The following is a 72,089-nucleotide window of genomic DNA, read 5'->3' as shown; positions in this document are numbered from 1 at the left end:
GTAGTAGTAGTAGTAGTAGTAGTAGGAGTAGCACAAAGAACTGGCAGCCTGAAGTCTTCCTCCCAATTTCTGTTATTTCAGAAGTAAGGAGACCAGTAATCAAGCAATTTAAAAATAGTAAGTATAGTGCACAAAATTAAACTTGGTTGGTTTTAAATGGGGGTGCTGGGTGTTGTTGAAAAAACTGTCACCAAGGAGAAGTGTGTTGTGGAGAAAGCTTGTTTTGTAACAATTGTCTACCCTCAATGTGAATAGTTAGCTTAGTTTTCTGAGGAGTTGAATGTAGCACGTATGATGCACTAAAAACTGATTCATTATCCTAAAAAAGTTGTTAAAAATAATTGGTACCAGTTGTCTCATTGACTCCTTATTTCGTGGTTCGTCCAAAAATTCTCTTTCAATTTGAAGTTCAGTTAAGTCCTAATACAAGGGATGTTCAATAAATAATGCAACACTTTTTTTTTCCTCGCTCAGTCATGTCATAATTTTTTGGGGATCCGGGAAACGTTACACGAATTTTAAAGTTGCAAAAAAGAACTATTCGCAACATGTGCTCTGCACAGCCAAGGGCATCATGTCAACCATTATTTAAAGACCTAAAAATATTAACTGTTCCCTCTTTATACATCTTTGAGGTTGTTCTTTTCCTATGCAGTAGAGCTGATCTATTAAAAAAATCATTTTGAACACTCATATGACACAAGACATAAAGAAAACTTTATGCTCACCTCTCATTGCTTAAAACTGCATGCTCAGACTCCTCAGTATATAGCCATGAAAATTCACAACGCAATAAAAGGGTGTAACATAATGAATATGATGATAAATATTTTAAAAAGCAAGTTACATGAGTTTCTAATTGAACAATGCTACTACTCTGTGGAAGATTTCATGAAGGGCAAAGTGATACTTTGAGCTGGATCCCTAAAATGGAATAAAAATGTATGATAGTTATAGTAGATGTAAATACAGTAAGTTGGACAAATTTTAAGTAAGTAAACTCTCCACAAAGTATTATTGTAAGTGTGACAAATTTTTAAATAAGCAAGTGAATTGTAACCTTGACATGTCTCCTGTACATCAGACGTATGTTCTGAAATTATGTACGTTATGAGATGAATAAACCACATTTCACAACCAAATTATTGCACATTAACAATGTGGGCATCTTTTGTTGTGAATGCAGCTCTACCATCTTCACAGAACAATGTACCTGAAATTAATATGAGCAACGCATACCAAAAGAGCAATCACTGTGTGTATCATCAACCTGTCATAAAACATGAGTGTACCATGGCTATGAGTGATATGTTACCAACCAACAGTACTTCTACTACACCATGACGAAGGCAGGCAACAGACAACTTGTTGCTGGACTTTGAACAGGACCCTACCACAGTGACCCAGCTTGGGTTACCTCTGACCTAGTCTGAATGTTAACCTCATTCTGAATGCTGTCCTTTGAAAGCTATGGATCATTAAACTTCCACACCTACAGTTGGCAATGATACCACACGAAATTGAAACCCTGGAAAAATAGTTGGTACTTGTGGACAGAATGTTCATATACTACAACAGTGGCACCATATAAATTACAAAGACATAATACCACTGCAGCATGTTACGTCTTTGTTGCCTGCCTCTTACTCCAGAATGGCCTGAACAGAGCTAAGGATGGCCGCCAGTGACATCACTATCTCAAACCTGGACACCAACTGGCAGGCTGTGCACAGCACCATTAGTGCAGTGGCTAACATTACGCCAACTACTGCTGTTGCCTCGGTCACCAACCGGCTGGTACCATGCCCAGTTCAGAGCTTCCGCATGCAACTGCCATTCTCCCTGCCGGTTCCCAAACATCAAATGTGGGCCACTGTAGACACATTGTCTCATGCAGAGACATCAGTTCTCTGACAGTTACTACTGATGACTTAAGCACATGCCCCTTGATCGCACTCCTGGGAGGCTGATGTACACCTTTGACCTCGATTCATGGAAGCATAATTTGGTGGCCCGTGGATCTGCCATTAGTTTAATACTGCTGGAGAGCACATTGACATTCAACAAAACATCATCACTACAACTTCAAAAAGCTAATAACTGAAAGATCATGGTGCCTGGATCTGTCACATGCACCTTACAACTGTCACCTCATCACAAACACACATGGACCTTCTGCGTCACCGACATCATGGAACTGGTAAAGGGAGTCAACTTCCATCTCTCTCCAGACATACAACATGCTTCACTCCTGCATCGCTGTACAGGCTTGTGCATCCAAGGGCCATTTTCCCCAACAACCTCATTCCTACATGAAATCACATTGCCCATCTGGCCAGCAGGACAAGAATTTTGCATATGTCAATACACTCAGAGTGAGTTACAATGGCAGAAAAACTGCTGTTGGCACATCAAGATTATGAAAACTATCGCACAGCTGCCGACACACTCCACACCGAGAACATGGTTCTCGTGCAGTGCAAGAAGAACACACCTGCTGCAGCTCACTTTACCACTTCAAAGTCATCTAACACACTTGCCTTTCTGATGAGCATGAGGAACTGCATGCAGCCTTGCCCCCACTGACTGACCTTCATCTCTGCACAACAACCCTAAGTGCATGGTGTAACACAAATGTTGAAACACATAGGTTAGTACACCACACACTGACTGAACATGCAGTAACTCAACACAGGCCTCACGATACTCTCTACTACCCTTGTATGAAGGGGCAAGCTTTTGTGATACATAATGGCATGGGGCATTGTATCTTAACAACCCCCAGGCCACCAGCATGTCACAAGGCACACTGACTGACCCCAACTAATTTACACGCTATTAAAGTGGTGATTGACGAATTGTTACAGGCAGGAATTGTTCACTCATTCAACAGCCCATGTGCATCATCATCATCAATCAAATTTAACACCAAAAAAAGATGGAACCTTGATGCTCTGTGGTGACTACAGAGTATTAAACACCTATACAGTTTACGACAGCTACCTGGTACGCAATATACAAGATTTCACACATTTGCTAGCATGTGTCACCGTACACAGTGTGACTGGCTGTAAAAAAAAAGCTTACCTTCAAATCCCCACACACACGGTGTGATAATAGTATTTCAAGCTGGCCCAAATGTGGTTGTGCATGTCTTCTGACTTTACTATTATCACACCGTTTGGTCTCTTTGAGTATCTTTTCATGTCATACAGGTTGAAGAACACAGCTCAGGTGTGTCAACATTTCAATGCAGGGGTATTTTCTCAGTTCAATTTCTGCTATGCCTGTTTTTATGACATCCACTTTTGGGGGAGGAGGGGAAGGGGGCTACCATGGTAACCACAACTGACAGTTTGAACAAGTTCTCATTGCCCAAAACGATGGAGGTGTGGTGATCAACAAGGACAAATTTCAGTTGTGGAAAGCAGAAGTTATCTGCTTGGGCAAATAGTTTGTGCAGAAACTTTGAACTCTTATCAGTGGCACCTGCCAGAAGTCATGCCTTTACAAGAACCCCTCACTGATATGCTAGCTGGGTCTAACAAGCAAGTACAAAGGAAGATTGCTTTCAGACTTGCTATGAACTGTTTTGCACACAGAGTCATGCTGGACCACCCAGTTCCAGATGTTTAGCTCACAGTTACCACAGGCATGAGTGACATTGTGATTGGTGCCAATCTGCAACAACTCTGATTATTATCGTGGAAACTTACATCTCCTCACGTCACATGGTTAGCCTTTGAATAAGAACTCCTTGCTTGCTGCAAAGTGGTGAGATACTTCTGTGAAGATATTGAAGGGCATCACATACAGCATTTACAGATTGTGAACTACTGACAACTGGACCATATCACATAGCTATGGATATGATAGCTACACAGAGTTGATAACATCATCCCTGAATACTTATCATGAGACAATGTCATTTCCTTCCAGTTCAGTTATGAGAAACTAGCCACTGATGAGTGCAATGACATTAGTGTCACGGAGTTAATAAGCAACCAGGATTGAAATGTTAATCCTTAACAGGATTTGGCTGTTAGTGCTGCAATAATGTGCCATATGATTTTTGACCAACTCCACTGCATCCCTCACCCAAGCAGGACTGCCAGACTTGAGTGCAGGCTTGTGTATTGTGCAAATGCAATAAAGTCAGAAGACATGCACAACCACATTTGGGTCAGCTTGAAATTCCAAAAGCCCACTTTTATCATGTACACATCGATCTCATCAGCTTTCTACCAGTGTCAGAGAGCTTCAAGTATTTACGGTCAATGATAGACACAGCTTCTCTGTGGTTGGAAGCAATCTGCCTCAAGGACATCACAGTGGAGTCCACCACCCATGGCGGAGTCCACTGCCTGCACATTTATAGAAACATGGGCAGTGCATTTCAGCACGCCAGATATGATAACTACCAATCAAGGCTGTCAGTTTTCATTGGTGTTCTTCAGTCCCCTGTGTAACCTATGTGGAATCCAACATAACCACATCACAGCCTATCACCCCCTGTGTAACAGGTTAGCTGAACTGTGGCACAGATTCTCAAAGCTGCCCTTATGTGCCATGGGGAATTGTTGACCAAAACTTGGTACTACCCATCATTATAACTGCCTTCAAGGAGGACCTACAAGAATCCCTCTCCCAAAATGCTATACAGGAAATCATTGACACTTCCTGCTGATTTTATTCTACTCATGAAAGAACCCAAGCATATGGATCTCCCTCCACTAGTTCAACTAGTGAAAGGCCATATTAGACATATTCACATGCCACCTCCTGCTCAGCACTCAGTGCCCATGGTCATCGTATATAAAGCACTCTCCAATTGTGAGCACATCATACTATGGGATGATGTGGGCTGATCGACACTATATCCAGTGTACAACGAACCCTTCAAAGCTCTTAAGAGGGAAAACATGAATGTGATATTCTGTTTAATGACAAACCAGTGACCATTTTGGTTAACTGCCTGCATGGGTTCTCTAGGAAATCATCACCTCAAATGTCATACAGAGCACTGATGATGACAGCCCATCACCCAGTGCACAGATTGCCAACCTTGACACAGCCTTCCCTGTCATCATCGTACTCAATCTCATTGATTTCAACCATGATGACACCACTTTCAAATTGCTCGATAATAATCTGTACCTCACAGGCCACAAGGCAGATTCTCCAACAGGTAATGTTGCATGCATCCAATGCCTCAAAACACGCATACAGCCACCCACTGACATCAACTACACCTCCATATCATCACACCTTTCAACAGATGGTGTCCTCACTGTCATCTGCCCAAGGGTCTTACCATGATTGCTACCTACACCCTCGCCTGAGGTAGGGGCAGATACCGCTGCACAAGCAACCACACTGCTTCTACTTCCTTCCCCCACAGACGCCCGCCAGAGTCCCAGTTTGTGAGTGGCAGTTGCCTTCCACACTACCTGCTCCCATAGCAGCTATACAGCACCAGCACCACACGATGCTATCGTACAGTGCTTCATGAATAAAATACACTGGTTGGTATAATAAAACTGGAGGTGTTGTGAGTGCTGCAGTGCAGGCTATATACATTGATGCTAAAACATCATAGGTATGTTCATTAACCAATGCACTCATGGAGCATGGAGAAAAAAAAATAGTTTCATTTTCTGCCACCAGGTGAAGATGTGGCACTGTAAGCAAGCAGAATGTGAAATGTTTCCAATTTTGACATTAGTATGCTCTTTGTCTCTTGGTGGCATATGTTGATTTCTTTTGTGAAGTGGATTTTGGTGTAAAGGGTTCAGAAGGTTAAAGATTTGCATATGAAATGGAATGCACTGTTGGTAAAGTTGTTTCATCGGAACAGCAGCAATGGCTAAAGAATATGATCAAGAAATTTGCAGCAGGGAGAAGGAGGCAGCCCATCTCCAAGGCAACTGTTGATGAAGTAGCTGTAGCTATAGTTGGACCGTGCAACATGTGCCTCAAATTTTGCAGCCAGTGCTCGACCTGTGTCATGGAATTTTGTCTCTCCCTTGGTCAAGAGTTTCGAAAGACTTTGTGTTGCATTTTACACTGGTATCCCTACAATATTCAGAATGTGCACCAAATGAGGCCCCAGGATCAGCTACAATGCCAGTTTTTTGGTACTCATGCAAATGGATGACATGTGGTCAAGGAATATTCTTTGGATGTATGAGGCACATTTCACTCTGCACAGTGTCATGAATGCGCAGATCTGTCATATATAACAACATATTTCCTTCACCTCTCTTCCATCCCCTTCAACCCTTCTGCCTGAAGAAGAAGCCACTGGCTCCAAAAGCTTGCCTAATTAAAACTTCTTTTATGTGTGTATTCTGCCACCAATTGGTGAACCATCATATATGCCACATGTTGTGCAGGAACATCCACTGCACTCAACTTTGTGACTGTGTGGTGTGGTTTCACAAGCTCCTTCACTCTCAGTCCATTTTTCTTCAAGGAGATGACATCTCATGGGCCTGTTAGGTGTACAATGACATACACTACTAAATAGAAACCTAGTCCCAACAGGGAATCATATAGCGCTCTTAGAAAAAAGTGTTCCGAGACTGTTACCTGAAATGCTCCTCCATGACACTGACAAGAGGGAGATTGAGTTAATAATTAAATCACTAAAGACCAAGAACTCTCATGGATATGACGGGGTATCTAGCAGAATACTGAAGTATTGTTCTATGTATGTTAGCCCAGCACTTAGCCATATCTGTAACTTTTCCTTCAGGAGTGGTCGGTTTCCTGGCCGATTAAAGTACTCGGTAGTGAAGCCACTTTATAAAAAGCGAGACATTGATAATGTTGACAATTTTAGACCTATTTCTATGCCATCGGTGTTTGCTAAAGCTATCAAGAAGGTTGTATATACAAGGTTACTGGAGCATTTAAATTCACATAATTTGCTGTCAAATGTTCAGTTTGGTTTCAGAAATGGTTTAACAACTGAAAATGCTATATTCTCTTTTCTCTGTGAGGTTTTGGACGGATTAAATAAAAGGTTGCGAACGCTAGGTGTTTTCTTTGATTTAACGAAGGCTTTTGACTGTGTTGACCACAAAATATTACTGCAGAAGTTGGACCATTATGGAGTAAGGGGAGTAGCTTACAATTGGTTCGCCTCTTACTTTAAGAACAGAAAGCAGAAGGTAATTCTCTGCAATATTGAGAGTGGTAGTGATGTTCAGTCCCAATGGGGCACTGTTAAGTGGGGCGTTCCCCAAGGGTCGGTGCTGGGGCCACTGCTGTTTCTTATTTATGTAAATGATATGCCTTCTAGTATTACAGGTGATTCAAAAATATTTCTGTTTGCTGATGACACCAGCTTGATAGTGAAGGATCTTGTGTGTAATATTGAAACAGTAACAAATAATGTAGTTCATGAAATAAGTTCGTGGCTTGTGGAAAATAATTTGATGCTAAATCACAGTAAGACTCATTTTTTACAGTTTCTAACTCACAATTCAACAAGAACTGATATTTTGATCAGACAGAATGGGCATATTATAAGTGAGACAGAACAGTTCAAGTTCCTAGGCGTTCGGATAGATAGTAAGCTGTTGTGGAAAGCCCACGTCCAGGATCTTGTTCAGAAGCTAAATGCTGCTTTATTTACCATTAGAACAGTATCTGAAATAAGTGACACTTCAACATGAAAAGTAGTCTACTTCGCACATTTTCATATGCTTATGTCGTATGGTATTATTTTTTGGGGTAATTCTTCTGATTCAAAGAGGGTATTTTTGGCTCAAAAACGCGCTGTTCGAGCTATATATGGTGTAAGTTCGAGAACCTCTTGTCGACCCCTATTCAATAGTCTGGGAATTCTGACATTGCCCTCACAGTATATATTTTCTTTAATGTGTTTGTTGTTACCAATATTAGCCTATTCCCAAGAGTTAGCAGCTTTCATTCAGTTAATACTAGGCAGAAATCAAATCTGCATGTGGAATGCACTTCCTTGACTCTTGTGCAGAAAGGAGTGCAGTATTCTGCTGCATCCGTTTTCAATAAGCTACCACAAGAACTCAAAAATCTTAGCAGTAGCCCAAACTCTTTTAAGTCTAAACTGAAGAATATCCTCATGGCTCACTCCTCCTATTCTGTCGAGGAGCTCCTGGAAGAGCTAAAAAATTAAGCAAATTCCAGTGTTACATTGTTGATTTTCTTTATTTAAACTTATGACTTGTCACCTGAGTATGTTTGTTTTTTTTTATATTTCACTTTATCTGTTTCTAATATCGTGTTATAATTTCATGTATTGACTCGTTCCATGACCATGGAGACTTCTCCTTAATTTGGTCCCACGAAACAATAAATAAATAAATAAATAAAAATAAATTTAAAAAAAATCAAAAGTATCTTGACACCCCCAAAAACTTATGTTTTTCATATTAGGTGCATTGTACTGCCACCTACTGCCAGGTACCTACACCCTCGCCTCAGGTAGGGGCAGATACTGCTGCACAGGCAACCACACTGCTTCTACTATCTACTATCTGCTTCTACTATTCTGCTTCTACTATCACAAACATTAACCTCAGTAGTCATTAGACACCACAAGAGAGCAGAATGGTGTGCTCCACAGAACTCGTGGACTTCAAATGTGGCCAGGTGACACCCATGGTCAGGTGATTGGGTGTCACGTCTGCACACGAGATTTCCACACTCCTAAACATCTCTGCGTCCACTGTTTCCAGTGTGATAGTGAAGTGGGAACGTGAAGGGACATATACAGCACAAAAGCGTACAGGCCGACCTCGGCTGTCGACTGACCAAGAACGCTGGCAGTTGAAGAGGGTCATATGTGTAAAAGGCAGACATCTATCCAGACCATCACACAGGAATTCCACACTACATCAGGATCCATTGCAAGTACTATGACAGTTAGGCAGGAGGTGAGAAACTTGGATTTCACGGTTGAGCAGCTGCTCATAAGCCACACATCACACCAGTAAATGGCAAACAACGCCTTGCTTGGTGTAAGATGCGTGATCATTGGACGATTGAACAGTGGAAAAACGTTGTGTGGAGTAACAAATCATGGTACACAATGTGGTGATCCGATGGCAGGGTGTGGGTATGGTGAATGCCCGGTGAACGTCATCTGCCAGTGTGTGTAGTGTCAACAGTAAATTTTGGAGGCGGTGATGTAATGGTGTGATCGAGTTTTTCATTGAGGGGGCTTGCACCCCTTGTTGTTTTGCATGGCACTACCACAGCACAGGCCTACATTGATGTTTTAAGCATCTTCTTGCTTCCCACTGTTGAAGGTAAATTCTGGGATGGTGCTTGCATCTTTCAACACAATCGAGCACCTGCTCATAATGCACAGCCTGTGGCGAAGTCATTACATGAAAAAAATGTACCTGTATGGACTGGCCTATACAGAGTCCTGACCTGAGTCCTGTAGAACACCTTTGGGATGTTTTGGAACACTGACTTCGTGCCAGGCCTCACCGACCGACATCAATACCTCTCCTCAGTGCAGCACTCTGTGAAGAATGGGCTGCCATTCTCCAAGAAACCTTCCAGCACCTGCTTGAATGTATGTCTGCGAGAGTGGAAGCTGTCATCAAGGCTATGGGTGGGCCAACACGATACTGAATTCCAACATTACCATTGGAGGGCACCAAGAACTTGTAAGTCATTTTCAGCCTGGTGTTCGGATACTTTTGATCACACAGTGTATGCACGTTAAGAGGACCTCCTTGTCGACCACATGATTCCAGCTTTGCAAGAGAATGACTATTTTCATGCAAGCTGGAGTGACACCACTTGCCAGGTGAATGGTTTGCTTTGAGCAACCTTCAGCAATGAGCACATAATCTCTAGGCAATTTCAAGGTGTGTGTGACCTTCCAAGTCCTCTGACCTAAATCCATGTGACTTCTCATTGTGGAGATATCTTATAGATCATATCTATTCACATAATCCACTATTCAGTCCTTCAAATGCCTTATTTGCACACAGGAGGCCTCACTTACTTCAAAAAATGAAACAGATGTTATTTTCAGTGGATGTCGATTCTATAGTGGTGATGGCCACAATGTTCTGATGGTATAATATGCACTACTTCCTTCAAATATGCACTTGATCAGCTGTACTTCCAAGAGAACTGCATTTTAAGCTTGTATTTCAACTTATGCTCTCTCAAGTCATTCACTTCAGGTACCTCTCCGTCAACCCTCCTTAAATAACAGACTTTTGACCAGTATGTGTGTTCTAAAAATTATATAGATTTAATTTGACTGCTGATTAATAATAGTTACATAATGTAAAATAACCATGCTCTGCTACCATTGTTTAATGGAGTGACAGGCGAATGGAAGGAATGGGTTGATTACAAGAGTTATTCCCCAGAATATTTATTAAAAAGCATCTTCAGTAATTACCAGGCATCATGGCCAATTTAAAAACACAATGACATCAGGGGGTCACCGGCCAGTTTTCTTTATATTACAAATGACAGCTACATATCACAAACGACAATTAACATGGTTTTCACCAACTTATACACTTCCTTCATCAACTCTATCCTAATAAGAAAGCTCCCTCCAAAAGCTCCTCACAAGTACCTAGTAGCTATTTCATATCTCCTGCTGACATAACTATAGTGTCAGACCACTCCACATTCAGTTGCAATTCTAACTTGATCAACAGGGAAGTTGGTCCTCTCGCTCCACTGCAATTATGAGCCACCCCAGCCTGTTTATATCATGTTGCCTCACTCCAGCCCCTGAGACCCCACAACTGCACGGGGCCTGTTGCTTTCTGTCAAGGAGACATAACTCATCTATATGGTTTGGCAGTGCCCTCAATGGAGCCACCAGGAAATTCAAATGCAATGCTGGCACCAATGAAACAGTGCCATATCCATCATGATTTCCTTAAATCAGCTACGGCAAATACTAGGATGGTTTCTTTCAATAGGTTTATTATGTTTCTATTAACTTAATTTTTGAGTGGTATTAAAACGCAAAAGTATCTTCCTTTCTCCAAGGAAGGAAGATTAGGGTTTAATGAATTGCCGAGAACAAGATCATTAGAGATGGGACAAAAGGGGAAGGAAACTGGTCATGCCCTTTCACAGGAACCATTCTGGCATTTGTCTTAAGCAATTTACAGATACCAAGGAAAACCTAAATCTGGATGGCCAGACAGAGATATGGACCATCATCCGGTGCACAAACCACTGCACCACCTCTCTTGATTCCTTTCTCCAACCCATTTTCCTAGTCTCTTGAGTGTTATCTGTGGATGGTGAGGTGTATCGATGATACTGTAGGTAAAGAAATATTTAAGAAATCATTTGCCTCTAGTGAGCTGGATTTTCAGGAGTAGAATCATATCTTCTGAACACCAGATTGAAGAGAGTCCAGATGAGGTAGCAGATGATGGTTCACTCTAACCTCTTTCCTTTGTAACTTGTAAGTGCTATACTACAATAGATACATGTGTTTGTGGGATTCTTTCCTGGTTGGAAGAATGTAGTCATTATTAGTCCCCACCATAGGATGAACAGAACAATTATTTTGTAATTAATATTTTACCCAGTCCAAGCAGTCGAGGTGTGCCAGACAAAAGTTTAATCTTCTTCTCAGACATAAATTGCAGTTTATTAAAGCTTTTCTTGTGGGTCCTTATTACCCATTTGTTGTTCACACAGTATAATTGTAAATCTGAGCACTGATGACTTACCACTGACAGCCTGGCATGTAATTATTAAGGCAGCTAATAGGTTCATGAGGCTAGGCAGACAACAAAGTCAAAGATTTCAGGGTTGAATCCAAAATTGGGCCTAAAACTTTCTCTGCCACACATTTATTTTTTCACATATGGCAGTGGTATGCATATGAAAAATTGCCAACTTGCACCGGGGTTTGGAGTCTACATTAAATTGTAAATCTCTTATATGTGGCTGAGTACGTCAGTTCAAAGGTCGGAAGGAAGGCAAGAGCTTACTACTTCCAACAGGACCATACTCAGTTAAGCTTTACAGAGTTCAAAGCAACCTTCAAATTGAGGACAGCCTTAGCTTTACCTGATAGGGTATGTTTTTCAGTTTGTTTATAAAAAGCAAAAAGAAGTTATTTCATTATCACTAAAAACACAGAATTTTCAGAGAACTTTTTTGTGATTCATTTATCATGAAAATGGTATTAATTCCTCCTCTGCAGTTCTTACAACTCTGTATTTATACTGCTTTCCTTAAGACCATACTCAGTTGCTTGTGCATTGAGTAGCACTGACTCAATTTCACTGTTTTCTGAATACTGACTCTTGTCTCTTGTTTTAGATCTGGAAATTAACGTATTTTATGAAGTTTTCTTGTGTGCTTGGCACCTTCATGAAGATCCTTCTTTAAAATAGTCAGCTGCATCAAGAAAGGTAAATCATCTCAATAATAACTCTGATGAAATATTATGAGAAAGATATTTATAGCATTGAGTATGAGGTGATTGAACAAGTTTCTATTTTTGCAGGATAAGAGTATCCAGAATAACCAATACAGATAAGCATTGATGATGTGATATAAATTGACAGCATTGTTCCAGTGTAATTTACAGCTGTGTTGCAGTAGATGATCTGCAGTAAATTCCAGGATAAGAGTATCCAGAATAACCAATACAGATAAGCATTGATGATGTGATATAAATTGACAGCATTGTTCCAGTGTAATTTACAGCTGTGTTGCAGTAGATGATCTGCAGTAAATTCCAATAAATGTACACAAATCTGAAAAATACCTAAGAGAAAAGAACAGAGAGGAACACCAAGTACAAAGCCAAACATCATCAGTTACAGTTAGTTGTTAATGTAGTGTAGAGAGTTAGTTTGTAATAGCTGCATCTGTGTGTAATGTACATAATGTAAATCATTGAAAAGTCCCACTACTGGTGAATTTCATTGCTTCATCATCATCATCATCATCATCATTCAAGGCAGAGTAAAAACTCAGCTAAATAAGTGTGGAAGAGATTCAATGATAAATCTGTTGCAGGAACTCTGCTAGTAATTGCTTAAAATTTTTTTGGTACAGCCACAAAAAAGCTGGGCAAAAGTGGACAATGGTATACTGTCTTTGTTTGGGTTATGGGTGCTAGGAGACACTCAAAAGAGAGTTTTAAGAGATGTGACGTCTAGATGAGATCAGCAAGGAAGTGTCCAGGTGCTATGAGGGCTTGGACACAATGTTCTTAGGATAGCGTAGGCCTTATCTAATATGGGTATACAAAAGCCAGAGTAGGAAGCCAGTAGACTGGACAGCTTTTTAAAATATTTTATGTACTACTCCTCAAAGCACATTTTAATATATACAGTATGCCTTGGGGATCTCCATCTACACTCTCCGAGTCCCAAGTTATCAAGTAGTTATATAAAAGCTGTCTTCTAACACACTTCATGCAACAATAGAGTTATTCTCAGGTAATGGCCTCGCAGTTTGTTCCCCTTCCCTTGGCGGTACTGCTCTTTGAGAAGTGCTCTTTGATTTGCATTAAAGTGACAACTTTTCCATTTGAATCCATTTAACAGGTAGAGTGATCCTCGAAAGGAAGCTGCAAAGATGGATGCTCGACAAAATAAATTTGTCATTCTAAAGCCAACTGGCTTGTTCTGAACACCACAGCAGCATCTGGGACAGGATGAATTGCATTACAAGTGTGATCCACCATGTCACTGATATATCCATCCCAATGCCATCAGGACACAAATGGGCACCCAGTCCCATGGGGAAATGACAAACGTCAGTCCACTATAAGGGGCAGGTAGGTGTTGCCTCTGTGACAGCTCAAGTGTCAGTTGGCCAACTGCTGAAAATCTCACAGACTTTCGAGTTACAAAGGCAAAATCTCTTCTGAGAAGTGTATTCACAACAAGCTTGCTAGTTGCAACCAAATACATTATAGCACCTAGGATCAAAACAAAACAAAAATCCTATCAGTATTTTAAAAATAATCTGGATGATTGAGGACTTTCCTAACCAGTAAATGGAGGCAATCCTGGTCTCCCTCCACAATCCAGGGAAGGGCTCTACAGTGCCGAGTAGTAATCCTAGTGTTGCTCTAACTGGCTGCATAGGAAAGACCTTTGAGCACAAGGTCAGTCAGTCTCACTTGGGTGTTAGAATACAGGTAGCTACTCAGAACCTTCCATTGTAGGTTTAGGAGGTAGCACTTGAATCTTCACAATTTAACTCTGCTGGAGGTGTCACATCAAAAGGATTTCCTATGCAGACAGCATCTTGTAGTAATAAAAATTTTAGTTTTATAAGGCATGCCGAACTATTTGGAGGCAATACATACTAAGGCAGCTTGGACACACCTTCCCATCTCCCTACAGTCGTTTCTGTCAAGATGTTCCTTTTTGGGTACTGAGTATGTGATACTCCAAGCATCAATACAAACAAGAGAATAATACTCCACCCATAGATAACAAACAAGATCCCTCAGGAATCAAGTCATAAGTGTTAAATGCTCATTGAACGTATTGTGCTCAGTACCACACCATCCATCATTAATTACATTTACTTGCTGGTGTAGTTCATGGAGAACTTTGCTGTTTTTTGTTCCTCTTCCAGCCTTGCAATGACTATTATTAGTTGCAACTAGGGATAATGCATTTACAGGAGCAGGTGGAGAGTGCTGGCATTAAATTCTCCTCAGACAAACAGTGTGCATCTGTTTTTACTGTTCACACAAGCCTTTTTCATATGTACACTTCTACTTAAAATGTGTAAAACACTTCTCAGTTCAATAACACAGGCCTCACTTCCAATTACGGAAGCTGACTTGGTTGCTACATTTAAGGGATTTAATGGGCAAAGATCCTATGACACTATCTATCCTTTAGTAACCCAATAATAATCTTGGTTAGCAAAAAAGGTGTGTTTGTTCCAAGTAGATTAATTTGTTTGTACACAACTGATGGCAGTTTATGCAGAGCAAGACCAAAACAACTAAAAACCAAAAACATTATCCTTCACGAGATGAGCAGATTAGCATTGGCAACTCCTCAGTGTGTATTAAGTGAGGAGGTTCTTGTATGATCCTGGGTCAGCTGCATTCCATCTGACTAAAAAAAAAATCTGCATTTTCCAGTTGTCCTCACACTACAAAGTCACTTAAGAGTCACATGAATCATGCATGATTTGCATCATGCATCACCTATTGGCACATCATATAATCAAAGTGTCAGCCCTTACCCAGTGATGGAACAGCCTGCCTCTCTGATTCATTCTGAGACCAAGAATTATTATTATTTCTCTTTATTATTCTTATTCACCCAAGGATTGTCTAACAATCAATAATATTGTTATTAAATCAAAAGTTCAAAATATACAACACAGAGACTACATAGCAAGCTTTATCAGGACAAGACAGGTGGTTTATGAGGATAGGGTAGGCAGTTGCCCATGGCCTTGATTGAGGAACCATCATGGCATTTGCCTTAGTGACTTAGGAAAACCAAGAAAAACAGAAATCAGGATGGGCAGACAGAACAACTTCATCCTTCTGAATATGTGGAATACATGGTCAGTGTCTTAAAAGCTGCACTGTCCCATTCACTTGGTACATTTTGTACAACATTCCTCAATTTAAACACATTTTTTCAGGTATCTCTTAATATAAAAACACAGTTCTGTTCTTCATCAAATAACACACACACACACACACACACACACACACACACACGTGCAGATGATGCTGCAGTGTCTCTTGTACCAACTACAGTCTGTTCAGAAAGCAGAGTCCATGTTCACACACATTCAACTATGATCCTCAGTTCCATAGAAAAACTTAGACAGTATCCCCCTATGATGAGTGAGATGTTTAACACAGGAAAATGACAAGACATTACTACCATACATTTTACATCCTGACATATGGTTTCCTTGTGACAGCAGTAAACAGTGATCATGTATGAAAATGTGACAGGGTGTTGTAGTTATCCCCCTTCATTATTAACCACTACTCTGAATCCTGTAAGTAATTTTTATAAAGAATGGTTTTGCTGATTTTTAAACAGTTATACTTCAGTAATCTTTTTCATTTTCCTTGGAAATTTATTATATAATTTTATCCCCCCCCCCCCCAAAAAAAAATGCTGTTTTGCATTTGTTGTTTATTTTTCTGTGGTAAATTTAAGTTCAAGCCTCTCTGGTTCCATGATTATGAATAGATCTAGTAGTGGAATAATGTTTTCCCTGGTATGTACCACATATCAGTAGATGTACTCACTTGCTGCAGTAAGGATGCCCAATTTTTTTTAAAAGCTCTTAACAGTAAACTTTACTACTACTTACAGCTATTGTTCTTACAGGCCTTTTCTGCAGTTTAAAAACTGAGTCCATGTTTTGTGCCTTCAGTTCCCAGAAAATAAACCCACAGCTAAGAACTGAGGGTACACACACATAATAGGTCACAACTGGCTGTTACAAACTGATACTGAAACCCTAAGAGCATAACATGGTGATTACATTATTTCTCCCAGTATCTTTGGGAGATCATTTCAGGATATCTGACAATTCTCATTCTAAAAACTTTGTGCTTGCTATACAGTCTATAGATTTATCATCTGATTAATGAGACAGAGTTGTTTCCCCACTTTTTGCAGAAGTGTTTACTGTCTATTTTCTTTATGTTCAACATTAATTTATTATGTACTGCCAAATCATAAAAATCCTTGATGGTTTCATTTGTTTTCTCTAAAAGGAGTTCTGATGTTTCACCAGTGACTATGATGCTGCTGTCACCTGCAAAAAGAACTTTTTCTCTCTATGCTTTATACTATCTGGTAAGTCATTGATATATTAAGTACAGGATTGGACCCAATGCACTACCACGAGGAATATTGATGTTTACATTTTTCTTGTCTGATAATTCTTTTTCTAAAAATTTATTATCAGCAGAGGTCTGAACTATGTCCATCTTTTGCATGCTGTTTTCCAGGTAAGACTGGACTCACTCTCACCATTTCTCTCATACCTAGTGCTTCTAGCTAGCTTAGTACTAAATTGTCAACTGTGTCAAAAGCCTTGGCCAAGTCTAAAAAGCTGCGTGTAACGCAGTCATTCTTGTCAAGAGCTTCAAGTAACACTTTTGTGAACTCTAAGACCAATACTGTATTCATCCCAATTTTGAAACCAAACTGTGGTTCATTAAAAAAGGCTGTATCTATTCATGTAATTCATTAGCCTCTGTTTCAATTATTTTTGAGAATGAAGACAGTGAAAATAGCCTTTAGTTTTCAATGCTTTCAGCATTACCTTCCTCCAGTGGGGCACAACTTGTGCAAGTTTTAGGTACCCTAGAAAAATACCTGATCTAAGGATACATTTATTATATCTGTTAATGAGGCTTGTGTACTATATGTGCACACCTTCAGAACAGAGACAGGAACCTCTTCTATGCCTGCTGACTTATTTTTTTTTTTATTTTTGTATTGTTTTCCTGACTGAACTCTGTTGTGGGAAACAACAATGTGCTTGCAAAATTTTCAGTTTACTCGAGCACACAAAACATGGCACTCTAAACATTTTTCAGTTCATCATTTTATAACCGTAACTCATTCATATGCCTGCAGACACTCACCGGTCTAACAAAGTGGCACCCTTAGTTGGACTACATTATAATGGCTCAGGAGACTGTAAGTGTAGTCAGGACAGCCACCTACCTACCTCACCTAGGTGATCGGCAATAGATTGCATCATCAGAGGGCCCCGAGTGGACTGCAGGCCTCTTTCACAGTGGCAGCATCAAACAGAGCCCAACAATCAAACTCCACATTAGACTCAACTAATACATTTATTGACAGCATCATATCAGAGTTCAATGCAGCCAGCTCTCATAAGCAGCTCTGGCTGAATGGAAAGTTGGTGGCATGGCTGCAGTTGTCTACAGGTTAAGTTCTCTGAGCTGGAGCCAACCCAGTGGGCAATCTAGAGCTATTATCCTCGTGTTCCTGGAAGAACAGATTATTTATCAGCTATGTGTTAGCCCCATTTGTGATGTGGTCAGCTTTCCTCAGCAGCACTGGAATGGTAGCATAGGGGTGAAGCCATTTCAGATGACTGATAAGGGTGTAACTTGGCCTAATTTTGCAGTGTGTATTCATAAATAGTATGAGGTGTAAGGTTCTTCCCCACAAAGCCCCCTTTGTTGATTATCTTCTTCTTGTCAGTGACCCATTTTCATCACTAATATTATTTAATGATTGGTGGGTGAAGTTCATTAAGCACAATAGGTTGAGGTATCACTATTCATTTATTATACCCTTTGTCAAAAGTTGTTATTGGATCATAGCAATAAAATCACACCATGAGATTTAAAAAGAAAAAAGTTCAACTTCCATAAATGACTCAATCTTTGATAACATCCACTGTGTGCAAATTACTGTTCAACATTCTTCAGACATGTCATCAGAAAATCCAATATGCTTCTTGGGTTTCTCTGACAAGGAATTCAGGACTGATCACATCTATACTCCTCATTAACAGCTTCCTCACGGGTGCAGGCTTGAAAACTAGCCACTGTAAACCTCAGTCTTTTGCCCAGAGACATTTAACCGTGCATCGTGGCACCTGCCAGAGTGCATATTTGCCATTGTATCGATTGAGATGTAGTAGTTCCCCTTATCCTGAGAGCCATTTACCTAATAAATTAACTGTATATAACGATGAAGTGCATGTGACCTTGGGGTAATTCTACAAAATTCCTCATATGCTCCTATCCCTTTCATACACTGCAAGCCATCCAGTGTTTGTGTCTAACAGAAAAATCAATCCGTCCCATCCAGGACACTTTCCCCTCTGCTACAATAGCCAGAAGAGGAGGTAATATTCTGCTCATACTAAGGTACGTGGAAATCAGAGGAAACAAATTAGCCAATACAGCAGCCAATATCCGTGGTATCTCAATGTTCCATCCCCCAGTGTGCAATGTCCTTCCCGGTGAAGCACAAAGCAATGTGCCATTGGGAGGAAAAGGGTCTGGAAAGAAGAGAGAACAAAATGTGATCATTGAAAGCTACTTCCAGTCTGACAAAGTTCCTTGCATCCAAAGTGGTGATGCAAGATGCTCCTAACACATCTCTGGATTGAGCAGAGTCCTTTACAGTATGGATTTCATCTCTGCACTCAATTTGCACATGAGAGGATACTCCACAATCTCATTCCCTATTTTAGGCAACAGCACATAAAATGTCAACAACACTTACCAAAAAGTTTGTTTATCTTTCAATTTTTCACACTATGTATTTTAAAGAAACAAAGCCTGATCCTAAAGTTGGTTCATTGAACAAACCATTTTCACTTTTAACATCTTCCGATTTCTTTTCGCATTTTTTGTGCACTTCGTCATATCATTTACCTTTTTTTATTTTATAACAGTTCCTGATTACTTTTAACACACTGACTATACACTACCTATCATTGGAAGCAGATAATCATGCCACTGAGCACCCCTGAAACCAAACAATGCTTTACTGACTTATCTAACAATTTGTGAGATTTTTCTTTTTGCTTTGTGATGTTTTACATTCACGATTTTGCTCTGCTCTCTGTGATACAAAGTCTGTTCCAGCACTTTAACCTCATCACTGTTCACAAGGGAAAAAAAAGAATATATTACTGCACTACCCCAACAATCAACTTTCTCTATCCAAATTATGCCCTCACGTGTCAATGTTTCACAAGTATTTAGGAGTAAAGCAGTTCACTCACCAACTAGCAGAAGCACTGAGCCGTTAACAGAAAAATACAAAAGAGAACAAAAACTTCACTTGGCTAGCTTTCTGAAGAAAACCCAAAGATTTTCCCAGCCACAGGCACTAATCAACCCCACCTGTGCTGTACAATTAAAATAAAGTCCCTTTAATTCCCTTCCAGTCACACCTCTTGCAACACCTCATAGATTTTCCTGTTAAGTCACTTCTTTTGCTTGGTTGTCTATTGCTGGTTGTTCCACCAGTTCTTGAGAGAATGGGAGCAGTTTGATGACATCTCAGTGATGCGTCTCACATCCGTGTGGTATCTAGGTGCTTTGGTTGTTTCGACACAATACCACATGATGTGAAGGCAGTGAAATCTAGCCAACACTACCACTGCAACACTTTTTTCCTGTTCTACCTGATCAGCATTGTACCATGGTTTAAACCTATCTTAACAAACTAAGAGATACATGTTAACTATTTTCCTTGGGCGTCACATTCCAGGCTTAGCCATAACCCTAAATCCTACATTATGCCCATCTCTAATTACTGACATACATGTTTAGGCTTGCCACAAGTTTCCCCAAGTGAAATTCCCTGATTTCCAGACAAGTATTAGCATTTTTCCTCTGACAAATTTTGAGATCTCAAGGGTAACTTAAAATCTTAAGTTGACAATCAGTCTTTGCAGCTATGGTACAAGAAACAATAGTGCAAACGAGAAAATATCTAAAGAAACTCGCAAGCAGATAGTTTCCTGATGTGAGCAAAAAATCGTAAGTACTAACACCAACATCTTTTGTAATGAACTGTTCTTCAGATTCAGAATTCAAGCCAGATGGTATGGATGTTTCATTAAGACCACTGATGTTATTTTATTTCAATAAAACAAAACACATTTAGTGACAAAAATATGCATTTCCTTGGAGTTGCAAGACTGATTTAAAATACCTTTACTGATTTCAGAAAAAGCCTCAGAAAGAAAGTAGTCCTCTTGAAAGGAGTGTAAAAGGCAGGGAAGAATTGGGTAAACCAACACTGTAGGTGGCTGCCAATAAAATGTCGGTTCTACTATGTTTGCTATTGTCGGTTATTACCCATTGTGTTATAGCTATTATTTAACAGGTATTGCGTGATTTTTCTTTCGAGAAATATATGGGTATGTAGTGTACAAACTGCCAGAGACTGAAACAATTTACTACTTCTTATCATCTATACTTTCTAACATATAAACTACTTTTGAAGTACCAAAATGTACCAGAACAAATAAAATGTCTATAAAATGCCACATTGTACAACATAGTTGCAGTGAGACATTTGCAATTCCTGAAATCTATCGTCCATGGTCTCTGGCCTGTTGAGGAGTAGCACAGTCCTAGGTCCATGGATAAACCATGAAAATTTGCTCCATCACATCACACACAAACAGACATGGCCTGTGGGCAGATTGGTGAGACTGGATCCAACGGGCAGGGTCTGCACATTGACGGGAACCAAATGGCTTCAGATCAGCAGGCTCGATCCATTACAGATACCCGCAGAAAGGCCTCCGGTTTTGGCCCGTCATGGAAATCCACTAGTGTGGCCAACTATTCACAAGCCACAGACAGCATGTTGACGAAATGAGACCACTGTGATCAATCCACGCAACAGATAACTTGTTCAAATACTCTGAGTATCAATAATAATGAGGATAGGTAGAAGCAACTCACCATAAAGATGACTGCTGAGCCACACACAGGCATGTAGAAAAGACAATCACACTCTTCAGCCATAGCTTTTGTCAGAAAACAGGAGCGCACACACATTCACACAATCACTCTGACACAGCTCATGCACACATGACCGCCATCTCCAGCCGCAGCATCTACAGTCTCTGAGAATCAGATATAAACAAACCACTCCTCATGCCTCCCTGCCTCTCTTTGGTAGCTACTAGGCTAGTGGCAAGAAGTGGTGGCACTTACTGCAAGCTGAGGGGAATGGTAGGGTTGGGAGAAGCAGTAGGATTGAGGGAGTAGGGAAGTGGCACACATACTCAGCTGCACCCAGCCTGTGACGATGCATGATACCTCAGTAAACAAACAATTTCATCTACTGAGACAAAAATGAGATTTTTCCAATCTTTTTTCAAATTTCCCTGATTTCCCTGTTGTGTTTGAAATTCCCTAATTTCCGGAACTTGTGGCAACCCTGATATCATCCTTTCTTATCCTGGAACATTTGCTTTATACAGTTCCTTAATTACAGCAAAACTCCTTATTCCTCTTCTGACTTATCCTTATGAAATTACTGAACTTGTCGGGGTACCCGAGGTTTTCCACACCTGAGCCAGACACACACTATGCACTGGCTGGTATGCAACAGGATGTGACTCAGTGCATGGGGTGGACTATCCAGATAAATTACACTTGTTGCATATTACTGGAGTTAACAGCTCAGCCCTCACTTCCTCACCGAACACTACAGCAGTATCTAACCCCGACATGATGGTAAGAAGCTGGGAGGAGGTCAAACCAAAGAATGTACAGAATCCCAGGAGTGAAAGTAAAAATCTTTTGCTGCACCTGTTTATTCACTGTTAGCAGTCTTCTGTCATCACCATTTTATGTATCTTCTTGGTCATCATCGATCCACCGCTGTTCCAAACCATCTCGATACTGATACGAAATATAACTGGCGCCTTTGTTGGGTGCCAAAATAGAGCAGACCATGATAGCTGCAAGGAAACTTGAGTGAAATATGATCAGTTCTTGCTTGCCACAATGGATTCAAGTCTTACTCTGGGCATGGTAAGGTGCACAGATGATTTGGGAGACAGGTGTGGCGTGTGGGAAAGCTGCAGACAAATCAGTGCTGGACATATACATCATTCTTTATCCTGTCATTCAACTTTATTCTTCCATGAACATGAACAAGTCTTTAATTATTCTATCCCGCTACTACATTAATCAAGTTCATTTTCTTCTTTATATAATATTCTGGTACTATGGGCACCAGCAGGGTAACTGCTAGAAGTGCAAGGATGCAAGCAGCTTGCTTGGAGGAACGTTGACAGAGGGCACTGACTCAGTGGCAATGGCACAGACACCGCACGTGATCAAATTGCAGCACCAAGCATGCAGCGGGTGACATCACCCGGCATAGCAGAAGGTCACAGTGCTGCCCAGAATCTGACTCCAAACTGCTATCGACAGCCAGCAATCCCGGGGAGGCAGCAGATGGAGTGGTGTTGGTTACCTGGGCTATGCAGATAGGCAGAAGTCCCTCAGTTACAGCAGAGTTATCACAATACGCAGACACACACACACACTATGCACCACGCACTGCCCAGCTGGCCAAAAAATGATTAGCTGGTACGTCCATGGTTAAATACTGCTTCCATGCACTGAAACTTGCAGAAGTGTGACAATGTGTCACACGAAATCATCTAGAGTGAAGACAATGATCGTCTGTCGTAACTGGCATCGAGTTGAACTGCAGTTCTTCCTGGTTAGTGGCCTGGTTTCATCACACGGACAGCAGTGACATCAAAGTCATAGACATCCACTCAGCTCAATGGTTGCTGACCAGTGCCTGCCTGACTCAAGTATGTGGCCGTGTTGCAGTTCTGGGCTCTGACTTCTGTGTCATGTTCACCTGGTACTGGAAAAGTGTACAAGATGCACATAGCTCCACATACATTTGGAAATAACTCTGAAATTTTAAGCCCAACCATCTTATTCAAGAGGTCTAATGGTTCCAAAGTAATGTATTCAAAGATTTAAGTATGAATTTTTTTCAAATATTTAATGTGACATAATTATGGTATTCTATGACAAATAACTTGCATTACTCAGCAACCTGATTATCAGTCATCTTTGATTATTTTCATAAAAACCCAAAATGTTTTACTGAAATCTTTCATATCAGGTTTTCAAATTAGACACTAGATTGTCAATGATGATATAAAAACATTTATCTTGAATAAATCATCTCTATTCATATCCATTTACTTATGGTTTCACCATGAAATGATTTCTCCTGAGTGAGCACCTCCAGAAATTTATGATCAATATTGATTGCACTGGCAATAGCTTTGGGTTCAGGGAGAATGGTGCCTCAGTTTTTGCGAAGATATCCAAAGTCATTTAATGAGGTTTCAAAGTGCCTTACCTCTACCTCAACACCAACAACAGTATTTCAAGCTTATGGTCCTTTGCTTCTTTAGTCAACTGGTACCCATAACTTTTGCCAAATTGATGCCATAATTAAATAATTGAAACATCTTACATAATATGTGTACCACAGAACGTTACAACTGACAAATTTAACTTACTGAGAAAGTCAACAGCAAAGACAGTCTTATCCAAGTGAGCTGCAACTGGTCTTACACCATCAACTGGCGTGCTCCAACAGCTATCAGACATGGAATACAAAGAACTTCCAAGACACTTTCAGAATTTTCCATCGCGGTGGATTGAAATTGAACAGGTTGTAAAGAAGTAGAATTGTTCCAAAAGACCATCAGCTGCATGTACTCTACATAAGGCTATGACAAATACATACAGAAAATTTTACAAGTGGATTCTACTGAAGAAAATGTGTATAAGCTCCTTTATAAGATCCTCTCATATTACTCCCATTACCATAACTCTGTCCACAAAATTCATTTGTAAGAACTGACTGAATGTTTCATAAGCACTGATTTAATTAAATATACAACTCCTGTTTTCTGATTGCAATCTATGAATTCCAAAAACTGTTCACTTATTTCATATTTATCAATGTCTTTAATGAAATAAAGCTAATGCAGGATGGATGTTGTTTATTCAACATGAATTGAATCACGAGTTGCACCAACAATAATTGAATAATACTTTGTATTTTCCATCTTTTCCAAGGTGCACTCCTTACATCATGGGCACAACTAGAAATAAATTCATTGCAAGTATCACTTGACAGATAATGCACTTGTTGTAAACACTTTTTAGCTTCTTGTCTGTCCCTCACCTCACTAATGGGTTTTGCAAGCATCATGACTCAAATGCTCCAATGATCTGAGGCATTTTCCGTTATTTCGATCTCCAATCTGTGAGATGAACCTCTGAAGGCCAAGCTTCTTTCACCAAAAAAGTCACATGAAGTAACATGAGAGCTTCCATTAAGTTGACTGTTCTATGGATGAACAAAATATAACCTCCACTTACAAGCAATCAGCGTGGTCTCTGTATCTCTTTCGTGTCATTTCATTTCTCCATTTTTATGATTTTTCCTGGACAACTATGTGCAGAAGTATATTTTATTTTGTGCTTACTCTTGAATGCAAAATATATTTTGTGTAAAAACACCTCGTGATGGACTCAGCAATGCCTTATGTTTGAATGTTGTTGGCAGTCCTACCAAATTATACTAATGTTTCACAGCTGTTGCTATCTACATTGTTGTTGTTGTTTTTATATGTAATTAATTACATGAGAGAAAATTTATTTTACAACAGCAGTCCTGATATTTGCCAACTGAACATCCTTGACCATATGGAATCTTGAGACACTTACATCCCCCCCACGGGCCTTGGGCCCCAAGGATTTTGCTCCCTCCTCCTCCCCCCACCTCTACCCCTCCAGTATGGGCTATCTGTTCTCACAGTCGCACTGTTCTGGTCGGTAATAAATCAATCCCATTCCAGAGCAAAGTAAATATTTATGCCCCAAGACGGTACGCATACTACCCGAGTTCAATTCTCCTCCTACAGTACCAGTATTTCGTAAATCATTTTCTTGTCTTCTTATGGAAACTATTGTAAAGCTAATGCCGTAAAACAGGCTAACTTTCTGAAGCATAACTACTTTTCATCAATTTACTATTTTATTCACTCCATATGGCCACTTGGCAGGATCCAAACTGCAGGATGAAAAAATGGTTGAATAATTATAGTCAATTGACGTATCACCTCAGAGATATGCACGCTTACTGTGCAGCTTTCAAATCACTTCATAGCAACAGTCCAGATAACTATCCACTCATTCATGTATTATGTCATGCAGGCTTCCGGTCTTCTTCTTTTAGTGTTCAACCCTGAGGTTGGTTTGCAGCAGAGCACCATTCCTCTCTTCTGTCTGCCTTCCTCTTCACTTCCACGTATGTGTTACATGCAACGTCACTCATGATCTATTACATGTATGATATCCTTGGTCGTCTCCAATTCCTTCCCTCAATAGCTCCTTCTGCTATTGTTCCAATGATGTTGTGTCATACAATGTGCCCTACAAGTTTCTCTCTTCTTGTTTGGATGTGCCTCCACAGAGATTTGGTTTCCTGTACTCTTCTAAGCACCTCTTCATTTGTTACTTTGTCTCTCCACCTGATCATCATCATCATCATCATCATCATCATCCTCCTCCTCCTCCTCCTCCTCCTCCTCCTCCTCCTCCTCTAGCACCACATCTCCAGGCCCTCTAGCCGTCTTCTCTCTTCTCTTCCAATTGTCCAAGTTTCACATCCGTATAGGGCCACACTCGAAACGAAACCTTTCATGATACGTTTCCTTATTTGCAGATTGATGTTGTTGCTGGTGAGTAAGTTCCTTCTCCGATTAAATGCAATTTTGTCCTTTTGTATTCCGGTCGCAATTTCTTTCCGGCTTCTACTATCTCTTCTGATTTTGCTTCCCAGGTAAGTAAATTCCTCTATCACTTCCAGCTCCTCTCTTCCAATCAGCAGGCTTCAGGTAGATTTAAAAATTACATTACAAGAATAAAAATAGGAAGGAAAACAGACATATTAGCATTGTGAGTGATTTTTGAAATTAATCCCCAATTTGCTTGAATTGTCAGATGTTTTATTTAATGCTTATTAATGTTCTTAACTTGTGTATGAGTGTGAGACCAAGTGTGTGTGCTCTTATACTCAGCAACAAAAGGAAGTACCAGAAGATTAAGTGTACCAATATCAAATACGTATTTAGCCTACTACAAGCAAAAAGCTTTATGTTAGGAAATAGTTTCACATTTCATTCATACACACCAGTTTCTAAAGCACGAGATCGAAAAGTAGTATTACGAAATTTTTATATAAATTTGGAATCTGTCTCATTCTTCCATAATTTGTGTGATGTTCCCGTTTCTTCTCCTTCCTTGTTCTAACAAAGAATCTTGTCATCACCAATTCTGTAGCTATTCCTGTCATTGTCAAAATTTGTTCGCCGATTAACTTCACTAACCCTGCCACAATCACCAGTTTAGTTATCCCGTGATTATTCTCTGGTTAGGCGTTGTTACATGTTCGTACAATGCGTTTTCCGCGCTACTTAGAGAATAGAACTTAAGCGGCTGCTAGCTGGGGACTGTACATCTGGCCCTTACTAGTGTAGCAATCTGGCCAATAAATTTATGTCAAAATTTCATTTTCTTGGATACACCTAGATTCCCCCGACAGACATCACATACACTATGCACACATTCAAAAACCAACAAGGATGCATTTCAAAATCATATGAATAATCGATAGACCAATGTGCACTGGATGCTATGTGCTTTGTGAATTTTTGTTTTCCTCTCTCTCTCTCTCTCTCTCTCTCTCTCTCTCTCTCTCTCTCTCTCTCTCTCTCAAGAATATCCCCCGCCCCCGCCCGAAATACCCAGGTCAGATACCTCAGTTTGTCTCAACAACAAATCCCATAATGGAACAGATGTAAAAGACAGCAGACTTAGAATTTAGAGACACCTGAACAATGGTCTACATGAAGTTCATGAACCGACACCACAAATCTGTTTCACATAAATTCTCAGCAAGCACACAGTTATTGAGTGCTGGCTTCTTTAGCAGGGCACAAGGTACTAACAGCAGTGATTTATGTCTTTCAAAATTAACTTGCGTGTGAGACCAGGTAGAGTATAGCTGGATTCCAGAGTTTCTGGGGTGTTGTGTGCATAACAAATTACCTGTGCAGGTATTATTATTACATGTACTTTACGGTATGATATCACAAGATATATTTCACAATATGACCTGTCTTAGCAGACAATGCTGTTGCAAAACTTACCAATCATCACTAACTCGAACCTCCTAAATGGTATGACAAATGGCATTAAAAACGAAGAGACTGGGTGAAACTCATATGCACCACTAGGCAATGCAGTCCTGGGTACACAACCTTCAATAAAAAATGAATGGATTGAATGTATGTGAGTGTGATTTACAAATCAAGAAAGCTTCTGAAATGTCTAACATAGGTACCTGGAATTAACAGCACAAAAAACTTTATTTCTGTAATAGTTTGTAATCCAACCTAATTTAACAGTTCAATTTTTTCTCAAAAGTAATATCTTGTAGGATTTGTCATGCTGTGCATTAGACTATATTTTATGATGTACATACTCGTATAAAAAGGCACAATAAAATTTAAGAGCAAATTGTAGATCACAGCACACTACAATCAGCTACAAATGAAGCAACATATTCAAAACATGGTTTTGAGTGGTAATATGTCACTCAAATAACATCTTAGACATTAGTTAATTAAACTTGTCCCACTTGTCACTTTTTTGTCCATTGTGGTTAATATCACAGACAATTTGTAGCAGTCCAACATGTAATGTCTTCATTCGAAATACATGACTGCCATAGGAACATGGGTGGCATTATTCCAGTAAGAGTATGTCTTCTGGCTGAACCAATTAGGTCATATTATGTTGACGTCTCATTTCTTTCCGAAATGCTTCCAGCTTTGGCTCCAGCAAAACTTCAACATGCCGACGAGAAGACTCGACAACTTTTACTGTTTCAGGTAAACGGGCAGAGTTTGCTGCTTGTTCCAAATCATCTAATTGGCCAGTATCAAAGTTGAGAGCATGGTCCTGCGCAAAGCGCACCAGCTCCTTGACATCTCTCATTAAGTCTCGCCTACGGTAGCCAGCACCCCTCAAACGAGACAGCCACCTAAAACAATATTACACATTTATGTATTAGACTGTGATGCTGCTGTAGGAATTTGTGAAACAATAATTAGTTAGTAGAAAGCATACATTTAGCTGACAGAAGATTTACTTAAGAACACAGAAAACAGGAAATGAAGTCTCAGCAAAGAGTGAATGACACTGGAGACAAAAAATGAGAACACACACTAAAGTAGTCAGCTTCCATATTAAGCTAATATCTTCTTTTAAAAAAATAGAACAACAATATTAACTGCAAAGTTGTCATGCAGTACAGCTTCTGAAAATGTAATGTGGGTTAAAGAGAAAGTGTGTCCGGGAGTAGTGATGAACAAGAAACATGATGCATTATAAAAACATTATAAAAAGGAAAGGAAGGACACACACACACACACACACACACACACACACACACACACACACACACACCAGCAAGCACATCTCACACGCACATGACCATTGTCTCTAACAGCTCGGAACATGCAACACTTTTCTCTCTTCCCCTCTCCCTCCAATCTGTCATTCTATCTGCTGAACACACCCAGGATCTCGCCCCACATTCCTCCACCTGAAACACTATTCTAGGTTTTTCAACCAGATATGTGTGTGAATGGCATATCCGCTTTTCGTCCCTCTGTCCCTGGCAGGTCCCCATGCCTTACTACGGATGTAGCCATTATTGCAATTGGTCAGCAGTCCCCTTACTTGATTCTTGATAAATTCTCTAATGACACAGCCCAGAAGTTACATGTCTGTGTCAGAACCTTAGTACAGTCATAATTCATTCAGTGTAATTTAAATCTTCGACAGCATGCAGAGTCTGACCTATATGTTTTTCCGCATTAGCAGGGTATCTGACTGACTTTTGATATCTGTAGATCAGGGTAGTCTTTGAAATTACCAAGCAACGCCCATGTTTTAGCTGGTGGGTGCTAGATTGTCTTCACTTTGTGTTTATAGAGAATTCTATTATGAGTTACCTCTAAGGTAATGGTCTACTGACACATGGTCAGCATAGATTCAGAAAATATCATTCTTGTGAAACACATCTAGCTCTTTATTCACATGAGGCAGTGAGTGCTACTGACAGGGATCAAACTGATTCCATAATTCTAGATTTCATGAGTTTTGAAAATGTTCCTCACAAGAGACTTCTAATCAAATTATGTATCTATGGGTATTGCTTCAGTTGTGCACTGGATTCACGATGTCCTGTCAGGAAGGTTACAGTATGTAGTAATCGACAGAAAATCATCTAGAGAGAAGAGATGATATCTGGCATTCCCCAAGGAAGTATTACAGGCACTATACTGTATATAATCTTCATGAATGATTTAGGAGACCATCTGAGGTGCCCTCAGATTGTTTGGAGGTGATGCTGTCATTTACCATCTAGTTAAGTCATCAGAAGACCAAAAACAATTGCAAACTGATTGAGACAATATCTGTATGGTGTGAAAAGTGGCAACTCTTTCTGAATAAGGAGAAGTATGAGGTCATCGACACAAATACAGAAAGAAGACCACTGAATTTTGGTTACACAATAAACCATGCAAATTTAAATCCTGTCAATTCAACTAAATACCTAGGAATTACAAATACAAAAATTAAATTGGAACAATCACATAGATAATATTGTAGGGAAGGCAAACCAAATACTTTACTTTACTGGCAGAACACTTTACTGGCAGATGCAGCAATAGGTCTACTAAAAAGACTGCCTACACTATGCTTGTTTGTCCTCTGGTAGAGTACTGCTGTGAGGTGTGGGGTCCTTACCAGATAGGACCGATGGAGGACATAAAAGGAGGCCAAAGAAGTGTAACTCTTCTTGTGTTGTCGTGAAATAGGGGAGAATGTCACTGATATGGTAAGCAAGTTGTTTTTCATTGCAGCAAGATCTTTTCCTGAGGTTTCAATCACCATCTTTCTCCACTAAATGTAAAAATATTTAACTATTGCCAACTTACATGGGGAGAAATGATCGTCATACTAAAATAAGAGAAATCAGAGCTCGTACAGAAAGATTTAAGTCTTCATTTATCCCATGCAGTGTTCGAGAATGGAATAGTAGAGAGATAGTCTGAATGTGGCTCGCAGAACCCTCTGCCAAGCGCTTAAGTGTGAATTACAGAGTAGTGTAGACATAGATTTGTCCTATCTTCCCGGATAATGCACCAACAGTTGTACAGTGGGTGTAGGATGTAAGTTTCTCCGAATCTGCCATTGCTTGTAGCTGTTTTACAATGTCATTCTAGGTGTTCAAGTCCTCAATTGAGACTTTCATTGTCAGAGAGGACATGAGCCCTATGTACCGAGGTTCTGAGCACACCATTCCTTTGCTCTGAGTGGTGGCAACTGTTTGCATATCATTATATGAGGTCTGTTCAAAAAGCTCCAGAACATTCATAATTTCATGTCAATGGTGTGTTGGAGCAAGTGAAATGCGGTTGGCAACACTGCACATGCCTGTGTTTAATATGTAACTACTGGCAGTTTCATTGTTGTATGTCTGTTAGTTATTGTTCAGTGCTGTACTGAGTAGAATGTTGTATCACACAGCTACTGAAGTTCAAGATGGCAGAGGAGCAACATGTCTGGATTAAATTTCGTTTGAAACTCAAGAAAACCTTTACAGAAAAACACCAAATGATGCAAGAAGCCTACAGTGACGAGTGCTTAAGCCTTACTCTGTGTTATGAATGGTTAACCGCATTTAAAAAAGGCCATATGGAAGTTAAGATAACATGATCCTTGTTGAGGACATCCTTCCACGTCTACCGACGACACTCATGTCAGAAACATCAACGAAATTGTGCATCCCAGTCCAAGACTGACTGTCAGAGAGACTGTGCAAGAATGTAATATTTCAGTTGGACCATGCCTTGAAATCCTGACACAGCATCTTGGAATGCATATTATCACTGACAAGTTCATCCCACAATTCACAAGTCAAGACCAGAAAGTCCTTCTCGCCTTGAAATCTGTGAAGAGTTTCTGGACTGTGCAAATGAGAATGAGATGTTCCTTAAAAGAATCATAATTGGTGATGAGACATGGATTTACAATTATGATGCTGGGACCAAGATTTGATCTTCACAATGGGTCGGGAAGGGTCCTCCAAGACAAAAAAAGCTTATCAGGTCATGTCAAATGTGAAAGCCATGATAGTTTTCTTTGACTTTGAAGGATTAGTTTGTCAGGAATTCGTGCCACAGGGGCAAATTGTTAATTGATGGTACTATTAGGATGTGTTGCAAGAAAATGTGAGAAGGAAACAGCATGAAATGTGGGCGAGAGACTTCACTTCATGGCTGTTGCATCATGATAATGTACCCGCACATTCATCCCTGTTGGTATGTGACTACTGCACAAAAAATGAAATCACTGTGCAGCCTCATCCTCCATACTCTCCAGACTTCACTGCTGAGACTTTTTTTAATTTCCAAAGTTGAAAACTCCACTGAAAAGAAAAAGACTTGCAACTTTAGATGGGATAAAAGAAAATTTGCAGATGATGCCTTGTGAAATCTAGCCAGAGGTGTACCAAGACTGCTTTCAGAAATGTTACTGGCATTGGAGCAGTGTATCAACTTTGGAGGAGAGTATTTCATGTACAATAAGTAAAAGGTAAGCACAGAAAAATTTTGTGGACAAATTACTGAAACATTCTGAAGAGAGCTCGTAGGTAGGCATGTACCTTCTTCCAGTGCACACTGTGACCCAATATGCTGTTCACTCTGCTTTTTACCATGACATCCCGAAAGGGGAGCACTCCACCCAATTTGCTCTTCCATAGTAAAACAGATGTTCTCATGTATGGAATTGAGATTTATGTCATTCAGTTTGCATTATCCACGTGCCCATACGACAAAGGTGCCATCTACATACTGAAATAAATTGGCAATTGAAATAAATGGGCTGCATACTGAGCGTCGTCCTCTAAATGTTCATATATACAGTATGTTTGTGACTACTGGTGAAAGTGAACTCCCCAAGGCTGTTCATTATTCCTGTCCAATGTAGCCACGATCGAAAAGAAAGTATGTTGATATCGAGATACTCCTTTACCACTTACTTGTGGAAATGTTAACTACTCTTGTTATTGATTATTTGCTGTAATAATGATGTAGACAAGAAATGCAGTTCCCAAAAATATTAAGCAATATCTCAAGGATGACAGCAGTGAAGTAATTGCTGGTTGGTTGATTTGGGAAGGGGACCAAATAGTGAGGTCATCGGTCCCATCAGATTAGGGAAGGATTCGGAAGCAAGTCGGCCATGCCCTTTCAAAGGAGCCAGGAGTAATTTAGGGAACTCACAGAAAATCTATACCAGGATGGCTTGACACGTCTTCCCGAAAGAGTACAGTGTGTTAACCACTGAACCACCTCACTTGGTGCAAAGTAATAATGCCATGAAAAACTCTTCTATACAGTAGGAATGAGTTGTGTAGTTAGCTAGTCTCTCTCTCTCTCTCTCTCTCTCTCTCTCTCTCTCTCTCTGTGTGTGTGTGTGTGTGTGTGTGTGTGTGTGTGTGTGTGTGTGTGTGTGTGTGTGTGTCGCTGTTCCTCTTCCAGTTTCAAAAACACACATTTTCCAAGTGACAAAAATTTCAGTAGGAAAAGAAATGATTCAATCAAAAGTTTTATTCCCTGCTAACAGTATCATCATGAACTGTGGCAGAATGATTATTGTCTCACTGTATTGCCGTTCATTCTTGATAACGAACAGATATCTACAGCATTACCTCTCCGTGCTTTTTCGAAAATTCCAAGGTGTACTTTTCCACTTTTTCATGCAAATTTTTTTTTTTTTTCAGATATTATGAAACACCGTCTTTGCTGGGATCACCAAAACTGAGACTAATCACATTTTTTCTAAACCATTTACTGTAGTTCCATAGAGAAATTCTAAGCCATTCTTTAACTTTACTACCTCTTCAGGGACATATTATGGGCCATATAACCAAAAGTTTATTTTTTTTATTTTATTTATTATTATTATTATTATTATTATTATTTTTTTTTTTTTTTTTTTTTAATGTGGATAAATTTGTTGCAGTGAAGTTCAAAGTTGTGTACATGGTACGAAGTACACATTGTAACACCCTAATTTCTTTAAAATTGTCAATGCTAATCTAGGAATCTACCAATAAGAAAGACAGCTCTTTAACAACATTTTCATAAGAGGTGATTTCTACATTATGCTGTGATTAGTTTCCTGTGCTTTTAATTTTCATAAATTCTTTAGTACAAATGTTGATGGGGTTGGGACAGCAACCAGCCACAAATATACTTTCAGTTCCTTTATCCAAAGGGTACCGTTACCGGTTTAGAATCGTTGTGATTCATCTTCTGACGGTTTACACGATTTCCTTATGAGACGTGGTGTGTTTTTTTTTTTTTTTTACAGATTACTTGTTGTGAAATGTTGGTTAGGAGTGTTTGTTTTCATAACATTCATCCAACAGATGTGAATACATACCCACTGCATTCTTATTGTTGCACATGTAACTTTTTCTCACTGAACACTTTAGATTTGTCACTGAGAAGATTTCTACCACGCACCACACGTTTTGATGCATACAATGTATCTTCTCAGTGACAAATCTTAAGTGTCCAGTGAGAAAAATTTGTGTGTGCAACAATAAGAATGCAGCGGGAATGTGTTCACATCAGTTGGGCGAATGTTATGAAAACAAACACTCCAAACCGACATTTCACGACAATTAATCTGTAAAAAAACACACCACTTGTCATAAGGAAAGCGTGTAAACCGTCTGAAGATGAATCACAACGATACGAAACTGGTAATGGTACTCTTTGAATAAAGGAACTGAAAGTAAATTTGTGGCTGGTTGCTGTTCCAACACCAACATTTGTCATCAAATGACAGCCACGGTTGCCATCATGTCATCATATGACGAAATTGCAGAATTCTTTAGTAATTCACTTGCAGCATATCCTGAGGCGTAATATACCCTAATGTCAGTATCATCAATCATATTTTAGCACGAGGATTATTTGTAATTTTAAAACTAGTAAGATTTCTCAATAAATTTGCATCATAATTGTAACATTTTTGTAACCATTACCTACTCATGACACTGTGTATATGGTTCTTTGTATGCTTCGAAAATTGTGAAATATCAAAATTGGTAAGGCAATTTTCATCTAATAAGAAGTGTGGATGAGACAAGTGAAGTTTCAAACTCATTATCCATCATTTAATTGCTGTGATGTAAGGCATACATAACTTTTAGTGCAATTAAAATGCATGTTTTACTGTCCCATAATGGTATAGTAAAAGAAATGTGTCATTTTCTAAAAAAGATATCATGTGATTTCAATGCAAGTACGTTTTGGGAAAAAATTATATGTGCAAATAATCAGCAACTTAATTACAATCTTCAAATTATTTTTTTGTAACTTGTCCCATTCTCTCAAAAGCTTAACAGACGAATTCAATGACACTCTGGAGAAGTTTAATTATTCCTTACTTTTAATGCATAAAATTACTATTTTAATAAACTTAAAAAAAAAGAACTTTCATAAAAGAGAGCAATTCAAATTTTTTACCTTAAATAAGGTTGATATTTATTAGATCATGTAATTAATCAATTTTTGAAAATATAATAGGATATATTTAAAAAATCTACTCACCAAATGGCAGCAAAAGGAAATGCAAATAAAACTTATGGAAATATACAAGCTTTTGGAGCCAGTGGCTCCTCCTCCTGGCAGAAGAGTTGAAGGGAAAGGAAGAGCAATGAAGGTAAAAGCCTGGCAACATTTAGGAAATGGGGAGATTTATAGAATAGTCGCTCAGAACCTTTTGTCAGGTGAGACTTTCTGAACAGGATGAGAAGATTTGACTGGGATTTGTACCAGATGAGATTTGAAAACCAGATGAGATTTGAAAACCAGATGAGATTTGAAAACCAGATGAGATTTGAAAACCAGATGAGATTTGAAAACCAGATGAGATTTGAAAACCAGATAGCTTAAAAGTGGAAGATAGGGTCATAAACAACACACAGATTACTGCAGAAAAAATTAATAAATAAATAAAAATAAAACCATGCAAGAGTTAATAAGAGCAGAAAGATAAGTGCATTGTATATGTCGCAAAGAAAATACACAGGTCAGAAAACTGAAAATGAGTAAAGAAAATGAATAGATACTGAAAATGAATGCTGAGACCAAAGAAATTAATGTAAATTTAAGCCATATGGATAGTTCAGGGTGAACCCAAGCACCTGTTTTAACACCAGTTCCCACTTCTGGTATTCTGAGGAACCGGTGTCAGGAGGGGGAATCCCAATGAAATGAGTGGTGAAACAGGCAATGGAGTCATGACCATCAAATTTTAGAGCATGTTCTGCAACATAATATTGTGTGTTGCCAGTATACACCCTCAGTCTATGCCTATTTGTCCTAATGGATAACTTGGTGGTAGCCATATCAATGTAGAAGACCAAACAGTGTTTACATAACAGCAAGGTAAGTTTATTGGAATGCCAGTGCTGATGGAGTTTAACTCAAATGGAAGATATGGCATGTGGTTTTGGATGGAAAAAAATGGAATTTTTTTTTATGACAACGCCGAAAATAAAGAAAACAAATTGTAGTAACATATTGTTAAACAGTTTGCGTTTATGTGTGAGAATTTTTCATAATTGTCCATGCAATACCTGACACTGTGTGAAAGCCTTTTACCCTTACACAATAATTTATAAAGAGCATGCTATCACCAGAAATGCTTTTGAATTTAACTTTGCCTCGGGAATAATTAAAACTATGATTCCTGATTACACTCCAAATAATGAAGTCAACTGTCAAATGGGTGATGAAAGGGATGATATTCATGTGGGTTGCTTTGTTGTTGCTGCAAACATTTAAATTTAAAGCTGACAATACTGCTTGGGTACCAAAGTGATACTGACCAACAACAAAGACTTTCATCCCCTGGTTTAGATATCAATGTTGTTGCATAGGCTGATGTATTTTTTGCTAAATCTAAAATTTGTTTATTTGTTCGTGTTAGAAACCTCTGTTTCCAAAATAAAACAGATTAAAATTAAACTGACTTCTGTTTTGTACTAGTATTGTTCCATCACTATGAATATTCCATGCCATCATGTGTCACAATTTTAATATTAAAATACCAGGTGGGAGTGAAAAATTATTAATGCACATTGGATGAGCACAAAATATTTCAGATTCTAATTGGATGTAGTTTCTGAAAATTTTCAGACTATGTTACCACACATTTCTTGTATCTTCTCCGAGTCCCATTCCATGACAGATCTATTTTTATTTATTTACAGAACACTAAATAAAATTTCTGTAATTTTATTGTACTGACATTGTAGTTAAGCCTATACCATTTAAGACCACAGAGAAGGAGTTGCTGTTTCAATATCAATTTAATGTTGGAATGTGAAACAAGTTACAATGGTATGCAGATATGTCCCTCAACTAATACATGATATTGTTCACTGTCTTAAAAGGAACAAATGTTATGGGTTCATGGCTATATTGTGTTTCTATGTAAATTTTACCATGGATGAAAGCAAAGACTCCAAAAACACAAGTGATCATATTTTCAGTTACGTATACTGACCTACTCTAGACTCTCCCTAAACCGGCCCTCAGTAGTCTGGCCTCTCAGTAATCCGGCACACATCCGAAAATACATGCACAATGAATTATCATGTGCAGAATGCTTTGTATACTGTATTTAAAAGTTAAATCAAGGTTCTTCGCAGAAAGCCATTGCTGCTGAGTTCATTGTTGGACAAGCAAATATTTATGACACAAAAAAATATGTTATTCAACAGTACTCAACACAAATGGATAGTGAGTTGGGAAAATGGAAGGTTATGCAAAAGAGTGAGAATGTAGAACTGGAGGCAACAGTTTATAGATGGTTCATACCACAGCGCAGTAAAGGAATTCCAGTCAGTGGCCTGACTAAGGGAAAAAGCAGCTGCATTTGACAAACAACACAGTGGTAGTAACTTATTTGCAGCGAGCAAAGGTTGGCTATCAAACTGGAAAAAACAACATGGTGTTCAGCAGCTGCCATTCTAATTACATTTTTGCAATGTGTTTATCTGACATTCTCTCTTTTATGGGTCTACGGAATGAATAATTAATCTAATCTAATCTAAAGGATTTTTGGTACCTGGTCTCAGTTCCAAGTCTAACATAAGGCAGAAACCTTCAGGTAGACCTGTTATAATCTCTAATTGCAGTTCACAACAAAGAAGTGCCATTGAATCAAAGAGTTTAAGAAATAACAAATTTTGCTTATTTCATCAATATATAATGGGTCTACGGAACAAACTGGACCAATTGTCTGTCTGCATTTATGACAGTGATGCAACAAACAATGCCCGCATTTTATGTTTTAGTGAACCTCATTTGAAGGAAAGGATTGAAATGCTGCAACTAGACAAGTACACCTTAGCAACTTTTTATATTAGAAGTAAAATGGACAATGGAGGAGTGGTAATGTAATATAGTGTACAAATCTATAGATTTAAAAAAATATTGTGTTGACCAGCATTTTGACGCTTGTTGCATTGAAGTCCTTGTCAATACACTGCCTATTTATGTTATTGCAGTCTACAGAGCTCCCTCGGGAAAGGTCAGTGTATTCCTCAAGCAAGTAGAATCACTTTTAACTTACTTGTATTCAAAGACCAAAGAAATAACAATGGTTGGTGGTTTTAATGTACATTTTCTTACCTGTAACAATGATAGAACAGAGTTTGAGAATAATGAATGCTTTCAATCTGAGAACAGTTGTTGACTTTCCCACTAGGGTAACAAAGAACTGTACAAGTCTGATTGACAATATTTTTGTAGATAATAATAGAATCGAAAATATATTTGTAACAAAAATCTTAAATGGTCTCTCTGACCACGATGGGCAGCTGTTGGAAATACACTATGCAAGCCCTGCTAACAAGAGCAGTTCTATCAGTAGACCATACAGGTTAATCAACAGTGAGAATCTGGAAACCTTCAGTAGGCATTTGGAGCAGTTACATTGGGAGGCAGTACATGAGGTTAAAAATGTAAATGATAAATTCAACCTTTTCCTAAATGAATTTGTTACCCTTTTTGAAGCTGTATTTCCTAAGAGAATTTCAAAAAGCACAAACCAGAATGATTGTAGGAGACAGTGGCTCACTGAGGGAATAAAAACTTCATGTAGAAAAAAGAGAATGCTTTGGGTTTCACTAAGAAATTCTGATAAAACTCAGGATAGGGAACACTACAGATTGTACTGTAACATCCTAAAGAATATTATTAAAAATCCAAGAGTATGTTTATCAAATCTGAAATTGACAGATCCAATAATAAAATAAAAACAATCTGGATGGTGGTAAAATGGGAGACAGGAAAAGTTTCAGAGGATACAGACAGTATCCAAGTCTGTCACAATGGAAGTGTGGTAGATGAAGGGGAAATAGATGCCACTATCTTCAACAATCATTTTCTGACAGCAGCAGATCAAACTGGATGATCATTTTCTGACATCAAACTGGATGTAAAGGGTCTATGGATGAAGCCATGAACCTTCTACAAAAAGAAGCGCAGAGAAAAATTAGCCTGATGTATGTACCCTACATCACAACAGATGAGATTGAGAAGGTGATGTGCCAAATGAAAAACAAAAATTCCACTGGTGTGGACAATATATCTCTCAGAGTACTGAAACAATGCCACAAACATATTCTTAAAGTTCTGTATCACATATTTAATGAATCTCTAAATCAAGGTACTGTCCCTAACAGACTAAAATCTGCAGTTGTTAAATCAAAGCAGAGGTTTCTAACTACCGCCCAATTTCATTGTTAACAAGTCCTTCAAAAATCCTTGAGAAACTTATGTACAATAGAATCATGGATCACCTTAACAAATATAACATCCTTAATAAAAATCAGTTTGGATTCCAAAAGGGTGTTTCAATTGAACAAGCCATTTTCTCATTTGTCAACCAACTCCTTGAATCAATAAACAAGAAAATGCCACCAGTTGGAATCTTTTGTGATCTGTCAAAAGCATTTGACTGTGTAGACCACAAGATTCTACTAATAAAGGCTGAGCATTATGGCTTAAAAGATAAAGTAGGGAAGTGACTTGAATCATATCTAGATGACAAAAATCAGAAGGTAGTATTAAACAATTGTGCAAAGGTGCCTGCCAGCTCTGATTGGGGTACATTAAAATGTGGAGTGCCACAGGGGTCGGTGCTTGGTCCCTTACTTTTCTTAATCTTTGTAAATGACCTCCCATGGTGTGTTACCCAAGAAGCACACTTCACCCTATTTGCAGATGACACAACCATTATGATTGACAAGGTACCCAACTGCAGTCTAGAGAACACTGCAACCACTATATTCCAAGAAGTTCTAGATTGGTTCACTGCAAATGGCCTGTCCCTCAATGTTAATAAGACTCATTTCATTCAGTTTCAAACAGTAAACAAAAAATTGGAAAATATTGAAATAAAATGTGGAGACAAAGAAATAGTGAAAATTGCATCTTCCAAATTTCTGGGTTTACATATTGATAACAATCTAAACTGGTCTGTCCACATCACTGACCCATGTAAAAGACTAAATTCAGCAGCATTTGCTATTCACTCAATTGCACCTGTTTGTGACATGGAAACAATCAAAACTGAATATGTTGGTTATTTCCATTCACTTATGACATATGGCATCATATTCTGGGGAAATACACCACAAGCAAATAGTCTTTGTTGCACAGAAGAGAATTATCAGCATTATGAGTAGAGTGCATCCTAGATCTTCTTGCAGAAATTTATTCAAACAGCTGGGGATCCTCACCATGCCTTGTTCAAATGGCTCTGAGCACTATGGGACTTAACATCTGTGGTCATCAGTCCCCTAGAACTTAGAACTACTTAAACCTAACTAACCTAAGGACATCACACACATCCATGCCCGAGGCAGGATTCGAACCTGCGACCGTAGCGGTCACGCGGCTTCAGACTGAAGCGCCTAGAACCGCACGGCCACACCGGCCGGCTCACCATGCCTTGTCAATACATCTTGTCACTAATGTGCTTCGTGCACAAAAATTATGCAATTTACAAAATGAATAGTGCGTACCATGATCACAATACAAGAAGAAAACATGATCTTAACATAGATTTAAAAGATCTCAGCATGGTACAGAAAGGAGTTCATTATTCAAGTATAAAAGTGTTCAATAAACTTCCTGTCCATATCAAATCAGTCATTGGGGATCATACTAAATAAGAGCTAAAACTTTATTTTTGGATAATTCTTTCTATTCTTTACAGGAATTCTTTGATAATGTGTAATACTTCTTGAATGTGTGTTTAATTTCAAGCGTTTCTAATAGAACTGATTATGTAGATTAGCGTATCACTTGTTAGAAGAATATTTTTAGATGAATTACTTTAAATTTGTTTATGTAATCATCTATGTCATTACTGTACTATTATCTGTGTTGTTATCTGAATTTATGTGTGTAATTATTTGACATGTGGATGTCGTTTTTCATGTACCTGCTTATATATGTTAATTGGTTGCCTCATGATCATCTACATGTGGCTATTTCTGTAATAATCTGACACGTTCTACATCCTAGCGATACATTCGTGTCAAGGATCCATGGAACTCGAAAAAATAAATAAATAAATAAAAACAGTCACCAGGGAAAGTCGCTCAGTTAACAATAAAGATGCTGATGAGATTGTAAGCAGGATACGAAAGATAATAGAGGTAGAAGATTTAAATGCTGATATCTTGTACAATGCTGATGAATAAAGACTCTTTTACAAGATGCTTCCTTCAAAAACATTAGCTGCCAACAATGAGAAGGAAACTCGTGGTTACAAGCAACAGAAACAGCGCCTAGCATCAATGACATGCTGTAATGCAAATGGGAGTCATAAACTACCGCTTATGATGATTAGAAAATCCCAACATCAACGTTGTTTTCAACACACTGATGTAAATACTCTACCAACACAGTATTGCACTCAGAAGAAAGCATGGGTGGACAGGCAAATATTCTCTCGGTGGTTCCATGAAACGTCTGTACCAGCAGTGAGAAAAGAGCTAAGAAGAAAAAGCTTCCACTGCAAGCTATCCTTATAATTGACAATGTTCTCAGTCATCCTTCAGATGTTTCTCTAAAGCCCAATGGTATACAAGCACTCTTTCTCCCACCCAATGTGACAGCCTTAATTCAGTTCATGGACCAGGGAATTTTGGAATCAATTAAACGTCATTAAATCAATTAAACATCATTATTGACATTCACTTATCTCCTTGCAGAATGAAAGTGAAAACAACTCTATCGAGACTATGCTGAAAGCATGGAAAGCTATTAACATACGTGATGATGTTTTCCAAGCAGCCGAAGCATGGGATAAGGTGGAGAGCACTACCATAATGAAGAGCTGGAGAAAATTGTGGCCATCCATTGATGCTGAGTTGGATCCAGTAGTGAGTGACAGCAATAAGCCAGTCAATTCGGAATTATCAATTACTTTGTACACTGACATGTTCCACAACCTTCCCAGGAGGAGAAGAAATTGATGAAGATGTTACTAAGTGGCTGAATGAGGAAAACTGTAATACGGACCAAACTTTAACAGATGAAGAAATAATCAAAAGCATGCAAGAAAGTAATGATGAAAGTGATGAAGAATAGGACACAGGAGGACACAGCATGAAGATTTCTCACATTGCTGGTGCTGAAACTGCCGAGGTCTTCCTGGAGTACATTCTGCAATAACCAGATACATGCAATACCAATGTAATGCTTGTAAAGCGGTTGCGTGATATAGCATGCCATCATCATCGTGAAAGTTAAAAATTAGGGACATGTTCCATTGTGAGCGATATGACTGGGTAATTAAGTGCAGTATATTGTACACCCAAGGACTAAGTTTTCTTTGAAAATTAATGTATTTTTGGATTTAATAAAGTATATCCTCTATATTTTAAAATTGTATCCTTTGTTTAATAAAGTAGAGTACACCATGTCCCCTACATTTTCAAAATAAATAAAAAATAAATGAATAAAATAAATTTCAGATACTCAATAATCCTCCGGCACTTCCGCTAATCCGGCACCCATATGTGCCAGGAATGGCCAGATTAGCAAGAGTCTAGTGTAAGTGCATCACATCCAGCCCAGCCCATCCATCCTATCTTCAGAGAGAATGTTACATATTCTGGATAGTTCTTTCTTTTCTTCCAAAATAAAGTTCAGTCATCAGTTGAACAATTAGGAAATTTATTTTGATTTGCCATTTCAAGAGATTAACCTGTCATCTTCAGAAGCCTACAAAAATTGTGATATTTTAAACCATTATAACTTGGCCATACACTTTTATGTTTTTCAAACTCTTATTTTACTTTCATTTTGTGCACTTCTCAGTATATGCAAAATTTGTATATTAAGGAAAGAGGAAGGAAGTGTGTGTTTCTTGATTTTCAAATGTTCTGCAAAAGCTGACATATATATACTTTTAAATAGGAGAGGCAGAAGAAACATTTAAGACAAGCTTTCAGGAACACTTGCTCCACAAAGAGAGTGAAAATTCATGGAAGTCAACTTTTGCATTATGTCTCAAAATCGAGAAAAACACTTTTCCTTCCCCACTTTTGCCTTATATGGAAATTTTGGATATAGTTGTCAACGGCTACAAAATGAATTCCTTAGAAGAGTTGCGGTTGGGTTGGGTTGTTTTGGGGAAGGAGACCAGACAGCGTGGTCATCGGTCTCATCGGATTAGGGAAGGACGGAGAAGGAAGTCGGACGTGCCCTTTGAAAGGAACCATCCCGGCATTTGCCTGGGGTAATTTAGGGAAATCACGGAAAACCTAAATCAGGATGGCCGGACGCGGGATTGAACCGTCGTCCTCCCGAATGTGAGTCCAGTGTCTAACCACTGGGCCATCTCGCTCGGTAGAAGAGATGAAAAGTAGACACTATTTCAATTGTGTTGCCCCTCCTACAAAATGGTGAAAATGAGATCATTTCTTCTCAATATTAATGTCAGCAATACATTCTGTGGATCTATGTGCCATATTTCTGCAATGTATTATACATAATTTCCTTTATCTACACCTTAGTTAAACTCTTTAACAACTTGATATGTACATAAACTCTGAGTTAACGAGAGACTGTTAAACGAGAGACTGTTAGTGGTGTTTGGACTCTAAGGAGAAAGACAGTCATCCAAGGTGCGAATTGATATGTCATGTAAGCTCCAACAGCTTAGGCACAATAACATTGATCAGAAAGGTATAATGTAATAAGACACATAAAAAAATCTATGCACCAAGTGGGGGTAAGAAAATATGTGTAAGTTAAGCTTTTGCAACATGGGGTTGCTCCTTCTGGCAGAAAGGTTTAAAGGGGAAGGAAGATGGATGAAGGAACAGGACTGGCAAGGTTTAGGAAATGTAGATAGTTACAGAAATGCTGCCCAGAACCCTGTGTCAGGGAAAACTTACCAGATGGTACGAGAAGGAAAGACTGACTGTTTGGGACACACTGTATGAGATTTGAAAACCTGAGAGCTTAAAGGTTGAAGACAGGATATAAGTAAGACAGAAATTACTGAGATAACACTGGAAAGAGTTAATAAGAGCGGAAAGCTAAATGCATTATACGTTGTAGACAGATGATGAGGAAGAGCACAGAGAAAAATTGATGGGTCAGAAAATAAAAGGCACAGAAAACAAAAACGGAGCAAACAAAGGAATATTACTGAAGCAAAATGCTGAGACCAAAGAAATTAAGGCCAGGTTGGGGGAGAAGTGAGGAAATGCTCTAACACCAGTGCTGATTCTGGCAAACGGAAGGGTGGGGGTGGGTGGGGGTGGGTGGGGGAGGGGGGGGGGGGGGAATATCCAAAGTGGTGAAACATACAATGAGGTCACACAACTGTCATGTTGAACAGCACACTCTGCAACAGGATATTGTGTGTTTCCAGGATACATTCTCTGTCTATGCCCATTCATTCTATTTGATACCTTGGTGATAGTTGTATCACCATAGAAGGCCAAACAGTGTTTATGTAACAACTGGTTCTCAACATGTATCATTTCAAAATTGGGAATGCTGTTTTGTCTTTTACATTGGTAAGACTACCACTAAGTTATCAGTTAGGATGAATGGGTGCAGACAGAGGGTGTATACTGGCAACACACAATATACTGTTGCAGAGCATGCTATAAAATATGACAGTTGTTACCTTGTTACCTGTTTCAACACGTGCAGTTTCGCAGAACTAAGCGGGTGGTGTGGGGGGGGGGGGGGGCAGAGGGGTGGGGAAGGGGTGTAATTGGTGTTACAACCTGTCCTTCATTCTTGCCACTCACCTGGCATTACTTTACGTTAATTTCTATGGTCTCAACATTTCTTTTCAGCAACTATTCCTTTTTTTCGATCTCTTTTTGTTTTCTATATCTTATGACCATCTATTTCCCCCTTTCCCATCTCCTAACCTACCCCACCCAAATTATCATTTACAGTGCACTTAGCTTTCTACTCGTATTAAGACTTGGACAATATTTTCTCAGTAATCCCCATCTTGCATAGTGCCGTATCTTTCACATTTAAGCTCTCAGGTTTTCAAATCTCATACAGCGCAGTCCCCAATAATTAATCGTTCCTTATCCCATTCAGCAAGTACTTAACTTTTACCCACATTTTCCCCTGCCGCCACTTTGTGAGTAGATTTTCTATCCATTGAATTACATTTTCAAAAATTCATTATTTTTTAGATCAAGACAGTAGGTATTCTGCTTTCAACATGACCTTACACACATTTTCATCTCTATACAAAAGTGTCCACATACTATGTTAATACCTTTAGAACATTAAAAATATGCATGTGATATATTTCTGATAATGTACTTGGAAAGAAACTTACATTGGCCTTGTTTAACACTGATGACAACATATATTGGAAACATGAAATTTTACTGCCACACAGAAAAATTCACGTCAATAGAAAAACAAGCTTTAATATGATATGCTGTTGTTATTCTTCTTCATGTGTCACCTCACACAATTTCTATTTTATGTTTATGATTAGCATTCCACCAAAAACTCATACAGCAGGCTGGTGCATGACCAGCAAATGTATGTTACATGTGTGGCTGGTTATAATGGATTGTAATCAGAATGCTACTATGGACTATCAAATTATTTCAAAGATTTTCCCCACTTTGATTTATAGAGTACACCTTTCAGATTCATTTTTACGTACTTTATTTTGAAACTGACCTGCTCACGCCAAGTGTGGCATGTGATGGTTACAGTCTAGGCAGTCGGCACATGTAAGACCCACATATGACAACTGGATTCTATTTAACCCTTTCACTACCCAAAATGTGTAACTGATCTAGGCCAAACACACTGTTCAGGTTCCTGATGCGTTCACTAGCTTTTGCAAAGCACATTTCATATGATCCTTACATGTTAACACAGCAGAGATTAATTGTTGCTTACTTTTTAGCTGAGGTACCACAATTAGTCCACAGTTTTCAGTTGATTGTTTTGACATTTCACATTACAAAAGGGTGAGTAAAAAATTATTTACAAAATAAAATGAAAAAATGGGCAATGCCGACATGCCCTGGAACCCAGCAGAATGCCACCTCTTTCCCCAGTTTTTTTAGTTGGAGGAGGGCGTCCTTGATGGTCTGGACTATTTTATCTGCAGGATACGAACGTTGCAATGAGTGAAGGTCACTTAGTGAGTTGGAACAGACAAGAAAGTTAGGATGGGAAGAACGTCTCATCTGCTCCAGTGCCCACATCAAAGACAGTAAATGCTTGAGTCAGTCGGACCTTGAGGAAACTGATCCAGAAAAACAACAGAGCAACCAACAGAATCTGCATTTCGACCCATCCCTAAAAACAGCTACATAGTCATGTTGCTCAGATAAAATGGCAGAAAATGTTGCTTAAAAGACAGTGGCAGGTGTGCAATCTCTTGTACTGCACCAAATCTAAAATCACTCTGGGCCACTCCAGTAACCAGGGAGGCAGGTGATTAAAACCCTGGATTTGGGGCTGTACGGGCTCCTCACCAAAGGACTCCAAGACACACTGCACACAGATCCCAAACAGCATCGTGGCTCGGGGACAGTGGGAAAAAAGATGGCCCCCAAGGGGGATGAGCAACAATACAGTGAGCGGGTGAGGTTGGAGCTGCAAGAAACTTACAAGTCTGGCACACCAGCAGGAGCAGCCACCGGGTGGTAAGTGGCGGTTCCCCAGCCTCAGCACAGAAGCTGAGTATGAGACTGGTCCGATAAGCAACTGTGGCCAGTCGAATCCCTGCATGGTGGACAGCGTCAAGGATCCACAAATAAGAGGGCCTCACTGACCCATACACCGTGCACCAGTAGTCCAGCCGCGAATGCACAAAAGCCCTGTCCGCTCCCCAAGACCAGTGGCTGAGGCACTTGATGTTCAGTGCCTTCAGGGTTCTGGCTTTCAAGTCTCATAGGTGTAGCAACCAGGACAATCTGCGGTCAAAAATGAGGCCCAGAAACCATACTGTATCACTAAAATGTAGGATAGTGCCCCCTCTATGCAAGGCATGCAGATTAAAAGGACAACGAGAACGATTAAAATGAACACACACACACACACACACACACACACACACTTATCGGCAGAAAACTGAAAACCCGTCTTTGCAGCCCCTCCTCTAACGAACGCACTGTAAGTTGCAACCGACAGTTCACCATTGCAACACTGGAGGAGGAATGGAAAACAGCAAAGTCATCCACAAATAAGGAGCACTGTACAGGACTCCTTACTGTAGATGTTATACTGTTGATGGCTATGGCAAAGAGGGTAACACTTAAAACACTGCCCTGGGGGACAACATTCTCCTGCTCAAATCAATCAGACAATGTGTCACCAACTCAGGTACAAAAAAAAAATGCTGAGACAAGAAAGACCAAATCAAAATGGGGAGGTGACCACAAAAGCCCCATTGATGCAGTTGTGCGAAAATACAGTGTCTCCAAGTAGTATCGTGTGCCTTACTGATATCAAAGAATATGCTGATACACTGATGATGCTGATGGAGAAGAGCCTGCTGAATAGCCGCCTCTAGGAGGGTCAGGTTGTCAACCATGGACCAAAATTTTTGGAATCCACACAGAGAGCGGCTACTGAGTTGCCTGGTCTCTAACAACCATACCACATGACAGTTAACCATCCGTTCCAGGGTCTTTCTGACACAGCTCGTCAAGGTGATACTCCGATAACTTCTGGGACATGTGCGGTCCTTTCCTGATTTGCGGAGAGGGATGAGAATTGCCTCCCTCCACGAGTTGGGGAAGATGCCTGTCTGCCATATTAGATTAAAACATTCGAGGAGGATTTCCTTTGACACCACTGGCAGATGTCTGAGCATGCAGTACCAGATGAGGTCGTGACCAGGTGCTGTGTCAGAAGTCTCATTCAGCGCCGATTCGAGCTCCCACATGGAGAAAGGGGAGTTTTAGGTCTCAGAACTGTTTGACTCTCGATAGTCACACGGTAGTGACGAAACAATGGATCCTGGCTCGCAGTGGCAGTAGTAGGTGCAAAATACTGGGCCAGCGTCTGAGCAATGTTTCTAGGTGTTGTTTGAAGGCACCCCTGGTTCAGCACTGCAGCTATCAGTAAACGGCTGTGCTTACTGGAAATCCTCCAGATGGCTTCCCATACTTTAGAGCAACAAGTGGAACAACTGATGGAGTTCAGAACTCGTGCCATGACTGCTTTTTTAATGACACGGTGAGCCTTGGCTCTCAATTCAATACATTGTGAGATTGTCCGCTGTCGGGCGACATTTAAATCGTCTAAGAGCCATACGCCTGTCCCGGATAGCCAAACGGCACCCTTCTGTCCACCAAGGGACAGGTCACATCTGAAGACAGCCGAAAGACTCTTGTATAGTTAGATCAGCAGCGTGATGGATAACATACAGTGTGTTAACTGTAAGACTGCAGAGTTGTGAGGGGAGTGCAGGGAGAGGAGGAAGCAAGCATTGGCTGGCAAAGGGAGAGGAGCCGATAGAAGGGGGGGGGGGAGGAGGGGGAGGCACGCCTACCAGATGCAGTGATGGCACTACAAATTGCGCATCATGCTTACACAAAAGCAGACGAAAGGCTTAGAAGTAAAACTCGCTTTAAATGTTGTTCGTAAACGAAACTGAAATCGTCATGTACATTATATATATATAACCTAACCTCGCCCGAAAACAGTAATGGACAATGATTCAACAGTTATGTCACTGTTGTATGCGTAGTGCAATTGATTAGCTAAAGGCTTGTCCAGCAGCAGACCCGCGTTCGATTCCCATTATTCACAACTGTTTTTTCATTTTCTTTCATTCCCCGCAATGTTCAACTAACAATTATAAAATTTAAATATACTTAAACAGGTCATATTGTACAATGTAACTGTCAATCTCTATATATAAAAATGAATGTATGTATGTCTGCCCTCTGTGCGTTCCGAAACCATTCATCCAATTGCGAAGAAATTTTGGTGATTCCTTCAAAGTGATCGCGAATAAAATATCTGAAATGGAAACTCACCTTTTCTTGCCAGGCCTTTGTGGTGATACGCCAGGATGATTCTTGGAAAACTGTTTGAATCTTCCAATGCTACGCATGTTTTGTCCTGTGTATGTAGCAGCTCTCACTGAAGATTTGTAAATGGGGTGAAGCAATTTTTTCTGCTCCCTTTCCCTTTCGTAGCATTCAATCACACGCAATATAATTTTGCGAGCATCGCTACATAATACTGGTTTCCTTCTAACCGCAGGCCTACTGGTAGGGGTTGTTGGCGACTCCTGTGATGGGCCAGCAACTGCCTCTTCACTCATTTTGATTATGTTTAGCACAACTGCACAATATAAACACGCAGAACAGTACAGTGCAAAACAATAACGAAGCAGACGACAATGGCTACCTTGTACAACACAGTCAGCTACGTAATGTTGGCAGCAGTCGAAACTGCGTGCCTACCGAAGCCTCCCGACGATTACCGACTTCTGACGATTCAGGACTAGGGAGAGGTCTGCCATCTAAAAGTTTACACACTGTACATGATGTGACCATCCATTCCTGGACACTGACACAGTGTTCAAACACAGCCAACTGGCTGAACAGCGTCCAGTTAGCCTTGCCAGTCATCCATGTTGGTGGCTTCTGTTCCAGCAACACACCATCGAGAAGCTGAAGGCAGATCAGGAAGTAGTCGCTGGAATGATGGTCATCAATGACCTAGTGTACAGAGTAGGCGAGAGCTGGAGAGCAGAAAGATAGGTCGATGGTTGAGAATGACCCAGCAGCAGCACAGAAATGGGTCGGAGCACCAGCATTTACGAGGTACAGCACTGAAAATGTCAGAAGGCTCTTCAAAACTCAATCCCGAGAGCAAGTAGACGGTGAGCCCCACAGGACACGGTGGGCACTGAAGTCACCCAGGAGGAGAAATGGTCGGGGGAGTTGTGCAATAAGATCTGTGAGAACCTCAGAGTCTTAATGCATCCAGTGGAGGTAAACAGAGAGAACAAACTGTAAGCCACTGACAGGCAGAAATTTCAACTGCAACTGCCTGCAGGTCGATATCCAGGGGAAGAGCAGAGAAGTGGTGCTCATTATTGACAAACACAGCAACCCCTCCTTTGGCTCTTTCTCCAGTCAGGTCATCCTTGCAATATAGGGTATATCCCCACAGTGCAGGGGCATCAGATGCTTCGAAATGTGTTTCCTGCAAACACAAGCACAGAGGGCGTTGCTGCACTAGGAGTTTCAGTTCCTCCATGTGCGCCCTTAATAAAAAAAAAAAATGGTTCAAATGGCTCTGAGCACTATGGGACTTAACTTCTGAGGTCATCAGTCCCCTAGAACTTAGAACTATTTCAACCTAACTACTCTAAGGACATCACACACATCCATGCCCGATGCAGGATTCGAACCTGCAACCGTTGCAGTCGCGGGGTTCCAGACTGTAGCACCTAGAACCTTTCGGCCACTCCAGCCGGCGCGCCCTGAATCCATTCATGTTCCACTGTATAATGGGAGCCATATATCAGGGGGGTAGAACTTTCATCCTGACTGTTTGACAGGGGTGGGGAACCCACAATGGGTAGAGGCTCAGTTTTGGAGCAAGATGGTTGCCCCAATCTAACATCAAGATCCATAGCCTCTAAAGAAAAATCGACAGAGACATCAGAGAGGTCAATGTTTATATCATCAGGCTGTTTTCTGCCCAATTCCACCAGTGGTTGACATTTTGCCTTGCATTTTTCCCTGGGTAGACTTTGCAGCCACAATTGTGGTTGCGAGTGTGACAACATTGGTTTTCTCTGAAGTTCTCACGGGATGGACAGGCATACAAATGACTGCAGCAGCACAAGTACATGGACACATGCAGGTATTAGTGCCGACACTAGTAGCCTCCGTTTGTGTAGCAGCGTCAGCTTTCCATGTGGGCTGTTTAACAACTGAAGTGAAGGAGGTAGCAAAACACAGGGGCAGCATGGCTTTTAGAGCTTTTTTTGCCCCCGTATACGGGGTGCACTTAATTGTTTTAGGCTCCTGTGTCTTCCATTCTTCCAGATACACGCTGCAGTTCCGACTCCAGATAGGGTGAGGTCCAGAGCAATTCACACACTTCAATGGAGACAAACAATGCACACATTTACGGGCAGCCTGACCACACTTGCCACAAGTAGCTTCTCCGCGACACCCAAGAGTAGTATGCCCAAAGTGCTGGCATTTGAAACACTGCATTGGGTTAGGTACATAAGGCCACACACTTAAACGAAGGAAACCTGCCTTAGTATGCTCAGGGAGTTTCGTGCTATTAAACGTCAGGATAAAGGAGTCAACTTAACAAGAACCCCATCCACCCTCTTCATGATATTTTGCACATCAACTATTCCTGTTGTAGCCCACTCACCTTTCACTTCCCCTTTAAGAATGTCCACCAGATCCCTGCACGTCACAACAAGGTGGTGTGTAGCTCAGTTACATGGTATATTCCGGAGGGAGTGTGGATTCTGGAGATTCTTAGCTTGTTGGGAACTATCCGTTTCCACCAACAGCATCCCATTATGCAATCACTTAACAGATTTCAAACTGCCAGCAATGCCCTTGAGCCCTTTTTGAATATACAATGGGGAAACTTTCCCAAAGCTGCCCTCTTTCCTTTTAATGATTAAAAACACACTATCTGTTCTGTTAGTAGTCATGATACTCCCAGATTTCGCTCCTGAGTCAGGAGGGATGGCTACAGGAGCCCACTTGTTGGATTGGGTGTTGGAACCTCCCAGCGACCCACCCTTTCCGCTGCGAGGCAGCAAAGAAGATTTTGGAGGATCCATCTCAGTCCCACAAGCAGCTACGGAACTAGAAGTCACCTAGACAGAGCCCCGCATGCCTAGGTAAGCCTTTTACAACTGAGGTGGGGCAGGTTCCCCAAACGTTGCCTGCTAATGACTGTTCCACCTCAACAGCCATGCATCTCACCAGCACGCAGCACACCTTGAGATAGACTTTTTTTTATAGACTTTTATTCCATCCTCGCGATCCGGGCGGTGAAGCCAAGGTCCCCATTTCCCGAGACAACATTCCACCGCTGCGCTGTATGTTGGTGGCTGAAGCATGCCCAGAGCTTACAGTGACAGGGGACTGGCCGCGCTTAAGAGTCCCCCAGCTTCAGAAACCCCGGTGTCGCCAAGCCTGTACCCAGCAAATGAATGTTGAGACCCTGGAGGTGGTAGCAGAAGTGATTCCACAGAACTACCTTTCATAATCCTTGTCATTCATTTGTTGTAGAATCACAGAACATATTCTGAGCTCAAATGAAATGAGGTATTTCACACAGAATAACTTCCTCCATGCCAACCAGATCTGTAAAACCCAACTCACTTTTTTCAGATAACATACAGAAAGTCATGAATCGAGGCAGCCAGGTAGATGCAGTACTGTTTAATTTCTGGAAAGCACTTAATTCACAAGAGGGACATGCAATATATCACACTCTGACATAGTGTAAACTTTGCCTGGTAAAAGAAGGACAAAAATAAAGGGACACTTACTTTGTCTTAAGTGCCAATACTCAATAGTTTCCCAGAAAATGACATTTTTTATGGTACTTCATCAGCAAATCCATCATTAAACTAAATAAGTCTGTGGTATAGTGGCTAATAGCACAGTTCCAAATTTTTTTGTTCTGTGTTTAAATCCAATCTTAAGCTGTTTTGGTTGCCACTGAAGTATGTGACTTCAATGACAGCAGTATTTTTTGCGACATCAAGAAATGCAATAGAATTAATGAGAAAAGAAATAAGCATTTCATTAAAAACAGATTTTATCATCACAAATCTTAACTTTATATGAAAAACATATAAATTCTAGTATTTCACTTTTTGCTATTTCTACTTCAAGAGAACCAGTACATTCCTATATGCCATGAAGACATTCAAAGTATAGAAAGTCAGAGCACCACAAGCAATGTGGGGTGGCACTTATGCCACAGTCACATATTTTAGTGTGACTATCATTAGGGAATACAACCTCATAAACATTGCTAAATACCTCATGATCTGATGATAATTTCACAGCAAACCAAGCACATCAAAGCATTTTCTTGACAGCTGCAGCCTGCAATTGATTGCAAAAATGGCTCTGAGCACTATGGGACTCAACTGCTGAGGTCATTAGTCCCCTAGAACTTAGAACTAGTTAAACCTAACTAACCTAAGGACATCACAAACATCCAGGCCCGAGGCAGGATTCGAACCTGCGACCGTAGGGGTCTTGCGGTTCCAGACTGCAGCGCCTTTAACCGCACGGCCACTTCAGCCGGCAATTGATTGCAGATCCAGGCCTGTGTTTTATTAATTGCATCACTCATACTCGCAATTTCCATTTGCTGCGTGATGAAAATAGTGTACTTCTGTAATGGGCAAATTCATTTCTTCATATGTCAGCAAAAGTACACATCATACAACTGAAACAGCACACACCTTGATGGAATTACTTTTAACACATCAACATTCTGATTTCATCAAAAACCAAGCCATTGGGTAAGGGATAGCTTCACCCATCAAATGAGACAATAATGCACAGAAATGGTTCAATTTTTACATAAGATCACAAAATTACATACAAGGGCTGATAGTAGGTTAGCTTTCCAGATTTTGTGGCTGTTGTGTACTCATTAGGGTGCTGACACAAAATTCAAGCTTTCGCAACAAACTGTTGCCTCATCAGGAAAGAGGGGAAGGAGAGGGAAAGACGAAAGGATGTGGGTTTTAAGGGAGAGGATAAGGAGTCATTCCAATCCTGGAAGCGGAAAGACTTACCTTAGGGGGAAAAAAAGGAAAAAAGGACAGGTATACACTCACGCACACGCACACACACACACACACACATATCCATCCGCACATACACAGACACAAGCAGACATTTGTAAAGGCAAAGAGTTTGGGCAGAGATGTCAGTCGGGCGGAAGTAAAGAGGCAAAGGTGTTGTTGAAAGACAGGTGAGGTATGAGCGGCGGCAAATTGAAATTAGCGGAGATTGAGGCCTGGCGGATAACGAGAAGAGAGGATAGACTGAAGGGCAAGTTCCCATCTCCGGAGTTCTGACAGGTTGGTGTTAGTGGGAAGTATCCAGATAACCCGGACAGTGTAACACTGTGCCAAGATGTGCTGGCCATGCACCAAGGCATGTTTAGCCACAGGGTGATCCTCATTACCAACAAACACTGTCTGCCTGTGTCCATTCATGCGAATGGACAGTTTGTTGCTGGTCATTCCCACATAGAAAGCTTCACAGTGTAGGCAGGTCAGTTGGTAAATCATGTGGGTGCTTTCATACGTGGCTCTGCCTTTGATCGTGTACACCTTCCGTGTTACAGGACTGGAGTAGGTGGTGGTGGGAGGGTGCATGGGACAGGTTTTACATTGGGGGCGGTTACAAGGGTAGGAGCCAGAGGGTAGGGAAGGTGGTTTGGGGATTTCATAGGGATTAACTAAGAGGTTACGCAGGTTAGGTGGACGGCGGAAAGACACTCTTGGTGGAGTGGGGAGGATTTCATGAAGGATGGATCTCATTTCAGGGCAGGAGAGCCACACATACACAAGCAGTGTCAGTGTATGTGCGGTTGGATATGGGTGTGTGTGCGCGCGCGCGAGTGTATACCTGTCCTTTTTTCCCCCCTAAGGTAAGTCTTTCTGCTCCCGGGATTGGAATGACTCCTTACCCTCTCCCTTAAAACCCACATCCTTTCGTCTTTCCCTCTCCTTCCCTCTTTCCTGATGAAGCAACCGTTGGTTGCAAAAGCTTGAATTTTGTGTGTATGTTTGTGTCTGTTTGTGTGTCTATCGATCTGCCAGCGCTTTCGTTTGGTAAGTCATATCATCTTTGTTTTTCGATATATTTTTCCCACGTGGAATGTTTCCCTCTTAAAGCCTCATAAACATGGTGTGATTCATTCAAGAGCAAACACTGAAGTTGTCACTGTCATGTCACCAACTACATCAGCACCAATGAGAAATTATGTTTGGTGAATTATTGGAAACAGTAAGATTCTTTAAACTTCAAACCTCCACTATAATTCGTGAGTGTAGCCCTGATTTCATTATGACTATGGATCAAACATATTCTGTCACAGCTCTAGTAAGAGAAGTTATCATTTTGATGTGAAAAAGTTTCATAAATAGCTGTCAGCCAATTGAAACAAAGAAATCTTTTGTCAGAATTGGACAAAGGTTTGTGACCTTATGCAAAATTTGGACTGTGTCTGCATGCAACTGAGTCATAGGGAGTGCAATGTTATCCCTCCTTCTACAATGGTCTGGTTGTTTATGAATTTTGAATATCGACACTTTCATTAAAAGTAATTTCGTCAAAACATATGCCATGTTGTCAACCCTACAATGTATATTTTGACTGACAGGTGAAGAATTACATTTGTCCATTACATTCTCATGAGACAGCAAACAGAAATCACAAGTAGATGTAATGAAATTAATAAAACATACACATGGATCTGTAATCAATTGCAGGCACCAGCTTTCAAATAAATGCTTTGATATGCTTGATTGGCATGAAATTATCGCCAGATCGCAAAGTATTTAGAACACTAAAGAAATTACTTTCCTAATGATATTCACATTAATGAATGTAACTATGGTATATATGTATTTGCATGAAGCTGGTGGTGCTTTGATTTTTTTGTCATGGAAAGTTTTTATGATAGATATCACCCTGGGTAATACAATGGTTCTCTCTAAGCATACAAATACAAATAAAAGCAAAGACTGATATACAAAAATTTATATGCCTCAGTAAAACAATGGGATTGCATCACAGAGACTAAAATGGCTATGGAAAAGGACTTTGTTACAATAATCTGGCGGTCAGCGCTCACATAATTATCCTTAGGATATAGAGCTTTGGTCTTCTTAAGAGTAATTTTTACTAGAAGAGAGCCATTCTTGTGATGTAAAAATTGACGCCATTGCGAGTTTTTGATTCACATTGTAAAATATATGTGTATATGGAAGGAAATCAGTTAATAGAACAATAAAATATTGTTCATTTCAAGAAGTTACGTGTTATTCTACACCCAGAGTATACTTCTATTGTGATTTAATAATAAATACCAGCTTGAGAACAGTTCCGATGGGAGCGTTCAGTACTAGTGAAATAGTTCGATGTTTTCTTCGGAAAAGAAGTCACTTCATGGATCATTCAAATCCACAATAGTACCTGGACATTTCTCAGAACTGAAAGCAATCCGATTGCTATGCAACAGAGCCCCGAAGAATATTTCTCCGTGTTTTGGTTACCACTTTCAGCTCAACACGGTATCTGCAGCATCTGGAGCAGATTTCTACAACAGCGGAAGCATGTAATCGCTATCAGTTTCACACATCGCCCTGTGTACGCTGTATGTATTTACCCACAACAGTGAACATACAGTTACTCACACACATAGAAACACAATACAAGGTGGTGTGGGAAACATTTCAGTATAAAGGTCCTGTAGAGCTAAATAGTAATTAGCCTAGTAGTAGTAGTAGTAGTAGTAGTAGTAGTAGTAAACAAAATTTATTATTATTATTTTTTTCAAGGGAGCCTTTACACCAGGAACAAGGGAGGTTGAAAGTAGATGTGTGTATCTTCAGATAAAAAAAGGGAAATGAAAATATAGCAGTTCACATTCATTTTTACAGCGGTGTCGAAAAGGGACAGGACAGGAACTTCAATAGCTGCCCATACGAAGCATAGAAGAGATATCAACTGCTGGTAGGAAATCAGGAAACTGGTGAGAGGATAATGACAGCAAAAATCTCAAAATATGGCCATGAAGTTATTGTGGGGTCTTATGAACTTACAAACGATGGTAACAGCAAAGTCAAAGATGAGTTTTATGAAAAATTGGCAAGTGTGCTAGAGTGCACACATGCCTGGAAAGAAATTATTTTAATGCGAAATTTTAATGGAAAAGTAGGGGTAGCCACTGATAGTGAAGTAGTGGGAAGATATGGTGATGACACAGTAAATGGCAATAGGAAAAGGTTAGTGAGTATGTGTGACATATTGTCCTTGCAAATTTTAAATTGTTTCTTTCCTCATAAGCAGATCCAAAAGTGTACCAGGGAGAGCCCTTCCAGAAACATCAGATCAATAGCAAAGTGTACTATTCAAAATAAACATTCCAACATAGGAACAAATACTGTTAGGGCCTACAGGGGTGTGGAGTGTGACTCAGACCACTTCCTGTTAGCTGCAAAGATGACAGTAACATCTGTGGGCCAAAGACAAATTAAAGAGGCAAATATTCCAACAAGGATAGTGGATACTGTGAAATACAATTCAGCAAGCTTGAAACAAGATTTGGTACAATCTCTTTGTAAATTATGGTTGTCAAACCAATTGAGGCACCTATTCTAAGTATGTATACCAAGGAATTACAAAATGCATATATGAAGCAGCATCTGTAGCACAGGGGCATCAAGGAGAAAAAAAGGAAGCAGCCCCCACAATGGTGGACTCAATGCAATGATGAAAAAGCAAACCTAAAAAAGATGTTAAATAGTAACTGGATGAGAACACAGGACAAACATGATAGAGCCTTATATGTCAGAATGAATAGAGAAGTAGAAAAGGACATCTGCATTAGGAAATATGAAGTGTGAGGACAAATGCGAGGAAGCTGATCAATGTGTTGAGGGGGCAAAATTGGTGGTAGCATGGAAAATGGTTGCAGGGCTCAGGAAAGAAGTAAAATAAAGAGCAAACCTGTCATTTATCAGTCTGATAATGTGGGAGAAGCATTTTAAAGGCTTGCTAACAGAAGAAAGGAAGGAGTACAAGGAAATAAAGTGAGAGATACAGGAAAACCAGGACAGTGAGGATGTATAGAAGATAACTACAAAAGAGGTACAGAATGTGGCTACACGAATGAAATATGGGAAAATCTGCAGGTCCTGGAAAAGTACCATTAGAATTAATGACAAATGATCCAAGCATTCTGTATGAATATCTAAGCAAGTTATTCAATAAATGTACGTGGTATGGGGAGGAAATTCCAGCAGAGTGGAATTTACTGTATCTAAGACCCGCAGATAAAGAAGCAAGGAAGTGTGTAGCAGTTATCATGGCATAAGTGTCAAGTTCAATTAGCACTTTTAAAATCAAGATTGTAGTAGTCTGTAAATGAAGTGGAAGAACAAAGTGGCTTTAGAAGAAGCAGGTCATGTGTAAATAATATCTTGACCCTATGACGTTTCATGGAGGAGCAACTGGAACGAAATCTAAATGATCATTTAGTCTTCACAGCTCTTGAGAAAGCGTATGACACAGTTTCGCTAAAGCTATTGTTCAACGTGCTGCCAGCAGAGGAAATGCCAAAAATATATTTAAGAGGTATCAAACATCTCCAAGACAGCAAAATGTGTCAAAGTGTAGAAAGAAATTTCTAGAGAGGCTTTGAGAATAAAGGACTGCAGTAAGGATGCTATCTTCCTTCCACACTCTTAAAATGAATGTGCAGAAGACACTGGATCCATGGTGCAGAACGGGCATGGGCATGGGAACTGGATTGGGGATCCAGTGTATGTACATGCTTTTTATGCTGATGATCACATCGTTGCAGCAAATGATGAAGAGGATATATCTCGCACGCTTAGGAAGTTGATGGAAGAGTAAAAAATGTGGGTTTGAAAATTAATTTTGAGAAGACAGAATATCAATGTTTGTGGAGGACAGGAAAGTAACTTTGACACTGATGGACATCTTAGTGTGTAAAGAGTTTAAGTACCTGGATAGTACCTGACCACGTGATGCAAGTGCAACAAAGAGATTCAACAACGGATCTTGGAGGGAAGGTCAGCCATCCACAAATTAAATCCTGTACTTTGGTCCCCAAAAATAAATTTAAGGGTTAAAATGCATTTGTATAAATCCATTGTGGAACCAATAAAAAGCTATGGGAGTGAGTGCTGGGAATAAAAAGAGACTGGAGCTTTAGAAATGGACCACTTGAGAACAGCATGTAGAATTTTGTAACTTGACCACATAAAAAATGAGGAAATAAGAGAAAGGAGGCAGACTAATTACAGTATTGTGGACAGAACAGAAGAAAGACAGCTAAGATGGTTTGAGTGTGTCAGAAGGATGGTCAAGACAGATGGCCCAAGTGAGTATTTTCATGCAGATATCATGGAATGAGAAGAAGAGGAAGACCACATAAAGTGGTATCCAAAAAGCAGCAGAGACAAGAGGAATATAAGAGGTTAAGGAAGAATGGCAAGACTGAGGCATTTGGTGGCGGAAATGTGAGATGCAGCGACAGCTGTAGGACCCCGCACAAAGAAGACCGTAAAGTTTAATTTTAATAACATGTGAAATGATTATTTCTTTTCAAATAATTCCACTGTATTTCTCAATGTCCCAAAAAGATTTATGAGACTGGTGTCACAAACTTCCACAACAACAAAAAGAAAAAAAAAATAATGACATAATATTGGAATTGAATAAGAAACACAAAAATTCAAAACCCTACTCTTAGCTACTATGCTACCAACTCGCTTGGCATAACAGAATGCATGTGAACTGATGCATTAGCACTAAAACTTTGAATGTCATTTTCTCAAAAACTATTGCATGTTGGCACTTAAGACAAAATGTGTGTCCATTTTCTTCCTTCTTTCACAAAGAAGTTTACACCGTGTTGGAGTGACCATTTCCACATCTTACTTGTAAGTGCACATCTGAGCTTACTATCTAAAGTACAACTGTAAGGAGTACCAAGCAAAATTTGTGACTTGATTGTGGATTCTTTTGGGAGTGAGTACACAGCAAGTTACCTTGGATGGTGAGTCATTGACAGATGTAGAAGTAACTTTTGATGTGTCCCAGATAAATGTGTTGGAACCCTTGCTGTTCATGTTTTATATTAACAACCTTGCAAACAACATTTACAGATGAAGCAGTTATCTATCATGAAGTACTGTCTGAAAGAAGCTACGCAAATATTCAGTCAGACATTGATAAGATTTGATAGTAGTGCAAGTATTAGTAGCTTGCTTTATACATGGGGTAACACTTCTTAGGGAAATGCAATGGAACAATCACCTCTAGTCCCAGTCATAGATAAAGAGCAAGTGTCAAACTGTAGTTTATTGACAAAATACTAGGAAAATGCAAGAAGACTACTACAATGTGTGGGAGCCATACCAAACAGAAGGAACATGTGATATTGAATATGTACAAAGAATTGCAGCATGAATGGTCCCAGGTTTGTTCTACCTATGGCAGAGTGTCATGAAGATGCTGAAAGAAATGAACTGGCAGGCATTTGACACAAACTATCCTGTGAAAACCTACTTAGGAAGTGTCTAGAACTAACTTCAAATGATAACTCTAGCTATGTAGTACAATCACCTACCTATCACTCCCTTAGTGATCACAAAGACAAGATTACACTAATTACAGGAGGCACAGTTGTATTTAAGCAAAAGTTCTTCCCACGATCCACACATGAATGGAATACAAGAATGTCCCAATAACTCACACAATGGGACTTGCCCTCTACTAAGCACTTAACAATGGTTTGCAGGGTGTAGACGTAGATGCAGACAAACTCACTACTTCCAATAGTTATGACTTACTTGTTTCTTCCAATTATGAGTTTATTTTAAAATAGAGGGTCCAAGAGCCGGAAAGCTGAATTATAAGAAACAATCAGAGCAGTTCGATCATTTCAAGGCAGTTGTTTACTCTGTTTCCATCGGATGGTGATTTTGTTTCATTAAAATATTTACCTGAGGTTTAAGTTTTAAATTTCCCTGTACCAATTTTTGTTATATGTGAAGCCAAGTTTTATTCTACTTGCTTTCATGACCACACATGAGACTTTGAGCTGACATCACTTAATATGCCAAACTGAACAATTATACGGGTTACATATAAACTCTTCCTTTGTTAGCATTATCTGTCAACATTCTATGCCATACCACATCATTGTGTAATAACCTCTAATACACGAAAATCCTTGTACTTACATAATAGACTAGTCAATCAATAAATGGAAGGAGAACTTTTGCCACAATTACTTCTACTGTTAACACGAATTAATGTCATCATGAGATCAACTAATAAGAAAAAAGAACCTCTCAACAAAACTAGTACTCACCCATTAGAAAAGTTATCAGACTTTGCAACAACATCAGTACACATTTCCCAAAATGCCAGCTCATCTAAAGCAGAGTCTAATGAACAATCTTCAAAAAACTGCCGCAAACGTTCCCGTGTATCTTCTGTTGCCAATGGATTGCGGATTAGTGTTCTGGGTGATACATTGCCCTTGCAGCCAACACCTCTGCATGATGCCATGGAATATATTCGTCAAACACCTTCATCTATAACATTTTACACATTCAATCAAAGGAGAACAAGAAATAACGTTCCATGTAACTGAGGACAGAGAGAGAGAGAGAGAGAGAGAGAGAGAGAGAGAGAGAGGGAGCATAACAAACAAATGAGAATTTTATAAACTGTGATGCCCACACAAGAGCAGGAAAATGCCAAGTTATCAAACATTATTTTTTGGCTCATTCATAAAAAGAAAAATCTAAAACCACTGACTGTGAAAAGATTATGAATTGTTAGTATCCATAAGGAGCTATTTGCTGGAGAAAGGTCTGCTTTAGGCTTTTCTATGCACTAGAGGTAGTGATGTAAAATGCACCGACACTTATAAGTTGGGGCAAGGGCCCAAGATAAATATCTGGGCAAATAGATTTGTGCATTTTAAAGATTAATTGATAAGTGGCACATAGTAAAAAAAATTTAACCAATGTTTTGTACTGGAAAAGGTGTTTTGAAACATTGCTTCTGTAGTAGTTGGTAAAAAGCGGCTTCAAGTTATTAGTGGAAATAAATTATACTATACATGTAACAGTAAGTTTTTAATGAGGTCAATTCTTGGAGTAGTACATAGTAAAAAGAAAGAAAACAAAACTCAAATTTAAAAGTAATTCTTGAACTAAAGATAATTTATATTGAGTAGGTAACCTGTAAGTAGTATTTTTACTTAAAATATACTACCACAAAAAATTAGAGTAAAAAAAAAAAGTTGATTCATAATGATTTTAATTAGGGATGAGTCATGTGCCAATTCCAATTCCCTCAACCCAAGAACTGTCGATTCTCTAGGGATCTATTAGGCCTAGTATCAAAATAGAATGATTCCAGCATACTGAGCATTGATTCTTTATTATTAAATCTTTTATATGCAGGTGTCCTCATTTTATCTTCACAGTAGTACAGTCATACGAAAGTAGATACAGAAAGGAGGAAAATGGAAAACTATAGTCTCAAATGTCACTACATCTAACTGTAAAGCTTCCTTTTTCACTGAAAACAGTTTCACTTTTAAGTGTACATTTACTATCAAGAAACACACGCCAGCTGTTGAATACATTCAGTAATAATTTTGCTATCAATATCCATTCTTCAGTAATATTCAGCAATTTGACACACATTATAAAGTGTGTTACATTGCAAAGTGATGTCGTAAGTATATTTAAACAGTGTGTGTGTGTGTGTGTGTGTGTGTGTGTGTGTGTGTGTGTGTGTGTGTGTGTGTGCGCGCACGCGCGCTTTAGTTTGTATGTTATGCATTTTAGGAGTATAAACTTTAAAAAGTCCTTTTTTTATAAATTCCCAGATTTTGGGCATTTAAAGCTGCTTTGAGCAAATTCCCAGGCAAATGCCCATTTATACATGTCCTGGTCACTGGGCATTTGCCTGACATATCACTAACTAGAAGTGGTTTTTATCCAGCATTGGATGTCAAATGGCTGAATATATTGTAGAACACATGTGTACCCTTTGTTGTTCAAATGGTTCAAATGGCTCTGAGCACTATGCAACTTAACTGCTGTGGTCATGAGTCCCCTAGAACTTAGAACTACTTAAACCTAACTAACCTAAGGACATCATACACATCCATGCCTGAGGCAGGATTCAAACCTGCGACCGTAGCGGTCGCGCGGTTCCAAACTGTAGCGCCTAGAACCACTCGGCCACTTCAGCTGGACTTTGTTGTTCAGTGAAAACAATGTTCACCACTCTGTCAAGTGCCCAAAACCATTATGTATCAGTCACAAGAGGTGCAAGTGCCTCAGTAATCTCTGAATTTTAGCCAAAGGATCAGAGGTTTTTTTTTTTCAGTTTTGAGAGGGTTTTCAGATAATGATTGAATTGATCAATGTGAGGCTTATTAGCAGATGGTACATTACCATAAATACTTCCTGTTTCAATGTTTTCTTATATGTGTATGTGGCAGTTAAGAATAATCATACACAATTAATTGCAAGGAAGTCCTCTGCACACACTCAAAAAAGTCTTCATTAGTGAGCATAGTAGAAATTTAATAGTCAAAGGTACTAAAAGCCACATCTCTCCAAAATATTGTGGATATAGCTTACGAGTACTACTATACAGAACGTTTAAATTGCTGTAGCGTAAGGATCAATGGTGACTGTATAGAAACAATGAATTTTGTTCAAAGTGCACTATCTCAGCATCTGCACTTTTTAACTCTGAATCAATTTAAGGTTTAGGGTTTTGCAACAGTAGTGATTTGTGTATAGTCCGGCCAAATTTTTATACCAATCAGTATAGTGTGTATCAACACTGTACAAGCAATTACGGACTGACTGGTGTGTTTAGATTGGTGATATGCGATTTTAGCAACAGGCCTATGTAATGCTGAGGAAAGTAGATTATGAAATGAGACACTAAAACAGGGGAAGGAGCAGCAAACCACAATGACTTCTCTTCCCTCTCAACTGAGCTATATACCAGCCATGAACTGTAATTTATCTGCAGTTTTTAGAACATTAGTAATTTATATGGAACAATTTTCATATAATTAATACACTTTGAGACATTAAGTATTTTAAAATTTGTTGCTTATAAAACTCAATAAAATTCAGTTGGAATGCTCAGTTAAAATGCAAAATTCCCGGAGACTTTTAAATTCCCTGACTTTTCCATGTAAAATTTAATTCCCTGAGAATTCCAGGTTTTTCAGAAGAATCATCACCCTGCAAAATGTTCACATCTATTGTACATTTAAGTGCTTGGCAGTCTTTTCTTAGGGGATTTGGAATGTAGCCTTGTACGGAAGGCAGACATTGATAATTGTTATTTGATATGAGGAAACAATAAATGCTTTTAAAATTTAGTGTCATAGTCAATCTGTAAATTTGATAAGGGGGAGAAGAGTGAATGAGAAAATGTGTGTGTGTGTGTGTGTGTGTGTGTGTGTGTGTGTGTGTGTGTGTGTGTGTGTGTGTGTAGGTGGGGGGATTAGAATATACAGGAGACCTAGGTATGAACCCTAAGGTTCATGTAGATGCAGGTTGAAATAGTTGTTCCGAGATGAAGAGCTACATCAAACCAGTCTTTGGTCTAACAACAACGTGTATCATAGTTATTGGACATTTCAATACACTTGTCCTGGTGTATTAAATAAAACAATGGAAAAAGTAACTCTTACATGTTATAACATATTCCTTTACAAAATGACAAACTCTGTGTGTGTGTGTGTGGGGGGGGGGGGGGGGGGCAAGGAGATACGATGATGACATGGTGTGGAGAAGGATATGTACCATGTAATGTTAATAAACAAAGCTTTTACATACCCACGCAAAATATACCCCACAAACAATTTCAAATTGTAGGCTATACGATACATTTGTACCTACTTTACCAAATTAAATATACCGGAACTGAATGATCATGTGGAAAACTAAAGTGCTAGTACAGCACCTACTATATCGGCGTGACTGAGTGTGAAATTATTTAATGCCAATTATTTTACGTTTTTATTGCAAAATTAATATACTGGTATTCCATTCTCGTTTTACATGTACTGATTTCAGCAGCTATTTGTGTACGTTGTACTCTCCCAACTATTGTTAACACCAAACGTGGTAGTTCCAACACCAAACTTACTAAGGATAATAGTTTCTTAAGCCCAACTGCTACAACGTCGCTCTCGATTGAAATACCGACACGGTACATAATGCATTCTAATGTTCGTCAACGATATTCACAGCACTATCTTATTCAGATAACTTGCATTAAAGAGTCAACTGATTGGCTGCGAGTAAACCAATTTGTTCATAACACGCTGATTTTTGTTGTGTAAATTAGCAAATATAATTATCTACCAGTCTGATGAGTGGTAACATCAACAGTAGATAAATATTTATTACGAGATTAGTTTTTAATTGACACAAATGATTGTTAGCGTCAAATCGTAATTCACTTTCCCACTGCTGTCACTCAGCCCTCAAACGTAACAATCGATAACACCACAAAATATTAAAGTCTGGCGTCTACCGCGAATCAATGCGTTTCGTTCTAAATTTTAATGTAACTTCTGATTAAAGTCGTGCTTGTTAGCGTCAGTAGCGTTACTTCAGGACGTCTTGCGAGTTATGTATAATTAAAATACCGTGTTAACTGAAGTCCATGTTGTCGCAGCATACGCGTAGACAGCGATTGTTGCATTAAACTGTCAGTACATCAGACATCGCACTGAGAAACGTAAAAAATCGCATGCACTGACCTGCCACCACACGTTAAAAAATCAACGCAGGCCAAGGCCGTCGTAATTCACCAAGCTGGTGTATCGTGAGAATCTGCGAGCGTGAGAGAAGCCGAACACAGTGAGCCTGGTCCTTGCCGGCAAGCGTGTGCAGGTCGTTATCACAGAGTTAGCACTACGCCGATGGGCAAAGTTCGGAAAGTGACGGAAGCCAAGAGACTACGCATTGTGCACTAAAACTATTACAAACCTCACAGCCTAACAAGAGGTCCTTGTAATTACGTACCTCTTGAGGGCAGCACCAGCGAGTCGTGTTTGTGCGTGCAGCAGCTTGTGAATAACTGCGTGCCAACAGTTTGATCGATATGCAGTGGCAGCTCTCGGGGTGCCTGGACGACGCCTGTTCTGAGCGCGATTTTCGAAATGTCGGTGGCAAACATTTAAAATTTCCAAGTTGTATCAGAATTACAGTCGTCAGTCGCACGTGTTATTACGTAAATTTTTATACAAATTGTATTTTGTGATTAGCACCAGAGTTTTTCGCGCAACTGAGTTTCATTTGCAAAATATGTTGAAGCCAGAATAGCATCTGTTCCTAAACCTGCCCGAAAATACAGTAGCGTGCAGAAGACATGTTTCGATGACTTTCAACAAAAGGAAAAAAATACCACTTTGTTATTTATTCAAGTTATCAATTTAAGATATTTATTTTCACAGCTAATTATGATCCATTGGGTGTTCTAAGGGCAACAGATTGTACAAATTGCAACATTCTAGATAAGTATGATAATCCGAACCTTCACGAGAAAAACCGATTAAAACATTAAAAAGTGACATAGGCCTGCCGGTAACAAACTCACTGAAATTTTGGTTTGAAGTATTGTTTTAAACCTTTATGATACCACCGCTTTAGCTGCATCGACCCTGCTAGGAACACAACTGATATGGGATGTCACAAGAAATTGCACCGAACGAACTAAAGACTTCTAAAAAATGAACGGTGGAAACAATCACAGCAAACATCGTTAAATGAGCATTTTATATTTAAATACACTATTAACCCGTGGTTAAATATAGAAGAATGAAAAGTCAGACATGTTTGTAGAGTGCTCGCAAAGCTTAACGAAATTAATTAATCCAACAGTAATACTCAGTTACTATTCTGTAATGAAACACAGTAATGGGTGATGTAGGCCGACTGCAGGGATAGCAAGCAAGGTAAAGCAAAATGTATTTTTCATCAGCCGGCTGGGGTGGCCAAGCGATTCTAGGCGCTACGGTCTGGAACCGCGCGACCGCTACGGTCGAATCCTGCCTCAGGCATGGATGTGTTTGATGTCCTGAGGTTAGTTAGGTTTAAGTAGTTGTAAGTTCTAGGGGACTGATGACCTCAGAAGTTAAGTCCCATAGTGCTCAGAGCCATTTGAACCATTTTTTTTATTTTTCATCCATCAATATAAATTATTATAAAAAAGCTAAAAGTAATTAAACTGCTTAAATTGTTAAACTAATGTATTATTTGCTGCCAATAATATTAAATGTCTGCAGCATTAACTGGTATACGAAGTAACTGATAGTGTGAAATTGCTCTACGCTAAAAAATAATTTTATATAGCAAGGACTGAAACTGTAGTGACTCTGTTAGTAAGACAAAAACAGTAAGGGCTCATTTACATTCGGAGACCAAGCAGCGTTTTATTCTATAGCTGAAAAATTCTGCGATTGTGCTTCTCTGGCCAGATAATTCAATGATACATCACTGAATATCATTATTTTATTGTTAGATATACACACGGTACACAGAACCTCTATAAAAAACTGGATTACATATTTATTTTGTCGATTTACTGCGAGAGCAGAATTAATTACGCTTGAAAGTCTTCAAACATTTTTCTGTAGGGTGCAATAGCATGAAAAAACTTTTAGCTGGCAATCACTGCTACTTCTCTTAAACGTGTGATGCAGCCATCTGATTACATGACTGCTCGAAAGCCATACAGCAATAAAGACTAAATTGATTTAAATGTTTCCTCCACTTGTTGACACCGACTATCGTGCAATATAGCCAGTAACCACGATCACCCCATTTCATTTATTGGAAAATATTTTTAATGTTTGTTTACCTGTCTCTTGGTTGAAGTAAAGCAGCTGACAACTAAAATTGTGTTCTTCGTAAACAGTACAAGTTATGAATGGTTCTATTGCTAGTGGCAAATGATACTGAAAGCACTAAAGTAGGGACATGCGTTTATCTATCGTTAGCACAACTGACTGATTGAAGAGCACACTGGAGAGGAAAACAATAACGGAAGAAGTGGAGAATCACGGGAGGAGCACGCCGTGTAGCCACACAAACAGCACGAACGACACCTCACACGCGAGGCTCGGAGCGTACTACTTCCTGAGCGTCTCTGCATCTGCTTCTCAACAGTGTGGCAGCCCTCGGCTATTTCCGTCGCGCTATTTCGGATACTGTCGGCGGCGCCCTCGCGCTTACGTCTGCCTGGCGTTCTTAGCAGATGCTGGAAGAGGGGAAATCCTGTTCCGTTGTAATGGTAAATGCCAACGCACCTTGTTGCTGTCTTGCCGCTACGAAACACTGTAACGCTCTCAACTTCAAAGTAGGCTTGTAGATACTATCAGTGTTTGCAAACCATTATATAAATGTGATACCGGTATATTTAGATTTGTCCACGAACTAAACTCCACCTAACTCTGAACTCTTGAAAAGGAATGGTCAGCATAGAACGTCCCAACGACGTTTCGGCAGGGCTGAGGAAGAAAATAGACCTGGCTTTTTCAGAGGAACGACCTGCATCATTTACATCAGTGAAAAAACAAGACATCGTAATCTCCATTGCTGGACTGGAATTTGTAACCCGTTCGCTCCGAATGCGAATCCATTACCTTAAACCAATGAGCGATCCCACTCAGTTTCGCCACTTGAGGCGACACCCATTGTGTGTACATAAAATGTTTTTGTAATGCATGCCTTGTGAACAACTGATCGGTCATAAAACCAATTTTCCGCACCTCACTTAAAACAGACTTAGAGTTGCACCATCAGTGTCTGCCGGCCACAGTTTCAAGGAACATCAGGGATCGTCTCAGTGAAGAGAAGGTACGGTCATAAAGCTGTGTGATTTGGGGCACAATACTTACACACTTGGTGGTTTTACTTGAGGTATGAGGACAGAAAACTACTCCCACATCCAAACACTCTTGGGTATTTTTTTTTTTTTTGCAGGCTTAAGGAGTATTTAGCCACTAGAAGAAAATGTTTCTTGCAAAAAAAGTTCCAAGTACAGTTAAAACGATATGCAGCGCGAAAGGTACAATTATTTCAATTGAACTGACTTAGTCTTAACTCCAAAGCACCTCTTTAGCCGAGGTAGCTATAGGAATGAAATAACAAGCTTTCGGTTATATCGTTATTATTTTTCAACACTAGTTAACCAGATAGTTAAAACCGCTGAAAATAACTGGTTGCTGAAACAACCGATTTTCGGTTTTTCATTCCCATTATATCCTGTAATGAACGTAGAAATCGAACAAAAGTTGAAAAATTTCGCCTCTGTCAGTTTCAAGATGCAGAGAACCGAAGTATTAAATGAAATAGGCAAATAAAAGAATACAGTCCGGTCTCCATTCGCTGCTTTTCTCGAAAAGTGATAACTTGTTGTCTACTACAAATAGTCACCAGTATTCTCCTATTGATTCAAATTTTTTGAAACTCTATTCAAAAATCATGTTGTATCGTGGGTCATACCACTATTCCGACATTGCAAACAGTGTTAAAGGGTGAAAACTGAGTTTGGAGAGCTCTAGTTTTCGTGTCAATTTGTCCGTTTGAAAGGACTAAAAGAGATAAAGGTATGTTGGCGTAGAGACAGGTAGCTGATCAGCTGCTTTCTATTTTTATCGTAAACTATGAATGAACTGTTAAGTTTTACGTTTTCTCCTTATATTATGTCGCAAACGTGTTGTGGCTCCTCCCGTTTCTAATCTTTTAAAGCAAATGGAGCATTGTACTTCAATGATACCACACTTCCGTATAATATTTCCAGGCTAGGGATGGTGCTATTCTGTAAACCAAGTGGTTTCCGATGACGACAGTCATAAACTACCATATACATCAGGCGACACAAGCCTTACACACTGCATGTACAAGCATAGCATCTAACAGGTCATGCCACATGGTAACCAGCACGTTATTGTCTCAGCAATGCTGTACCAATTCTTTTTCCATGTGTTTGTTGCTCGTTAATGTCGACACCGTTATTAAATTATCACTGTTCGCTTTTCAGCCGACCGTTGTGGCCGAGAGGTTCTAGGCGCTTCAGTCCGGAACTGCGCTGCTGCTACGGTCGCAGGTTCGAATCCTGCCTGGGGCATGGATGTGTGTGCTATCCTTAGGTTAGTTAGGTTTAAGTAGTTCTAAGTCTAGGGCACTCATGATTTCAGATATTAAGTCCCATAGTGCTCAGAGCCATTTAATCCATTTTTTGATCGCTTTTCCCTACTTTCTATAATGACACTACATTTCAAACCAATACACATTTTACGAATAAAAATTACTCGCTCTTTAAAGAAGTTTGCTTAAAAACCAAGTATTTTAGCACTGCTGCTATGGTTAATTGATATTTCGTTATTTTTTACACCTCTTATAACCGAGACCAAACAAATACGGAAAAATACTAGTTATTCAGAACTAAAATACCGATATTTGTTTTAACCGGGCGGTTTTCCCCACCTCTAGGTCATTGACGCACGCCTGTACAGTGATGCTCTTCTCGAAGGTAAGCCGGTTCGAATCCTCTAAGGAGGAAAATTTTCGCTGCCAGTATTTTCTCTGTAACTCCACGATTTGGGCTAGTCGTCTTGTGCTGCTACAGGGCTGCTCTACCATCACAGTGCGAACTCTCCAAATGCCGTCAGTGGTATCAGGAAGAACAATGGGCGGAAGCTACTGACTGCACTGCACGTCTCGTAACGCTTGAGGGAGCAACCAATCTTTCTCCCTGGTGCGGTGAGCCTTCTAAGGAGGTTCTCCCTTCTATCCCCTCCCCACACCAGCGCCAGCCACACGCACACACACACACACACACACACACACAATGGAAAAGTTGGGGTGCCATTGTGTTCCCGCGCACGCTTCAAGTCTGAAAAGCAAGAGGGTTCGTTGGCGATATAAAAAACACGTCCGCACAATGCCTTGTTTCTGTTCAACTTTGCGTATGCACTTAACGTTCCCCACAGCGCATGCACCCATACCTGTTTGTGCATGCGTAATTTGTTCGAATCGGAATTGGAGAGCGTGTGTCATCGTTGCCCTTTAGTGGGAATCTCTTGCGCTATTCGCCAGACGACAGGCAGCTCGTGGCTATATGTTTTTAGTTGTGTAAACCGTGGTGGCTATGTTTTCAGTCGATTTAGGTGCCATTGATGTTCGTTGACTCCAAAGAAAGCGCGCTGTTATTTGTAGATGATTACAAACGGAGAGAAGTAATATGCTATTTCGCTTCTAAATGTTAAACAAACAAAAATTTGTGATTCAATGCTGTGAGTAGCAAATATGGGCTTGACCTGTCAGAAATTAAAAATAAGAGAGAAAGTCTCCGGCCATATTACTATAAAGAATAATATGCGTCTCGAAGTAGAGAAACAGAGGAAAAACAACCTACAAGTTCATGAAAAATGGATGTGAAAACAATAGACGAATATACTAGATTTGGCGACTAAGCAGTGCCGGCCGAAGTGGCCGTGCGGTTAAAGGCGCTGCAGTCTGGAACCGCAAGACCGCTACGGTCGCAGGTTCGAATCCTGCCTCGGGCATGGATGTTTGTGATGTCCTTAGGTTAGTTAGGTTTAACTAGTTCTAAGTTCTAGGGGACTAATGACCTCAGCAGTTGAGTCCCATAGTGCTCAGAGCCATTTGAACCATTTTTGACTAAGCAGTGCAGCAGCTAAGGAGATCGATATCTGAGCAATTGAGGAAGATGGGACAGTAGGAGCTTCTTAACAAACTACTGAAAATACAATCGAAGCACATCGAAGACACAAAAAATACAAATTTCCAAAGCACAGCCTCCGTTGTAATGGATTCCGAGAAGGATAATGTATAATCTTTTTCAGTGTAGTTTTGTAAACATCAAAAAACAACAAACAAATACACAATGACGATCAACTAACCTTCACAACACCACTAAGAATATCCCCTAAGTATT

General features: G+C 39.7%; 1 protein-coding gene across 6 annotated transcripts; it reads right to left on the bottom strand.

Annotated features, from left to right (window-relative positions):
• Positions 1-28,016: 28,016 nt before the first annotated feature.
• LOC126234549 (uncharacterized) lies at positions 28,017-68,261 on the bottom strand. Of its 6 annotated transcripts, none has more exons than XM_049943246.1 (3): positions 67,986-68,261; positions 61,432-61,657; positions 28,017-28,655 (listed from the first exon to the last, which is right to left on the bottom strand). In XM_049943246.1, the coding sequence occupies exons 2-3, from the start codon at positions 61,629-61,631 to the stop codon at positions 28,394-28,396; spliced, it is 462 nt and encodes a 153-aa protein (XP_049799203.1). In that variant the 5' UTR covers positions 61,632-61,657; positions 67,986-68,261; the 3' UTR covers positions 28,017-28,393. The 6 variants fall into 6 exon arrangements, with proteins under 6 accessions (XP_049799203.1, XP_049799206.1, XP_049799208.1 ...); XM_049943249.1 differs by lacking the exon at positions 67,986-68,261 and adding an exon at positions 66,113-66,224; XM_049943251.1 differs by lacking the exon at positions 67,986-68,261 and adding an exon at positions 66,149-66,208.
• Between the last annotated feature and the right edge of the window lie 3,828 nt (positions 68,262-72,089).

This window comes from Schistocerca nitens, chromosome 2 (assembly GCF_023898315.1).
Source record: "Schistocerca nitens isolate TAMUIC-IGC-003100 chromosome 2, iqSchNite1.1, whole genome shotgun sequence".
NCBI lineage: Eukaryota > Metazoa > Arthropoda > Insecta > Orthoptera > Acrididae > Schistocerca > Schistocerca nitens.
This window is presented reverse-complemented; position numbering and strand designations above follow the sequence as displayed.

What these genes read in the sequence shown, in the direction of transcription:
- LOC126234549 (XM_049943246.1), bottom strand. Translation starts at nt 61,631, where the DNA reads ATGGCATCATGCAGAGGTGTTGGCTGCAAGGGCAATGTATCACCCAGA. An exon ending in TCTGATAACTTTTCTAATGG is followed by an intron (nt 28,656 to 61,431) that starts GTGAGTACTAGT and finishes ATATTGTTTTAG; the next exon opens with GTGGCTGTCTCGTTTGAGGG.